We start from the raw sequence: 67,490 nt of genomic DNA on the forward strand, positions 1-67,490 counted from the left end.
GCCCACCACCAGCTGCAAGACATGCTGGGAAAGTGAGGGGCAGGAGAGCCACGGTTGGCTTCGATGCACAAGGGCTCAGTCAGTCTGTGTCTCTCTCCCCCAGAGAAGAAATGTCCCACCCAGGACCCCTCTCCAGGAACCTCTCTTGGAGCACCTTCCTGCGGGAGCATGGCCCGGAAGTGCTGGAGGTTCCGGGCACGACTGACCTCATGGAGTACTATGATCCGGGGCCCTCCCCTAACAGGTAGGTCCCAGTAACACCGCGGGCCCCACCCACTCCCATTTCTGGCCGGTGACTCCAGGGTCTGGTTAGAAGAGCAGGCCTTCTGGGCTCCGCAGGCAGGCCTCCAGGGCGGAAAGTCCCCAGGTGTGGTCCTGGAGGCTTGTGCCCCGGGCGCGGCCGCTTCGCTCTGATGTCATCCCACAGAGGCCCTGGGCGTCCAGCACATTCCCAGGATGGACTTAAACCTGTGGCTTTAGGACCGGGTGTCTCCTGGCCCTCACTGACCATGATCACCTCATCAAGGCCTCTTGATGAGATGGTTCTGATTTAGGAAATCAGAAGTAGCCCGAGGAAGCCCCTTCGCACAGAACGCCTGGCCGGGGCTGCCGGGGCGGTGAAGACGGGATCTTCCCGGGACCGGCCCCAGGGTTCCAGGTGCTTCCCTTCTGCTTCAGGCCTCAGGATTCTTAGTCATTAGGTCATTAGCCCTGGGCATTGGGGCTGGCTGGGATTTTAGAGCTGGAGGGACCTGAAAATCTGCCTCTTGCCCTGTCCCTGCTCCACTTGGAGAGGACAATAGGGGACGGTCAGCCTGGGGCAGTGTTTTCCTGAGGCCCCAGGGGGTATTGGGATAGAGGTGGGACCTCAACCCCCCACCTGGACTGCCAGCCAGACCTCCCCAGCCTCCCATCTGGGCTTCCGGCACCCCTCAAATAGAGAGCATGGACCCCAGGGAGACTGGGCAGGTGGCTGGGGCTGAGCTGGGAGCCACTGGGAGGGCCTGTCTGCCTGGAAATTCCCAGATGGAATGTGGGCAAACCCCTGAGAGCAGGGCTGAAGCCAGCCCGGAGGGAGGGGCGGGTGTTGGACCTGGAGCTCAGGAGCGAGTGCCTCGACCTCCTTCCATCCAGGACTCGGGTCAGTGAGTGGCGGGCGCTGGCCAGCCCCTCCTTTCTGAAAGGGGTGATGACAGCAGGTGGGTTCAGAATTGGGGAGCAGGGAACAGGTCCTAGAATCTAACCCAAGGAGGAGGGTAAATCTAGACCCTGTGGGAAGCCAGTCCCAGATCCGGGGGGTTCAGGAGAGCCCCAACCTGCCCAGCCCCACTGCCCACCTTTCCCGGTGAACCCCCCGGTGGGTGGCCTCTCCCGGAATCCTCCAGCCTTCAGTTTTCCTTGGAGGGGAGGGGAAGGCTGTAACAGGGAGGCCAGCCTGCTGTTCGCACGAGCCCTAAATGTCTCTGCCCTCCCACAGAGGGGCCCGCACTGCAGGGAACCCACCCGGGGATGGGACCTCGCTGGTCTTTTCTGAACCAAAGTGGGAGCCAGAGGAGGGGTGTGCGAAGGTTCCCACCTCGCTCTGTGTCACCACTTGCCTCCCAGAAACCTGGGGCCCGATTGGCCAGGTTGGCCTGGGTATGTGGGGGTCACCGCACAGCCACACCCCTAACTGCCCGTGCCCTCCCCACAGCACCAACCCCGACGATGTGGCCATGCGGCTGGCCTTCATCGGGGACGAGATGGAAGTGAGATGGATGCTCCCCCGCTTTGGCGAGCTGCCCGGGACGGCCATGTACAGGTGGGCGGCCCCCCAGGCCCTGGGAGGAGACAGCTCGCCTCCCAGGCAGCTGTGCACCCCCCGCTAGGAGTCCCCAGCCCCTGCACCTGGGCAGCAAAGCAGAACCCAAGTGCCTCTCTCTGCTGCTTCATCAAGCCAAGAGTGAACTTTCCCAAGAGGGTCTTGACTTAAAATGCTGACAGGAAACGGTGAGCTCAGCGGAGCTGTGTGTCCTGCTTGGAGGCCTCTGTCCTGAGCACGCTGTACTTTCATGGTTTGCCGGCATTTCTGTGGGTTCTCAGATGCTCCCAGAATTTCTCAAGGTGGGGGATGTAAAACCTTTACCCTAGAGACCACAGCGATTGTGGTCTCTTGGTCCCCAGAGAGACAGCCTTCTGTTGGGGTGCCCAGGCCTCTGTCAGAGCAAAGATCCTCTGGAGGGACGACCTGCCTCCGTGGGCCTGTGGGCAGTGGAGCCTTTTCCACGTGGCCAGCTCCAGAACCCAAGACCAAACCCCCAGTGGGCTGGTGGGCGGTGGAAGGAAACAGGAAATCAGATGAATTTGGGACCAGAAATGGCCCATGGAGAGAGACCCTCATTGACGGAGCCACCAGAGAAGGGGGCTAGAGTGGCACTGGGTAGGAGGGGACACGGCCCTCTTCTCCCCACAGGGGTCCCCTAAAGTAAAGGCCACCCCTGCCCCTGTTCCTGCAGTAATGGCCCTGCTGCCCCTCCCCTCTGTCTTACAGCTTGGCTTTTACCTACAACCAGACAGGCCTGAGAGGTGTTCTTAGAAGTTTCATGGATGGTCTCAGTAACCTCAGGGAGAGCATACGCATCTGGAGCTTCCTGACCTTCCGGAACAGGGTAAATAAACCTTGAGATGTCGTGACCTTGCCTTACCCCCCTGCACATGGTAACTGCAGCTACGGAGCAGCCCCCCCATAGGGCGTAGCCTGTGGATGCCGCAGACCCCACCACTCCCTGTTGTCTTGCCTTGCCTGCTTCCCTGCTTCTACTGGTCTTTGGCTTTGAGACCCCTGGTTTATGGACTCCAAGCTTGAAATCTTGCATGTGTTTGCCTGCGTGCACGCCTGTGCTCATGCTCTTCCGTCCGCCAGGAGGGCCTTCCTCTGGCGGACGTGCCCGCTCCGCCCTCCTCTGCCCAGCAGGTGCCTCTTCTCCTGACCGCTCCTCCTTCCTCCCTCCGTCGGCACCGGGAGGGTCCCTCACGCCGGCTCATCCTCCCACCTGTACCCAGCCGACTGGCAGCTTCTCCTCCTCTGTCGGTCGTGTCCTCAGCTGTTTCCCCACCGCGCCTGTGCCCGTCTTCCTGGTTTTTGTCCCAGACCGGTCCCGTGTGCAGATGCTCCCATGTCCCCACCTTCCCTGCCGCGTTCTTCAGCACCCCCGCTCTCGGCCGCGCAGGCTCTCCCCTGGTCCACAGGCATGGGAGGCTCTGCAGACGGAGCGCGCCCGGCTGGAGGGCCTCACCTGTCCCCCCCTTCGTCCCACAGGTGCCCCCCAACCCAGGGCGCGGGCTGGTGCTGTCCCTGCTGCTGCTGCTGGTGCTGCTGCTAGGCTGGGGGCCCCAGCTCCAGTGACCCAGCCGCTGCGGGGGCGGGGGCGGGGCTGGCCCCCCGACCTCCACCCTGGAGGTGTCCTTGTTGGTTTTGTTGTCTTTTTAACTGTTTTCTGATGATCCCTTTTTTATATTTAAACTCTGAGTGCTGGGACACTACTGAGGTTTCATACTAGTTTTTTTCTTTCCCTTTTTGTAAGAGAAATGAATTCATTATACCTCTGGGGTCGTTACTGGTTAACTGCCCGGGGGCCTGCTCTCCTGGCCCCAACCCACCATGCGGTGGCCTGTCCCGGGAAGGAGGGGGTCTCGTGAGGGGAGGGGGGAGTGCTGGCCACACCCCCGTGTCTGTGATGCCCGGGACAAAGAGAGAATCTGCTGGAAGAGATTCTGAGGGGTGAGGAGAGCTCAATAAAATGTTGGTTTCCAGCTGGTCTCTGGTCCTCTCTGGGGGTTTGCCGCGTGGGCTCCATCTTGCCCCTGGCGGCAGAATCAAGGGGGAGCGGAGAGTAAGGGCGGGGCGTGGGCCTAGCCACCTGTGTGTGACCTCACACCTGCAGGCTCTTTCCTGCACCTGCTGTCATGAAGTGTGGCCCAACACAATCAGGTTTACTCCTGCTCTTGTCATGCCTGGTGCCTGAAATCTACCATTAGGGATTATTTCCTTTGGCCTGTCAGTCTCTTATAATTGGGCTGCCTGCCCTCCCCACATGGGCTCATCCAGCGCTCCCTGCTGGAGCAGTGCAGCCTGTGGGGCTACTCACACAGGTGTGCTGGGGAGAAGGGGCTGGACAAGGGGCACCCACCATGTGGGCTCAGCCTGCCGCAGTCCTGGGCCTAGTGCTGTTTCCAGACCGTGTTAGGCGCTCTCTCCAGAACTTGAGCTCTGACTCCACCCCCCCACCCCCCCGCTCCACAGTCCCCGCTATCTCAAATGCCAACCCTGGGCTGGGGTGAGCCCCCCATCTTCTGCAGCCTCCTCTTCCTGTCCCCTTCAGGTCCTGGATCTGGAGAGCCTTCCTTGCCCACTCCCAGCTGCCCCCTCCGACCCTCATGACTGAAGGGACCCTCCCAGCCACCACCGGGCTTTCTGTGTCACAGCTCTCCAGGGTCTGGCCCTTCACAGCCTGACTTCCCACCTCCTTTCCTGTAAATGGTCCCTTGGGGCTGTGTCAGGCCCTCCCAAAACCTCACAGGCAAGCCCAGAGTCTGCCAATTCCCAGGTCCTTGCTGGGAATGTTCCATCCTGACATCCTGCTCCACCCAAAGGACACTCCACCCCTGGACGGATACACACCAAGTTCATAGACCTGGAAGTGACCCAGGGCTTTCCCTGTGTAGCTGCATTGACCCCGGGGCCCTGCGGATCCACTGGAGAATCAGTTAACTAGGGATGTGGCGAGGCCAAACCCAGAGGCACCTCTTCTAGGAAGTCCTCCCGAACCACCTAGCACCAGCTTGCTCCTAAGCTCTTGGGACAAAACTGCCCACCCAGCCGTGTACCCACCTGAGAGGTTCCCTGTGGCCAGGGCTGCCTGTAGCTTCCCGAGGAGCTTGGGCTTCTTCAGAGAGAGGAGGGAGTGCACATGGCTGTTTGTGGAGCCCCCAGATGCAGCCGATGCAGTGGCTCTTCCCTGCAGGGATTTGGGGACCCCCTCCCCAGGTGTTCTAGGGTTTGCAACATTCTTCCCACCCATGGATGTCAGCAGAGCCCCTACTGCGCTAGGCTTGGGCACGGGTTCTGGGGTTGTGGTGAAGACATGGTCCCTCAAATTACACATTCTCTTTAAAAAGCACACAAAGACGCTAAGGATTGGGGCTGTGTTCTGAGGGCAATAAAGGACTAAGAAAATGGGGCTGGGGTGGATGAGACCCAGAAGATACTGGCTGTGGAGAAAACGAAGGCGTCACCCAGCGAGGAGCAGCACATACAAAGGCCCTGGGGTGGCTTGGGCCGGTGTCTGACTTGCTGTCTTGTCAGTTCATGCCAACCCTGGGGCCGAGAGGAGCTTGCCACGGCTTCTGCACCCCCACACGAAGTGGACGCGGCTGCATCTGGAGCCGGCATTTCACTCGTCTGCTCAAGACAGCCCAGCCTACAAGTGGGAAACTGAGGCCCAGAGAAGGAAGGGGCTTGACCAGAGCGGCACCGGGATCCTCTGATCCCAACCAGATTGGGGTCTTCTGCCCACTGATGCCGTCTAGTCCAGCCTGCAGGGGGTGGTGAGACGCTGAGGCCCAGATGAGGAAGGGGTGGTGGTCAAACCCGGTCTGGCTGACCCGTGTGGCAACTTCCACAAGTTGCAAACAGATGCTTAGCAACAGTGATACGAGAAATCACTTGTCCAACCCCAAAAAGGAAGGACTGGAGGCCTAGCCCTACTAGGAAGGGGGGCAGGGGTGACATGGTTACCCTTCGGCCTCAGGATCCCTAGAGAATCGCCCCACAGTGCTCCCATCTCCCAGGGCACCCCTGCAGCGGGTCCCAGGGCCACTGCCACAGGGTGGACGCAGACTGCTATTCCACGGGGTGCCTGGGGTGGAGGCCCCTGGAAACAGTGAAGCACCTTCCCAGAGGAGGTGACAAGGCTGCAGGGGTGTGAGGGGCCCTGTCTTAGTGCTGTTTCTGAGGCTTTTGGTCAAGGCCCTTGGTCCAGTCAAGGTTTCTGGGGATGAGGCCAGATCTGATTCTCTTAGGATGTGCCCAGGGAAGCCTGTTCCTGCCAAGCAGGGAAGCAGCACCCAATTCCAGGAGGACCGAGGGAGGCAAGCTGCTGGAAAGAGAAACGAGGAACAGGCCCAGGGTCTCCACGGGCACGGGACACAAACGTGGTGGCAGCTGTGCCCACCTCGGGCCAGCACCGTGGGGCCAACAAGGGCACGCGGTGTTCTCAAGGGGGCGCACACTGGCCCAGATCCTGCCAAGGAGCAGGACGTAGGATCCACCCCAGACCCTGAGCTCCCCCCCAGAACTCCCCTCCCCACCCTATGCTGCTGTCACTCATCCAGACTCAGTCTGCAGGGGTGGGGCAGGGCAAGGGCCCATCCACCCAGCCCAGGGCTCCCGTCGTGGAGGTGAGCACTTCCTGCCCGCACCTTTGGGTTCCCCCTACTGGGCAGCCCCTGCAGTGTAGCCAGAGACTTTGCCAGCTTTCTGGAACCTTCCTTAAGGCAGCACCATATGCCCTTTGATTGCTGTTCCTTCTCCCTCCTGTGGCTTGGAGTCTGGCTGGATCCTGAGGAAAAGGGCCGTGCCCAGAGAAGCAGGAAGGCCTGCCATGCGGGAACGCTCCCCCTCCGCCGCTTCTCCAGCTCCCTTATGTGGGACTGTGCTGCTCAGAGCGGAGTGAGAGCACCACCCCATCCTGCCTGCAGCAGCCCCAGAGAGCGCAGGCCTGGCCTGGCCAGTCTCCCAGGGCGGCCGCTACCACAGCGCTCGGGGGAGGGTTCGGACGGACTCCGCACTCTTTAAAAATAATAGCAAGTTTCGGGCAACCCTCTCGGGTCCCCTCCCTCTTTGGGAGCTTTGTACTATTGCTCCATGAACTCTGCTGCCCACCAAAAATAGTAACAGCAAGGTTCTTTGTGAATGTTTGAAAATTTCTAAGATGGGAGTTTTAAGAGATCCTCACTGAACTCCAGAGACCACTCAAACTCAGGCGGTGGGGAAGATCGGGTTCCGTGGTCCTCTTCGCAGGGGCTCTCAGCCGGTGCTGCGGACACACGCGGGTAGGTGCGGGTCACCAGGTCTGGAAGGGTCACTGGTACAGAGCGGCCGGGAGCCAGGACAGCGGCCCACATCATGAGCCAGTTCTGCCCAGAGGCTGACGGGGCCCCTGCTGAGAAACCCTGCGGGATTAAAAACGAGAAACCTACCCGGGATTTGACGGGTGTCTACACAGACATTTACAGACAAATGCAGAGATCCCGAACCTGGATGGGTTTCCCACTATCACCGATGAAGGAAAAAGCCACCGAGGAGCTAAGAATGACTCCTATTTAGTATCAGCGCAGGAGTGGCGTCCACCGAGAGCCTGCGCTCTGCTACGGTGTGGAGAGGGCAGAGAAGCGCTAGGGGGGTGGCCTGTGCCACGGGAGGTCACCGACACAGAGTAGACACTTAGCGTTCACTGTCTGCAGGGATGCCTGGGGGCGGGGGAGGAAACAGGGCCCTCAGCCGGCCTCCCCAGACCCTTCCCGCCTGGCTACGGACTCTCTTCCCCACCAGGGCAGAGGCCACTTGCTTACAGGTAGACAGCAGGTGCTCAATACCAACTGTTGGGTAGATAAACAAATGTGGGACCGAGTCTCCCAGCTATGGAGAGTGGGGTGCACAGGATGGCTGCCCAGGCCGCTTGTGTCTGAAAGCCCTTTGCTTTCCGTGATGAAAGGGCTGAGATTCTGGCTGTGGGTGGAGTGACAGGCCACGGGCCGCAGAGCCACCAGAGCCGAGGGGTGTGAGGTCTGCCTCCGGGCAGACTCTTCTGGCCTGGCTGCAGCTTCCCCCCCAGCCTTGGAATAGACCTGGGGGAGAAACGGACCTTGGCAGGTAAAGAAATACTCACTTCTAGTGCTTTTTATGTGGCCTTCAAACCACTTTGCAAACACTGCCTCCCAGTCACTTGGAGGAGGAAGCCTAGGGACAGGCAGGGCAGGTCCAGGCCCGCTGCAGCCCCTCCTGGGTCCCCTTCTCCCTCCCAAGCTGCGCCCCCGCCGCCCCGGGCACCAGCAGATCCGCCGGGGGGCCTGGTCTAAGTCCCGTCGTCGTCCAGCACCTCCACGTGCCTGTAGGACTTCCAAGCCTGCAGGTTACAGCTCTTCAGGATGGTTCCGAGCTGATTCCCAGGGCCCACTTCAAAAGTCTGGGGGAACTCCGTGCCTTTCTTCCTCTCGTATATGGCATGCATCGTCTGCTCCCACTTCACCGGGGAGACCACCTGCCGCACCAGCAGTTTCTGGACGTGTTTGGGATGCATGTATCTATTCCCATCGACGTTCGAGTGGACGGAAACCAGAGGCTTCTTGACGCCAATCGACTTCAGAACTTGTGCCAGGGGCTCCAAGGCTGGCTCCATGAGGCGGGTATGGAAACCCCCGCTAACGGGCAGCATCTTGGTGCGTCTGAAGTGATACTTGGAGGAATTCTTCTGGAGGAACTGCAGCGCCTGGACGAAAAAGGGAGGAAGTTTAAGCCAAGGACATCTTAGGGGAAGAAACAGTGAGGCGGCCAGCACTGGTGCATAGGAATGCTTCATCCTGCAGACAGCTGTAAGGACAGGCTCACTTCACCTCTTCGTTCCAGTACAGATCAGTCGTGTAGGCGGTGACCCCGAAGTCCTCCTCTGGGGCTGTGACCACTCACACAGCCCTGCTGGGCAGGCAGCCACGGTGGGGCTGAAAGAGATCGAGGCTGGGGAGCGTGGTCCACCCCAGCGCCTCATTCACTGGCCTGGGGGCGCTGGGCAGATCGCTCAACCTCTCAACTTCTGTCATCCACAAAATGAGCACAATTTCAGCTGCTTCAAAAGGTTGCTGGGAAGCGATCAGATGGGAGGTGTGAAAGGGTCTGACAACATGAGAACGCACTACCTAGTGTGAGTTTGCAATTATAAGCTGGCTACCCTTCACAATTTTTAATAAGCCTATCTTCTTATTACTCCATAACCCTCAAGATAAAAATTCCGGGGGCGCCTGGGTGGCTCAGTCGTTAAGTGACTGCCTTCGGCTCAGGTCATGATCCCAGGGTCCTGGGGTCGAGCCCCGCATCGGGCTCCCTGCTCATTGGGAAGCCTGCTTCTCCTTCTCCCACTCCCCCTGCTTGTGTTCCCTCTCTCACTGTGTCTCTCTCTGTGAAATAAATAAATTTAAAAAATCTTAAAAAAAAAAATAAATAAAAATAAAAAAATAAAAAATAAAAAAAATTCCGGGGGTGCCTGGGTGGCTCAGTCGTTAAGCGTCTGCCTTCGGCTCAGGTCATGATCCCGGCGTCCTGGGATCGAGCCCCATGTCGGGCTCCCTGCTCCGCGGGAAGCCTGCTTCTCCCTCTCCCACTCTGCCTGCTTGTGTTCCCTCTCTTGCTGTGTCTCTCTCTGCCAAATAAATAAATAAAATCTTTAAAAAATAAAATAAAAAATAAAAACAGTAGATATTCTTAAGAGACCCTAGGCCTCAGGACACAGCCCGGGGCCTGCCACCCTGATGGTCCTCCCCTGGGCTCTGCCGAAGGGCTTCCTGTGTGCTAAACTGTCTGTCACCGGTCTCTCTGGCCCCGTCTCTGGCCTGCCACCATCCTGCCACCATCCGTCCTGGGCCGGGAGTCTGCCGGCGTCCCACATAGGCTGCTGCAGCTGCCTGAGCGCCGGCGAGAGCCAAGTGCAGCCGAGCTCAGCACAGCGAAGCAAACTGTGACGGAAGTGGGACCCCAGCTGTGGGAAGCACTGAGGGGCCCGGCTGCCTGTCACTGCAGCAGGGTCCAGCCTGTCCTGGAGCCACCGTCCTCCAGCCCCATCTCGCCGAGGGGCACCCAGGAGCCCCCCTGCACACCGGCCTCTGGACCCTTCCCGCCGAGCCTGGGCTGTCTGGTCAGTGGCGTCTGCACGGATGGCTACTCATTTCAGCATCTCACAGTGCTTTCCACGTAAGGCCTCTGGACTCATCCAGCTCGCGTCCCAGGCTGGGGCCACAGGAGTCAAGGCCACAGCCTCAGGGCCCAGGAGGCAGAGGCCAAGGGGTTTTTGTCCATCAGTGGTTGCAAACGGACTCGCCTGCTCAGGAAAGCCCTGCCCTCACCTGAGCTCTTTGCTTTGGCACCAAAAGGCTAACGCCGGGAATCCGAGGAGTCGTCAGCCCGCGTACCCAACTGTCTGGGAGCTGCCCAAGGAGACGCCAGCCCTGGTTTGGGGCCCCTCCCCACCCACTTCGGGGCCGTTCCAAGGCTGTTAATGGGAACGAGCAACCAGTTCCACGATCCACGTGGGGCCACTGTCACCCATCCTATGCCCTCAGAACTGTCACAGGAGAGACTCTCACTGGTTCCGAGCAGATTCACAGACTCCTGGCATACCGGCAAGGCCTCTCGGGGGATGGCAGACTGAGCGCAGTCGAGTGGAGGAAGAAGGTTCCAGAATGAGACAGACTGGCGCTCCGTTCTGCCTCCACCATCCCTAAGCACTGGCCTCTCCCTCTGCCTCAGCTTCCTCGTGTGTTAAGCACGCGGAGGACTCCCTTCTGGGGAACACAGGCTGGCTGCAAGGCCTACACGACACGAGTTGTGTAGACACGGGCCCTGCAGCTGCAGCCCCTGTGTGGCATCCGGCGTGGACTCAGCAACCCGGGGCCAGGCCCTCGGTGCCCAGCTGCACTTTGCCATCGGCTGCTCGCTGCCTCCCTGTTGGGGACACCGTCTTCCCGGCAAATGTACCCCCCACGCACCGCTCCTGGTGTCACCTCCTCAGGCCTCCTGGCAGCCAGCCTGACCCTTACTGTGCCCCAAACCCGCAGTCACCCGTTCCCGGCTTATCAGTCCAGGTACCTACCCTCAGTGCTTGTTACAGAGGAGCTGCTTGAGAAATGTCTAGGGAAGCAGTGAATGGAAGGAAGGACAGAAGGAAAGAAAATGAACTTGGGGTAAAAACAGATACCTAAAAGGCACAGTGGGGCGGAGTAACCTAGCAGGAATGGCTTCTCCTCTCGCTAAGGAAGCAAACAGATCAGAGGTGAGAACCCCAGAATTTACTACAGGAAGGCTCTGGGGATCATCTGGTCCAACCCCTTTACCTAGGTGGGCTAGGTGATTTGCTCAAGGTCCTCGTCTATGCATGGTGGAGTGGGGACAGCATCCCAGCCTCTTGCCTCCCTCTGCAGTGCTCACGCCACCTCCCGCCGCCGCCCTGTCACTCTGCCCCCCGCTTGCCCTCAAATACTTCCCAGAGACCATGGCTTGGCAGAGCACCCATCACACCATCGTGGGCCTCCCTAGCGTGGGTGGGACAATTCTAACCTTCTGTATGGGCTGGGGTCTAGGAAGGCTGTTCCCATCAGTACCAACCTCCAGGTGTCCTGAGATCACCCTGCAATCAGGAAAGAGGTAGTTGGCCACCTCACACACGGGGTTCTCTATGCCCAAAGTCTTGCAGTGTTCCCGGGCTTCTAAACAGGCGAAGGTGAACTTGGACTGAGGCTGGCCGAGGACAGACAACATCCCGCTGGGGACAGCTTCCGAGGCTTCCTGCATGGCCTCGGCTCGGACTTTCACCGCATACAAACCTATCCAGAGAGAAGCGCATTTGGAACGATCAGGGCACGTGATGAAGGGGGGAAGCCCAGACCTGCGAGACAAAGCGCGAGTTCACCCAGCGTGTTGGAGACGCTGACGCTGGTAGTTAGCAGCAGTCCCCAAGGCCACAGTTCTTCGTATCTCTATCCACTACACAGAGATGGCACCACCACCATGAGAGGTGGGTGCTGTCCTTGGCACCATACAAACGAAACCACGGAGCTCCCAGCCTTAAAGCTGGCTTGCTGTAGGATGCGGTTCTTAACCAGGGGTGATTTTGCCTTGGGGCAGGGTCTGGGAACACTTGTGATTGTCACAACAGCGGAGTGTGCGCGTGGGGGGCGTACGCGCGCATGTTACTGGCATCTGGTGGGCAGAAGTCAGGGATCCTGCTCCACATCCTACAATGCATGGCCCCACCCAAATCAAGTTGTTATCTGGTCCAAAACGTCCACAGTGCTGCTGGTGAGAAACCCTGGTGCAGGGAGCAAGTGCAAAGGAGCAGACTTGGAGCTACATACACTGTTTTGGGCAAGTCATGACCTTTCAGGTTCAAATTTTCAGTTAGTAAAATGAGGATAATACTATCTCATCTGCCTGGATTGTTGTGACAACTGCGCATCAGAATTTCAATAACAGGATTCTCATAAATCAAGTTTAGTGCCCTCACTCGGAGCTGGAGGAGCTGACATTGCCAAGACAAATGAAGCTCCTGGTTCAGGGCGGCTCAAGTTCAAGGCGAGAGGACAGGCAGGCAGCCCGTGATCGTGATGTAAGAATGGCCTGTGACGACTGGACATCCGTCACCCTGGTCCTGGGTCTGCTCCCTGGGGGAGGGGATGACCGGACCAAGGAGAGGTTAAGGGACTAGTCCAGGGTTTCCTGGGACCACAGAGAGGGTCTGAGGAGCACACCCTGCACCCTTCCTAGCACATCTTCCTTCCCTCAGCACCTACATACGTCTGTACTGGACTGTTGGCCCCTTACACAGGTAGGGAGCAGACTGTGGAGCAAATACAATGAGAGCCTGAGGTAGCAAGTAGCAAAGAACCCACAGGAAAGTGGAGAGGGCACGTGGAAGTCCTCCCACACAGGTATTAAAGAACTATGCAAAACGTCAAGTGAAAAAACACAGGATATACATAGGCCATAACTCTGCAAATTATGTGCACAGAAAACCTATGTGTGTATAAAATAGTTTTATTAGGGGTGCCTGGGTGGCTCAGTTGTTAGGTGTCTGCCTTTGGTTCAGGTCATGATCCCAGGGTCCTGGGATCGAGCCCCGCATTGGGCTCCCTGCTCCGTGGGAGGCCTGCTTTTCCCTCTCCCACTCCCCCTGCTTGTGTTCCCTCTCTCACCATGTCTCTCCCTGACAAATAAATAAATAAAATCTTAAAAAAAAAAATAAAAGTCTTATTAGGAGGTGTGAATATGCAACATTTTTTATCGTTTCCTTAACTGTGCTATAATGCTGTTTCTTAAAACACTGAAGTAAAAGTCACGTAAAATATAACGAGTTTCAAGTGTTTAGTTCAGTGGTATTCGTTGTATTCAGAATGTTGTGCAACCACCAGCTCGCTCTAGTTTCAAAACTTTCTATCCCTCCATAAAATACCCCGTATCTGCCAAGTAATCACTCCCCATTCCTCCTTTCCTCTGGCCTCCGCCCCCATAATCTCTAATCTATTGTCTCTGTGGATTTGCATATTCTGGATATTTCACATAAAAGGGATCGCTTCTTTCAATGAGCATGCTTTTGAGGCTCATCCATGTTGTAGCATGTATCAGCACTTCCTCCCTTGTTACGGCTGAAGAATATTCCATTGCATGGACAGAGTGCAATCTGTTTATCCACTCATCTGATGAGAGACATCTGGATTGCTTCCATCTTTGGGCTATTCTGTATAATGCTGTTATGAACATTTGTGTACAGGATTTTCCTGCGTGGACATAGGTTTTCATTTCGTAGGTATATCCCTACAGGCAAAACCACTGGGCCATACCGTAATTCTACGCATACTGTCTTGAGGAACTGTCAAACTGGTTTCCACAGCTGCACCATTTTACATTTCTCACCGGCCATGTCTGAGGGTCCTATTCGTTCACATTCTTGCCAACACTTATTATTTTTAATTTTCAAAATTTTACTATTTTATTATATATTTTTTAATTGAAATCATCCTAGTAGGTATAAGGTGGTATCTCAGTGTGGTTTTGATTTGCATGTCCTTAATGATCAGTGATGTTGAACATCTTTTCACCTGCCTGTTGGCCGTTTCTATTTATCTTCTTTGGAGAAAGGTCTGTTCACATCCTTTGCCCATATTTAACTATAAACAAAACAGTTTAATGGGTTTCACTATGAGCAAAAATCTTAAGTGAAACTGATATGCTCAAGATCGAACATTTACTCCTTTTCATTCCACGACTATCTATTGGCCATCTATCACGTGACAGGCACTGGTGGTGTGGGAGTGGACTGAGAGCACCCAGGACAGCGCCGGGGACAGTCAAGCAAACAGAGCTCAGGAGATTACAAAAAAGAAAGAAAATCCCCAATGAACCCTTCAGGATTAAAAGGGAATCAAGGTGAAGTCTGGTCCTTGGGTCCCAATGTCATTCTCATCCATGTGCTTCCTTATCACCCGAGTCGCTCCAGAATTATTTTTGGCAGTGTCCTTGATCCCCAGTGAGCCCAGCAAGAGAACACCCCGGCACAAAACCAAACCCCTTCCTGTGTACCTTCAGAAAATTCCATGGCTCCAGCAAACACTAGGGCTGCAAATTCTCCCACACTGAATCCGGCAGCAGCAACACAGTTCTCAATAACCTGTGGTGACAGATGCGGGACATGAGGCCGAGGTCTCAGGAGGGGTTCAGTCCAGGGCTCTGCACTGAGAGCCGGCAGGGTGTTCAGAGGCTCAAGGAATCAGGAGCCACTGGCCTGATGCTCTGGCTAGAAGAGTACACACTCTGACAAGCCCTGAACCAGCCCTTTTACTGAGGAGGAACTTTCCTGGCAAGACAAGTTAAAGCCTGCAGGCTGACTCTGGTGAAGCCGTGACTCCGACCCAGGGCTCTGGATCCTCCTGCCTCTCTGCCCTGGAGATGCCTTAGGCCGAGGGAGACGGAGGGAGCTACGCAGAGAAGAGAGTGACTCAGTCACAGAGGGCTGGATTGGATTCTTAGCCTAGGAGAGTTCCCTAACTTCTCCGAGCCTTGGTTGTCCCATCTGTGGGATGGGGTAAGGGCAGGACCTACCTCACAGGGTTACTGAGACGACACCAAGATAATGTCTCTAAAGTGGTTAAGCACAGACCTGGCCGAGGGTAAGGGCTCCATGATTGTTACAACCACCACTTCACTAATTCCGTTATGTGTCCGAGTCTCCTTGCCTCATCCACAAAGTAACTGTATTCACCTCACGAGGTTGTTGTGAGAATGGAGTACAGGGTTCAAAACAGTAGCTTCACACTTACCGTTTTGATATTATCAAATGTTAACAAGAATCAATTCACACCTTCAAGTGAAGTGACATTCTCACACATCATCTTCTTAATGATCCCTCATTTAAGGTCGAAGTTCAATCCTTTTAAAATCATTTAGTAACTAACAAATGACTGAGGATCATTTAAAATCGTTGAGGGGCATTAAGGAGAGCACGTGATGGGATGAGCACAGGGTGTTATATATAACTGCTGAATCACTGAACTCTCAGAAACTAATAATACACTATATGTTAATTAATTGAATTTAAATTTTAAAAAAGTAAAAGAAACACACACACACAAGAAAATAAATAAAAATTTAAAAATCGCAGCCCAGGCTCAGTAGGTGGAACATGCGACCCTTGATCTAGGGGTCGTGAGTTTGAGCCCCATGTTGGGTGTAAAGAATAGTAAAAATAATCATAACCTTTTAAAAATAAATGAAATAAAATCGCAGTCCAGCCGACTCCTCAGCCCCTTTCCCTGCTCTGTTCTCCTTTCTGTAACACCATATTCATCATACTATGTCATTTCTTCTTCATCATCCCCCTCCCCTACATGCAGGCTTGCCTAGGGCCACGGCCCCAGCGCCTACGACAGTGGGAACTCGGGAAGACTCTGCCCAATGCGTCAACGTGGGAGCACCCGGGCCTGGCGGGTGGGAGCCCGGGCCCAGCCCATCCTCCCCGGCGGGCCGCGGGGCGTCGGGCCTCACCGCGGGCTGCAGGTGATGCAGCTTCTCCACGGCGGCCAGCGAAGCCACGAAGACGGCGGGCTGGCAGTGCGCGGTGCGGTCCAGGGCCTCCCGCGGCCCGTGCAGGCTCAGCTCCAGCAGGTCGTAGCCCAGCACGCTGCGGGCGGCGGCGTAGAGCTCGCGGACGCGCGGGTAGCGGAGCAGCCCCCGGCCCATGCCCACCACCTGGCTGCCCTGGCCCGGGAAGAGCAGCACCGAGCACTGGCCCGGCGGCCGCCGCGCCGCCGCCTCCCGCGGGCCTTCCTCCGCGGCCGTGGCGTCTCGCAGCAGCTCCGCCACGTCCACGGCGCGCGGCGGGGGCAGCGGCAAGTCCGCGGCGCCGCGGCGGCAGCCCGCGCCCCAACCCCGGGCCCACGCGGCCCGCGCCACCCGCACGCTCATGGTGAGGTTGCCGCCCGCCGCGCGTTACCGGGGCGACCGAGGCCGAGCGGCGGCGGCGCGGCGCGGCGCGGTCCTTGACGCATTTCCCGCCGGGCGGGCCGCGGCACCCGGGGGCAGGGAAGAAAGGTTCCGCGCGTGCGAGTTCCGCCCCGGAGCCCGCGCGGCTGCGCGCCGGGGGCCTGGAGTGACCCGGGCGCTTAGGGCAACCCGCGCGGGAGCGAGCAAAGCGCAGCCCCGCGCCGCACAGCCGTCCCCCCGCGGGAAGAGCTCCTGAATGAGCGGCGAGCGCGGTGTCCTGCTCGCTGTACCTCGCCTGGGAAGGGGGTCCGAGACGCGTCCACGTTTCTCCTGTTCCGTTTCTCAGCAGCGCTGTGCCGTAAGAGAACAGCTCTCTTTCACAATCTGTCCTGTAAACCGACCAGGCACACGGGAGCATCCGATTCATATCTGCTCCATGGAACAAAGCCCTGGATGTTTGCCAGACATTAGCTTCTTCTTTAATTCCGCACAGCAACGCTATGATGGGTAGGGGCTATCATCCTCCATCCTCGGTCTAAGGCTCAAAGACTTGAGTGACAGGTGGTTAGAGACAGAAGGGGGATCGGAAATGGGGGTTACGGGCTTCTGAGCAGCGGTGTGAGGCAGGGTCAGGGAGAGTCTAACTCTGACCTCACCCCCTCTTGCTCCTCTCTCATTTCCTGCCAGCCTCTTCTACGGCGCCCGGGAGACAGACGGACACACAGACAGACACCCACCCGCACCCGCACGCACACACTCCTCATAATGAGAAAGACCTACGTGGAATTACATCAGCAAATCTACTTCAGTGAGTTTGTCCTAAGACTCAAATGAGCAAAGCCCTAACTCTCAGAACATCCGATGCAGCCTTGCTTTTGACAAGGAAAAAGTGGGAAAAAGCCCTGTATTCGACGAGAGGAGATTCGTTAAATGGGTTACGGCAAATCTATACAACGCTGAGGTCATCAAAGTTACGGAGGAGATTTTCAGGTTAAGACATGAACAGAGCACACACTGCCTCCAGAAGCCCATAAATCCACAGGAAGGGAATCTTATAAAGACCTAAATCCACATGGACGGGGAGAACAGGAAAGAAAAGAACTCCTGGAAGCTGAAAAGCAGGAAGACCAGTATTACTTGACTTAGCTGACTCCAGACAGCCAAATTCCTCTGGACAGTGCGGAAAGCTGACCAACCCTCATTTATACAAGAGCCTTCTCAAAAGCTTAGGGACTGGCAGCACTAGCTGCTTGTAGATCTAAGGGTGAAAGAAGGTTAAAATAAAGAGGACAATTTGAAGGTATCTTTGAAGAACAGATCTTTAGACCCCTCTCTCTAGCCACTGAGTGGTGCCCCTCCCTCATTCTGGCAAACATCTGGGGTTTAACTCTGGAAAGGGCTGGACATGCCAGGGACAGTGGTGAATGTGGGTACTTTGCCAAAACAGGTGGATGCTGAATGCTGAATGAGGAGACCTCCTCTGGTGTTCTGCCCCACTAAGCTCCCAGAAACCCAGAACTAGACCCTTACCCTCCATGCAAGGGACTGAAGGACCTTGGGGACTCTGACCAGTCCAAGAGGAAATCTGAAAGACATTGACAGTCCAGGAAGTTCCCAGACAAATGGCCCCCCAAGTTCCAGCTTACAGTGATGCTAAACCAACAAATACCATCCATAGACTTATTTTCCTCCCTCCTTCTAATCATGAGCAGCCAGGCCAAAATTCCCAAGCATCTGAGGAAAGCCTCTTACAAACAGAAAAAAACAAAACAAAACAAAAAACCCACAACACATAGGATTCAGAGACTATTAGAAGAGCAGAAAATAATTGTTTTAAGAAAACTATCACAGATAGTTGAGAGGTAAGAGAAGATGCTGTATCCATGAAAAGTGAACAGAAAGTTATATTTAAAAAGAACATTTAGAAAGCAAATAAGAATCCCTTGGAAATTAAAAATACTAAAGCAGTGGGGCGCCTGGGTGGCTCCGTCGGTTAAGCATCTGCCTTTGGCTCAGGTCACGTTCCCAGGGTCTTGGAATTGAGCCCCACATCTGGTTCCCTGCTCAGCAGGGAGTCTGCTTCTCCTTCTCCCTCTGCCCCTCCCCCTGCTTGTGTGCGCTCTCTCTCTCTCAAATAAATAAAAAAAATTTTTTAAAAAATTCTAAAGGAAAGCAAGGTCATGTTTAACTCATAAGTCAAGTTAGAGGTGACCTTGGGGTGAAGGGAGGATTCAGAGAGAATACAGGAGACCCCTGGGCCATTGGCAATCTCCTGTTTCTTAACCTGGGGGTGGACACCCAGGTGTTTTTTCATTATTATTTTAAAGTGTACACAGTGTTTTATATACATTTCTGTTTGTATGGAACATTTCACAATTAAGAAAACCAAGGTGGACAAATGTTTGTTACTGTAGAAAGAGGCGTCTGATTTATTGTAAGGGGAGGAAAATTATAAAACCATTTGTAGCATGAAGGCACTCTTGTAAAGGAAGGTGTGATATGCTTAGAAAAAGTCATGCAAACACTCACCGAAATGTGGACTGTGCTTTGCTCTAGGCGATGGGAGAGTAGGTCGCTTTATTTTTTTCCTCTGTGTTTTCCAATTCCTTTGCAATAAATGTGGATTACTCGTGTAATAAAGTAAACACATAAATAAAATAGAAGGATATACTGTACTTGAATCACACCTGGAATTGGGAAGCTGAATGACACACCGGTTAAGAGTGCAGATCCTGGGGTGCCTGGATGGGAATCCTGACTCCATCGCTGACCCGCTGTGTGACCTCAGGATGTTCCTTCACCTCCCTGAGCCTGTGAGGTGGGGTTAATCCTCTGGGGCTTGGGAGGGTGTTTCCATGCCTCCTTCCTGGATCAAGTGAGCCTACAGATAGGCTTTGCTTGTGTTGAATCCTCTAGGGTTCAGCCCAGAGCTGGCCACCCTGAGGGGCTCAATATACATGCCAAATGCTCAAGAGAAGCTCCGTGCTCAGTGCTGTAGAGTTCAGAAGTCACTGCCCACTTAGAATGGGGGTGGCACAGACTTGGGGTTCTGGAAGAGCTTGCTGGCATGACACTGGAGAGCAGTCAGACTTGGACATGTGGAGATGCCCAGGGTGGGGGTGGGGTGGGGGTGCCCTAGACAGGGGCACAGAGGTGGGAAAGGGTGGGGTAGTTAGCTTGACCCCAGTTTGGCAGGGCCTCCAGTGCCAGGGAAAAGGTTTGGACTGGATCCTAAGCAGTGGGAGCCTTGGAGGGTCCTCAGCAGAGGAGTGGAATAGAAAGAACAAGAGGGGAGCTGGGGGCCAACTAGGGGCTGCAGCTGCTGCTCAGAGGAGGGGGACCGTGACTGTTGCCCAGGCTCCGGAGGGGTCTGTGGGGTTGGACAGGAGGGAGGCAGAAGTAACAGGAGGCTTCCAGGCCCAGCAGGCACAGCACCTCCATGTCTGCATCTGCATGCAGACCTCCCGTGTGAATCCCCTCTCAACTGTAGGGTTGTGTGAGCTTCAGGAGGGCAGGGGGCCTCCTGTGTTTGTTCTCAGCCCCTCCTTTTGGCCCTGGCATGCAGCAGATATTTGGGGGCAGAAATTTCCTTGAGCGCCATGTGTAGTAGGGGTGAGGCTGGAGGGAAGCTGCCTTGTCTCCTCCCCACGGATCTTCCGGGGGAGGTGAGTGTGCCACTTGGCCAAGCCACAGGCACCTCGTTGCAGGAAGAAGGTGAGGGCGGGCTGCTTGCTGGGAGGTGTGGCCAGACCGATTTCATCAAGACAGGCAGGCCCAGTGCCTGGGGCCACAATACTTGGAGGGACCCAGGGAAATATTTTAATTTCTTTTAAAATCAGAAGAAGAAGAAACAATTCATCCTGGATTACACTTGTCTTTATATCAAAGCCATCAAAGGAGGAAGGTCTGGCAAAGGCCAACATGGCACGGCCTAATTATTTGGACTGCCGCCCAGGAGGCTCTAAGCCGCTATGGCTGGGGACAAGAAGCTGTAGTTCGAGTGATTCCCCCAAGGACCAGTTTGGGCCACTTTGGCTCCTGCAGGCTGAGGGGCCCTGACTGGCCAAGTCAGCCCAAGGGGGCCAGGACAGACCCCGGGCTGCAGTGGTAAAGCAACACACGCAGGGACGCCTGGTTAAGCGACTGCGTTTGGCTCAGGTCATGATCCCAGGGTCCTGGGATCGAGCCCCGCATCAGGCTCCCTGCTCAGCAGGAAGCCTGCTTCTCTCTCTCCCACTCCCCCTGCTTGTGTTCCCTCTCTCGCTGTCTCTCTCTGTCAATTAAATAAATAAATAAAATCTTTAAAAAAGAAAAGCAGGCAACACCCGCAGATGAGCTGAGGTGTCCAAGGCCTGGGGCTGGACATGCTGGGCCCATCAGGGTGCCTCTGGCTCACTGGAGGCCAGCTCGGGGCGCTGATGGTTGCAGTCTCCACTCACTGAGTGCCAAGCGTCTGCAGGGCGCCCTGCCTGCATTACCCTGTGGCATCCTCATTAGGCCCACACTGTTGTGCCCATTTTACAGATGAGGAAGTGGAGGCAGAGAGAACAGTCACAAAGGACTCAGAGTCCGGCCTTCCTCGTGCCCGGGGCACCGCTTAAAGGGACTAGGGTGCTCCTCCGGCGATGGGGGGCCAGGGCTACCGTGTGGGAGGGTGTTCAGGGCTTTGCTATCAGGCGACGTAATTCCCCTCTTTGAGGTCGGTCCCTGTTGCCCCATTTTACAAACGGGAAAGGTGAGGCTCAAGAAGAGCAGCGACCTGACAGCGACACAGCCGGGACGGTGGCCACGGGAAGGACCAGGGCAGACAGAGCCGCTCGCGGCGGGGGAGGCAGAGGCAGAGGGGCGGAGGCGAGGAGCGAGCTCTCCGGCGGCCGCGGCTTCCAGCCAAGCCGGGCGGGGCCGGGGTCGGGCGGGGCCTCGCGGCCGGGGCGGAGCGGGCGGGGGACCTAGGCCACCACCTCGCGCCGCGCAGTGCCTTCCCGGAGCGCGTCCTCATCGCTGGTGAGTGGGGACCCGGCGCCAAGGGGGGCAGCGGGCGGGGCGGCCCCGCGCAGGTGCGACCCCCGACAGCGCCCGCCCGCCGGCGCGGGGCCCGAGGGCAAACTGAGGCAGGAGGGGGCAGGCCGGAGCTGCGGGGCGGGGACCCGAGGGGGCGACCGGGGGGCAGCACCAGGGGGCTCGGCTACCGGGCGGCGGGCTGCCGGGGCCCTGACCTCCGCGGTCGGGGATCCTGTGCGGCGGGATTCCAGCGATGAGCGGGAGCTCGGAAGGGGGGGAATTGGAGCAATCAGGCCCCGCTCCGCCCCGCCCCACCTCCGGCCCCTCCGCGCCCCGCCCCTCCCCGCGCCCCGCCCCTCCCCGCGCCCCGCCCCTCCCCGCGCCCAGCTCCTTCCACGCGGGTATGGCGGGAAGCAGAGCCGCCGCGAGGGACCCGACACTCCCGGCTCCCGCCCATTCCGCAGATGAGCAAGCCGGATGGGGGAGGGGGTTAGGGGGAGGGCGGGAGTGGCTGAGCGGGGTACCGAGAGGATCACGAAATGCCCGGGAGACCTCAGGCTCCTGGTCCACTTGAGACTCTTCATTTCTAGGCGGGGAAACCCAGACCACCTGGGGAGGTTATTTGCATACAGCCAGTTAAGGCCCCAGAGGATCTTAGAACCGGGTCCCAAGAGTCCCAGTTCAGTGCTCAGGTGCGCTGTCGCCTGGACAGGGGTCTGGTGTGGGCAGAAGATGGCCTGGGACCTGCCTGTCCGTTGCCCCTCCTGCAGCGGTAGGGGTGCTGGGGCTTCCAGCTGTGAACACACTGCAGAGTTCTGGGGTCCACCCCGCTGGCCGGGCCTGGCCTGGGAGCCTGGCTGGCCTGCTAGTGTGCCGCGGGACCCGGTACCAGCCGTGTGCTCTACAGTGAATGGCAGGGAGGCTGGGCTGGGGCCTCCCCTAGGGACGGTTGACTGGGGCTGATCCCAAAGGGTCATGGGGCTCGGAGAGGATGCCAGAGGGGGCTGTGTACAAGAAGGGCGCCGGGGTGCCTGGCACGCAGCAGGCCGTTGACGGAAAGACTTAGCTGGCAGAATGTGGGCCTCGAGCCTCCGGTGCCTCTGTGGGGGTGAAGTGGGGAGCCCTCCAGGGCAGCAGGGGCGGATATCTGTTTCATGGAGCAAGGGCGCTGCCTTGAAAGGACCCAAGGAGCAAGGGGTGGGGGGGATAGCAAGCCTCTTCACGGGGCGGGGGGCGGGGGGCAGGCTGCCTCCTTCTGTTTCCAGATGGCTGCGCAGCACACCCAAAGGGAGGCTCAGAGGGGAGCCTTTGAACTGAGGGAAACTGAGGCTCACCCAGGAGCCCGTGTCCAGGGTCACATAGCTGGGGAGCCATATGGTTCAAGGCCCTGCTCCGTCCTCTGTACCCATGTCAGTGACAGAACAGTAGCTGGCCCGATCGGCCAGAAACCGTTGGCCATGGGTTGCTCAGGGGTGAGGTGAGGGGCTTGGGCTCCAAGGCAGGGAGCCTCCTTTTTATTCTACACACTTTTACTTTTTCATTGTTTTGTTTTGGAATCTGTGTTTTTTTTATTTGTACTTTTACTTACTTCTGATTGTGCAAGCCGTGTCTGAATATGCTCTTTGTGTTTAAAAAAGTAGTCATTCTCCACGGAGCAAATTCCCCCTTGTCACTCCCAGCCCCACCCCGTCCCAGACCTCCCGGTTACCAGCTGGATATGGATCCTTCCTGACCTGTTGGCTGTTGTACTGGGTACTTGCATAATGAAAAAGATTCACAGAGGTTATAATGCGGAGGATTAGCTGTGAGTCATTTTAAAAAAGAAAGGAGCCTTAACACCAGTCCCGGGGACAGCGGGTGGCTTGGGTGAGAGATAAGGCCTAGGAGGGCTGGGGGGAGGAGGAGAGAATCGGGGAGGAGGAGAGAATCGGAGAAACAAACTCTTTGTTCTGTCTGGGGGGCAGTTTCTGCCATGTTCTATAGAGAGGCCTCTGGAAACAGGAGGATGCCCCAGAGACTCACTAGCTGAGCCCCCACTTCACAGATGGGGAAAAGAGGCCTGGGAGGTGAGATCTTAGGGCCAGAAATGGGTCTGGAGTCTTTTGGCGGGGAGCAGGAGCGAAGCTCCTTAAGGACAGGAGATCCTGAGTCCCACCCTTGGGGGGACAGGGAGGATTCAGATCCTATTACTGCTGCCCCTGGCTAAGAAGGAGTCTGATGCCCCGTGGGGGCTGGGACACTGGTGCTGGGGCTGGAGGGAGTGAGCGTGCTGGCCCTGAAAGAATCTTCTGACACTGGGCAGAGGGTGTGACCGCTGTGGTAGGGTGGGAGCCCCCTCGGCCCTCTGGGCAGGCCTTAAGTGCCATGTTGGGATGAGAAGGAGGCTGAGAGAAGGAGGTGACACAGATATCAAGGTAAATGGCCTCGTGGCCCAGAGCTGAGGCCAGCAGACTCCCCACTCGGGGGTGGGGGTGCTCTGGGCCTCAGAGTCATACAGATCTGGAAAATTCTGGGATTCCCTGTGCCTCAGTTTCCTTATCTGGATGGTGGGAATAGTAATGTCCACCATGGAGGCCAGGAGGGTGTGGCTCAGGGCCCCCCAGGGAGAAGCAGCTGGTCGCTGTCCCTGCAGCTGCTGTGAAGAGTAAGTGAAGTATGAGCATCAGGGTGAGCCGCCAAGCACCACCCCCGAGGCCTAGAACCTTCTCCTGATCCCAGGTCCTGAGCCCTCTGCTTGTTTCAGAATTGCTTGTCCGTGAGTGGCCCCAGGCCCGAGGGTGGAGCTGTGTGTGAAGCCTTTTGCCCCGCTTAGCATCCAGTGCCTGAATGGCTGATGTCTTTCAGTCTATGCCACGGGGCTGCTTCTTCCCCCAGAGGAAATGGGGTGAGTGGCCCCAGCCCTGACAGCCATAGCCCCTCACTTGTCTGGTCCTCACTTGAGCCTCCCGATGACCCCATGAAGCAGGCAGGACAAGTTGTACCCTCCTGATGTAAGGGAAACTGAGGCCCAGAGAGGAGCTTTGGCCTGGGATTACAAAACAAATTGGAGGCAAGCCAACATTTGGGTTCTTAGTCACTGTCTCATGTTGATGGAAGGAAAGGGTGTGTGAGTGGCTTTGCCCTTCTGCTTGCATCCCAAGTCTTTTCCCAGTCATGGGTGCTCCCTGACCTTCCCCAGCCCTCCCTGGGACCCCATCCCAGAGCACATCTCTCTCAGGCCTGCCTGGGCTAACCCAGCCCAGCCCAGCCTAGTGTGACTCAGCCTGGTGGGTCCCCCAGTCGGGTGATTCAGGAGCTGGGCAGTCCCCCAGAGGCCACAGGAAGCTCCCTGACTGGGCTGTCTCTATCTGGCCTTTCTGGTCTGACCTTCAGGCTGGGCAGACTCTCTGATCCCCAAGGCCCAGTGAAATATCAAACACAGCCAGGCTCTGGAAGGGGCAGCGGGAGTGGGGGCAGGAACACAAGGCTCAGACCCTACTCTGTCACTGAGGCCTTAGGGAAGCCACCACCCTCTTGGGGCCGTGGTTTGTTCTGTGCAGCAGGGGGCTTGGTTGATGGGCTCTAGGGCCCACTCAGCGGGCACCGTGGGCAAGTCCTGTGTGGCATTTCCTGGGCACGGGCTGGGTGCTGTGGCAGGGGGACAGGAGTGCCCCTGCCCACAGAACCTTGCAGAGAAGTATGGGCAGGTGGTGCAATGTGAGTGAATCTCAGAAACATGTTCCGTGACAGAAGCCAGACCCCAAAGGCCCCGTATCGTATGATTCCATTTACATGAAATGTCCAGAAAAGGTAAATCCACAGAGACAGAGGGCAGATTGCTGCTTACCAGGGGCTTGGGGAGGGAGGGACAGGGCGTGACTGCAGTGGGTATAGGCGTTCATTTGGGGTGACGAAAGTGTTTTAGAACTTGATATCGGAAGTGTACTGAATGTCACTGAATCGTGCACTCTAAATGGTTAATTTGACATTATGCAAATTTTACCTTGATTTAAAAAAAGTAGAAGAAAACCCCGGGGATGGAACCCCATTGACAATCTCAGAGCAGGAGTGATGTGGTGGAAGTGTGAGGCTCGGAGGGCCCTGGGGGCAGGGGGAGCGGGGGCTGGGGCTGGGGTCAGGGCAGAAGTAAGGGACAGTGTGAACTGTTGGCCAAACCAGGATACTTCTTTTTTAATGTTCTATTTTGAACTAATCCTAGACGTACAGAAAAGGTACAAAAGTAGTAGAGAGGGGCGCCTGGGTGGCTCAGTCCTTAAGCGGCTGCCTTCGGCTCAGGTCATAATCCCAGGGTCCTGGGTTCGAGCCCCGCATCGGGCTCCCTGCTTGGTGGGGAGCCTGCTTCTCCCTCTCCCACTCCCCCTGCTTGTGTTCCCTCTCTCACTGTGTCTCTCTCTGTCAAATAAATAAAATCTTAAAAAAAAAAAAAATGTAGTAGAGAGAGTCCCCCGCACAGCCTCCCCCCAGCTGGGAAGTCACCGTGGTGTGGCGCTCGCCACCACAGCTCCCTAGAGTTCCACCAGTTTTCCCACAAACTGTCGAGCGGACCCCAATACCACATCTGGATCCCGCATTGCGTTTAGTTGTTCTTTCTCCAGAGTCTGCTTCACTCAGTGACCTTTCCCTCCGTCTCTCCTCGTCTCCTGGGAGCTTGGCACCTTTGAAGAGTGTGGGCATACCAGTTTTGTAGAATGTTCTTCCACCCGAGGTTGTCTGGGGTTTTCTCATGATTAGGCTGGGGTTTTGCGTTTTGGGCAAGAATACCCACAGCAAGTGTGCCCACCTCTGCGGTTCTTATCAGGGGTTCGTGATGCCCGTGTGTCTTGTCCTGGCCGCATTCACCTTGAGCGCCTGTAGGAGGGATGCTTCGGAGGGTGAGGGGGGCCATCAGTTTGAAACAAAGTGGGTACAAAGTGGGACCGTCCCGTGCCATGGGAAAAGGCACAAAAGGTCACACTGAGGAGACTCGAGGTCTGGCCCAGTTTGGTGCCTGACCCCCAAACCCTCCCCTCGGCTTCTGGGCCTCAGTTTCACTGTCTGCATGTGAAGGTCAGGATGGCGTGAAGGCCTCCCACCTGCCCAGCCATGTCACGTTCCAGGGGAGGCCCAGGGCTCTGACCACAGCTCCTATGGTGGCCCAAACACTGTCACTTTGCTGTGGATCCGACATATTTATTAGGCAGGCTGGTCAGGGCTGTGTCCCCCGTGACACAGATGAGAAAGCAGCTAAGGAGGCCTGAGCCTGCCCCAGGTGGCCCGCTGGTGAGCCCAGCTGGGTGGCTGGGTCCCCGGGCTCGGTGTCCGGAGCTCCACATCCACCTGGCAGGAGCACGGGGCCAGCGGCCTCCCGACTGTGGTGAGACAGACCCTCCCACTCACCTGGGAACAGTCCTGTGCACCCTGGAAGGTCAGAGGTCAGGGCAGGAGGGCAGGGGAGGGAGGAGGACAGGAACATCTACTTGCTGGGCCCCCGCATCACATGCCCAGCCCTCGGCGAGGTCATCCTCGCAGTGCACCTGTGCCTTGACCTTGGGGGATGGAGGGACTGTCCCAATTCCACAGGTGAGAAAACCGAGGCCGAGGAGGGAGGAATCAGTCAGTCACTAGAGGGCAGAGCTGGAACCTGCCGCCTAACACTCTCCGATTGTCCCGTTTAAAATGATGCTCACTGGGCGCCGGGGTGGCTCAGTCGTTAAGCGTCTGCCTTCGGCTCAGGTCATGATTCATTAATGACTGAGCCACTCAGGCGCCCCTATTTTTTTTTTTTTTTTTTAATTGGGATCATTCTGTAGTCGACTTTATATTCCTCTTTCTTTGCTTAACGTTATGTTGAGAACAACTTTCACATTATTAGAGTCCTCAAAAGCTGGATTTGGGGGTCGACCAGGCCTTCATGGTCCCTGCTTTTTGGGCATGAAGGTTGCTTCTGCATCTCATGGGGCTTCACGGAGCCCCAGGCCGGCAGCTGCCCCCTCTCCCCAGGGCAGCCTTCACCCTTTGCTCTGAAGCCCTGATGGCTCCCCAGGGCCTCCAGAGCGAGCCCAGCCTTTTCCCTGCATCTGCTCCCCCTCAGGCAGGCCACCCCCTCAGCCCACCCTTGCCTGTCATTCCCTGACTGCTCTCCCTTCCTGTGTCCCCCTGCAGGAAGTGCTCGCCGTCCTGCCAGGACCATCTTTTCCTTGATCCCGGGTCGGGGGTACCCTTTCTGAGGTCTGTGCCCCTCGCAGGGACTCTCCTGTTCCGTCTACCCTGGGTCCCCAGCCCCCACCCAAGCAGGTCAAGCTGCGGGTTTGCCGAACTCAATCTGGATGGCTTCTTATCTCGTGCAAACACCTCCAGGTTCTCCAGTTACGATCAGAGTGTGGCAGTGGGAGCCCAGCCCCCTCATTTTATGGTGGGGAAACCGAGTCCCAGCTGGGGTGCTCACGGGCTGAGGGTCCTACAGCAGGTCCAGTCAGAGTTGGCCTGAGATGACCAGCCAGGGACCCCCCACCCCCTTGCCGTCACTCTGGACTCTCAGCCCCAACGAGCAATTCAGCCTGCTGGGGGCTGTACCCACTGCTGGGCGCCTAGTTGGTCCTCGAGCAGACCTTGGGGCCCCTGGGGAAGGGGACATAGTTGATGAGCACAATGGACAGACCTGATGACTGGGTCCCCAGCCCTTGGGGTGGCAGCACCCAGGCCTGACACAGGGACCTTCCCTGCCCTGAGCCCTGCCAGACTCTCAGGGTGGCTGATGGGCCCTCGCTAGCCTTGAACTCTTGCTAACTCCTGTTCTTTCCCACCCACCACTTCTGTGAGCCCGGGTGTCAGGGTGGGAGCAGCTTTTTGACTGGGCAGAGCTTGGCCCCAGGGTGCTGTGTGACTCCAGGCAGGCGGCTTTCCCTCTCTGACAGAGGGAGGGGAAGGTGATTTGAGGGTGGGCTTGTAGGGTGGTGGTAAAATACCTGTGTAACTGGATACTCCCCCACTGGGCTGGGCCCAGACAGGCAGTGTTGATATCCCATTCTACAGAGGGGGAAACTGAGGCCCAGAGAGTTAAAGTGATTTGCCTGAGGTCACAGTGAGGTAGTGGGGAGCCAGGATTTGAGCCAAGCTCTGTGTGATACCAGTTATTGAATGAGTGAATGAATGAATGAGTGAATGAGTGAAGGAATGGTGAGAGAAGGAGTGAGAAGTAGTAGAACATAAAGCACGGGGTGTGGACTGATGCAGGCCTCTCAGAGCGCCGGGCTGTCAGTCGGCCTGGGGAGGAAGGGCCAGGAAGCCGTCTGGGTGGAGGGGACACGAACTGACCTTGAATCAGAAGAGGGGTCACTTGACAGGAGACCCAAGGTCAAGGGTGAGGGTGAGAGAGAGAGTACAGGACGCTGGCAGCTGGGGCAGGAGCTGAGGTGGGACCAACTGCGGCTCCTGCCAGTCCGGGCAGCCTCGGGGGCGGGGGTGGGGGCGGGGGCAGGAGTTTTTGGGTGGAAATGTGCTCCCTGGAGCCATGGCACTGGGCTGGCAGGGGCTGCCGGGGTGAACCCAGCCCCTCCCTGCCCAGTGCTTGGGGAAGTCTCGCCCCAGTTCTGGAGTGTCCCCCCACCCCACCCCTGTCTTCTCTCGCAGAACTTTCCAGAGCAGCAGTGACCGCAGCAGCAATGGCCCCAACTTGGGTGCCCGCCGTGGGCTTCACCCTGGTGCCCAGCCTGGGGGGCTTCCTGGGCTCGTACTACTACGTCCGCGGGGAGGGCCTCCGCTGGTACGCCAGCCTGCAGAAGCCCACGTGGCACCCGCCCCGCTGGACCCTGGGCCCCATCTGGGGCACCCTCTACTCGGCCATGGGGTACGTGGGCTGGGTCACCCTCCCCTTCTCGAGGCCCCAGGACAGAGGGTCTCCTCCACGTGCTCCTGGGGAAGCAGGCGTTTCCGGGCAAACCGCCTCCTCCGGGGAGGGGGAGGGGGGGGGGGGGGGGGAGGGGGAAGGGTGGGCCGGAACTGGCGCTGGCACCCTGTTTTCGAAACTCCGGGGGGAGGCGGGCTCCGCGTTTCAAGTTCAGACCTGGGCAGCCTCCAAGACCAATAGTGGCAGCATAACAATTCTCGTAGCTACCACTTGTTGAGCATCCGCTCAGTGCCAGGGTCTTGGTTAATTTTCAAGACAACCCACTGGACAAGGGGCCTCCTGCAGGAAGCCTTGGGACTACACCCCTGCAATTGCCCCAGAGGAAAGGAAGAGCTGGGCGGGGGTGGCACCCCCTGGTGGCCCCAGTGGGAACTGCATCCAGCAGATGAGGCCAGCTCCCTGCCCTCCTTCTGGAAGGTTCCCTGCATCCTGGGTCTATGCCAGGCCAGTACTGGGTGGGGCTGCAGATGCCAGGCGCCCAGGGAGCAGGTAGCAGAAGCCAGGCTGGATGCCTCCGGGTTCTGATGGGAACAAGACAGTCCGTACAACCTGGGTGTCTCGTGGGCACCACCCCCAGCCAGTCCCGGGCCCTGCCCAGCCAGGCTCCCAGCTCTTCCTGTGTCCTGCTCTCTCCTCCCCGATCCCAGCCCAGGCACCACTGTTTCTACCTCTCCTTGCTTCAGCCTCCAGGCCTGCCCACTCCCTCTTGGCTTTCCTCCACCAGTGCGATCCTGATAAAGCCCAAATGTGACCCTAGTCTCTCTTTCGTGGGACCCTGCGGAGGCTCCCTGTGACCCTGATAAGGTCAAATCTCTCATGGAGTAAAGAGCTTGGGCTCTGGCCCTGGCCACCTGGGTTCAAATCCTGCCTTTACCTACCGGTTGCCTGCCAAGAGATCTGCGTCACTTTGCCGCTCTGTGCCTCAGTTTCCCCACCTGTAACACAGGGGTGATAATACTGCCCACCTCACAGCATTATCATGAAGATGAAATGAGCTGATACTTGGAAAGAGCCAGAGCAGTGCCTGCATGTGTAAATGCTGGGGGACACTAGCTGTTCCTGTCAGTGGTGTTACTGCTGCCCTCGTGGTTCTGAGAACCCCCATGACCAGGTCCCCATCTGCCTCTTTAGCCTCACTTCTCTGCTGCCCCCCAGACCTCACCCTCCAGGCCCACAGGCCGACTCAGGGGCTCACACCTGCCCCTAAGTATGTGCAGATGCTTGTTTTCTCCCCCTAGCAAACTCCTACTCGCCCTCGAAGGCCCAGCTGAAATGTCCTGTCCTCTGTGCGGGCGCCCCTGGCTAGTTTAGGAGCCTGTTTCTCACTCGTATGCTTTCCTCTCCAGGCCCTGATGATAATAATGGTAGCTATTTACTGAGTGTCCCACGTGCCAGGTGCTGACCTAAGCACCGCCAGGGTGTTAACTCAAATCCCCACAGCAATCCTGGGAGCGGTGAAGGCCCAGAGAAGTCAAGCAAGTTCCCTGAGGTCACAGAACGGTCGGTGGCAGAACATGCCTGAGCCACCACTGTGTCGTCCCGTAGGTGAACATGGTCTCTTCCTTGCTGGTGCCCTGACTGCTGGCCTCTGTTTCAGGTATGGCTCCTACATGGTCTGGAAAGAGCTGGGGGGCTTCTCGGAGGAGGCTGTGGTTCCCCTGGGTCTCTATGCTGGGCAGCTGGCCTTGAACTGGGCATGGCCTCCCCTCTTCTTTGGCAGCCGACAAATGGGTTGGGTAAGTATGGCCTTGGCCAGGCTACTTGGTCCCTGGAGATGGCCTGTGGAGGAGCAGCCCTTCCTTGGGGGACAGAGGGCATCACATCCTAGATGGGGTGAGGGTCTAAAGATCCGGGGGTGGGGATGGTACACGGCTCGTGGTCAGCATCTCTCAGAAGCTTTTAGGGGACCAGTGGCCTCCCGTGGAGCCCCCAGCTGCTTCTCCTCCGATGAAGGGAGCTTGCAGGGTTCTCACAGAACCAGACAGGCTTGCCGGCTTGGTTGAGGGGCCATCGTATAGGAAAACATTACGCCTGGTGCCATGCATCCCTCACATGGCATGGATCAGGCCGGGGTGATTGTTCCCATTTTACAGAGGGGAAACTGAGGCGGAGACCAAGGGAGGGACTTGACGGGGTCACTTGGGGGGTGGAATAGAGTGTTCCCTTGAGTGCACCCCATGAGCGGCCGGCTGGGACATGCATCCGGTGAGTACAAGGAGCCTCAGGCCTCCCTGTCCCCCCCGCCCTGTGTCTCTGCAGGCACTGGTGGACCTCCTGCTGATGGGTGGGCTGGCAGGAGCCACGGCTGTGGCCTGGCACAGGGTGAGCCCACCAGCCGCCCACCTGCTCTACCCGTACCTGGCCTGGCTGGCCTTTGCAGCCACACTCAACTACTGTGTATGGCGGGACAACCAAGGCTGGCGTGGTGGCCGTCGGCTCGCCGAATGAAAGTGCCCCGTCCTCAGGACCGCAGCTGCTGCCGATCAGGTGCTGCCCAGGGTGGTGGCCCTTATACTTCCATGGCCTCCTGGCCTGCGGGTCTGTCTGGGTCTCAGCCCTGGGGGTCACCACCAGCTTCAGAAGTGCCCCAGGCCGAGCCTCTATCCCAGAAACGGCGTCCTGCGCTTTCCGCACTGCCCCAAGCATGCTCTCGGAACACGGAAGGTTAGAAGCGAAATAAAGTTTTTAACCTCCTGGCAGTGGCCTTTTTACTTGGGTGGGACCCCTGGCCGCGGGGAGGGAGGGGCACTCATCCTACTGCTGGATCTGCCTGGGCCGCATCCTCCAGATGGGGCTGGACCAGGTCAGCGCTTACCTGTACTTCTCGGGTCCCTCCCAAGACCCCCTAAGAGGTGAGGTGGCCCGCCCCAGATTGGAGCAGCCCAGGTTCGACCCGGAGCCCACACCCTGGCTATGATGCTGCTAAGACAGGTGGGCGGCAGGCCCAGAGCTCAGTCCTATCCACTCTCTCAGCCTCCAGGAATCTTAGCGCAGGGTGTGGGCCCGCAGTCGGCCTGGGCTGGCACCTCAGGGCCCTCAGCTGGCCTCGGCCCGGATGGGGCTGGGCCCAGAGCTGGGGACACTGCCCGACCTGCCCCTCGGGTGCTGGGACTCATGCCAGCCTCACTCCACTGGGGGCAGCCCCGTAAACACCAATCGGCAGTAGGGCCCGTGTCCAGACCCCGGAGACCACAGCCCCTCACAGGCCCAGGCCTGCCCACGTTTGGAGGTGTCACCCCCAGCTTTGAATTGGGTTGTCCAGGTCCTCTGCAGGCAGCTGCTGGGGAGGGGGAGGCTGGCAGAGGCCTGTCGTGCAGGCAGTCTCCCGCGGGGGCGACACCTCGGCTCCAGCTTTGCGCTCCCACATTCCGGGCCGCCTGGCACTGGGGCGCTGGCACCTGCCGGCCTTTGGCGGCTTGTTTTGTTTTTGGTTGTCGATCACTCACACGGGCAAGAGTGTTGCTCTGTCATTTGGGCAGGCCGGGTGTTCTGGGCGCTCCCCGTCCCCTTGCCCTCTCCTCACAGACAGGACCCAGTTACAATGGTAGGAAAGCTCCGGGAGGGACCGCATTCGGCCGAGAAGGGGCGGCTCTCTCGCAGGGGCTGTCACCTCCACCTCCGCTGGAACTGGATGCCGGGCGGATGACGCTCTGCGGGAAGCCTGCGCACCTCGGCCAGCTCCTCACGCGGATTCTCGGATGCTCCCCAGGGCAGAGGCTCCGATGGGGGATGCTCTGAGCATCCTTTTTATTATTTCTTTAGTTCTCCAAGATGGTCGGAGGGGAGGGGCACTGAAGTGTCATCACAGGCCCCCCGTGTGCCCCCCAGATGTGCTGTACTTAGCACTTAAGTGCGCCTGAGACTTCTGGGATCCTCGTGCAGGCTTTTGTCTCTTGCATTTGCTTGTGGCTTCGTTCATCTCTGGCAATATCCCACATACTTCCTCCCGGCCACAAAAATGGGTGAGAGACAGATGCACTTTGCCATTGTGTTGGCTGGCTTTCTTGTGATGCTCTCCGCCCGTCCCCGTTTTTCATAAGTAGACCGGGTTCTCTTTTTCTGAGCTTTGGCATCCGCTAGGAACGTCAGGCTTCTGACAGTGTCCATGTCAGTTTAATAGGAAAATCCATACCTCATGGATTGTCAAGTCCTTCTGGTCTGCGCTCCTTCCTGCCCTTGAAGTCCTAAATCTGGGCATTTGCTTCCCTCTGTAGCAGACTGGCCATAAAGGATGCAAGACAAGGTCATTCATACAGCCCAGGAGGGCTCGGCCGGCCGTCGGCAGGGACGCTCAGGCGTGTGCCGAGCACTTTAACGTTGTCATCGGCCCCTGTGGATCTCTGGTGCCTCTCCAGGAAGGGGCCGCCACGTCTGGGGGTGTTTATGGGGCCACGGATCATCACAGAGAATCTTTCTAAATTTCACCATCGGCATCTCAAGCTTTACCTTTTGGATTTGTTTTGTGTGGTTCTGTAGAACTTTGGTACAATTAATGCTGTGGCTGTAACTCCTGGTTGACTCTAGGCGTCCAACTCTTACAAATTCTGCACTTTAAGGAATTCTCAACACAGGGGCGCCTGGGTGGCTTGGTCTGTTGGGCGTCTGCCTTTGGCTCAGGTCGTGATCCCGGGGTCCTGGGATCGAGCCCCGTGTGGGGCTCCCTGCTCAGCAGAGAGTCTGCTCTCCCTCTCCGTCTTTCCTCCCCCCACTCACGCACTCTGTCTTTAAAAAAAAAAATTCTCAACACGAAGTGACTCCAGTGAAGACAGTACCAGAAAGAAGTGCTTCCAGGGGTAAGAGCCGTCTCCACCGCAAGTATGGTCTTCAGGGACGGTGAGGGCCCTGCCTGATGCCCTTCCTTGGGGGGGGGGGGGATGTCTGATTTCCACTGATCAGAGGTGCAAGGACATCTAGAATTGGGGAAAAGCCCGCTTATAATTAAGGAGAGCCTGGATCATGTAGTCCCCTGATCGCAGCCATGCCTGCTCAGAGTATCCTGCCTGGGTAATCGGGTTTCAAGTGAACTGGAAAGGAGCAGGCCCACTATCCCTGTTAGGCATCTGGATGAATACCCTGGTGTGGGTGCTCGTCCTGAGGGGCACAGGAGGTCCCTTGCAGGGCATGTCCAGATGGCCCGTTGCGGGGGGGGCTCTGCCCACTGCCAGGGGGCCTCACTGTGTGGCCAACAGCACTCACGCCCCTTCTGCATCCGCCTGCTGGACCCTCTGGCTGCCCTAAGAGCAGTTAGGGTCTCCCATCACCCCCACCCTCAGGGTGAGGAAACAGGCACGAAGAGAATCCTATTCCCTGAGGCCCCAGCAGTGCGTGCATGACGAGGTTCCTGGGCACTGCCCATGATGTCGAGGTGCACCCCGGCTCCACATTTGTCCCCGCCACGTTCTGCTCTGAAATGGAACCAGTGCGGGGGAATCCCATTTTGGGGAAGGAACCTTCTGCGGTCTGAGTGTTCCCCTAAATCCCTATGTTGAATCCTATCCCCAGTGTGATGGTCATAGGAGGTGGGAACCTCGGGAGGTGATCAGGCACGAGGGTGGCGCCCCCATGAATGGGGTCAGTGTCCTTACCTTACAAGAGACCCCACAAAGCTCCCTTGCCCTTTCCCACACGAGGACACAGGGAGAGGGTGGCCATCTGTGAACCAGGAAGAGGGCCCTTATAGACACCAAATCTGCCGCCCCCTGATCCCGGGACACCCCAGCCTCCTAACTGAGGCAGGAACTCCTGCTGCGTAAACCCCCCAGTTGTGGTATTCCGTTACCGCGGCCCTAACGGACCCAGACGGGCACCTGGCAGCCAAACCACCGTCTTCTTTCGTTTCTCCAAGTGGACGTCTTGGTATTTTGGTTTTCTTCAACAACCAAACAGGAAGACAGCTGACACATGGCGCCGGGCCTGTGGTTTCGGGGCCTCCACACAGAGAGGGAGGCCAAAGTCAAGGAGGTATACTTTATTGCAGTACAGATCGCATCGAGGAGAGGACAGGACGCCGGCGGCTCCCCAGGGAGCAAACCAGAGACAAGGCGTCCTGCTCTCTACACCTCAACCTGGCTGCAGGGAAGGGGCGTCTCCCCAGCCGACAGCTGAGGTTCTGGGTGGCAGAGAAGACGGACAGACAAGCCAAGCAGACACATGGATGGGGGGCACGGCCAAGTCCAGTTTTGCTTCTTGGCTTCAAAATGAAATCAAGCGCCCCCCCACCACCCCGGGGGGCAAGCTCGCCCACCAGCCCGTCAGCCGGGCTTGGGGGCACTGCGGCTACACGAGACACACCAGCATGTGACTCCAAATTTCAGAAACAAAGTTATGGAAATAATAAGAATTTTTATATTTTCCTCCCATCGATGAAAAACGAACAAAAATCCAACATTTTGACTCTAGACTCTGGGGGAAGGTAGCATCTGACGGTGACGTCAGGTTCTCCCTAGAATTGTCTTCCTCGGCTGCCTGCTGCCTGGCGCTCCGCCACCCCACTTGTCCCCGAGGCCCCAGCCGACGGCAGACGAGGGAGAAAGCTCCGTCGGGGCCGCAGACAGGAGGATGGCCTGCTTCTGCATAAACGGAAAGGCGACGGCAGCCAAAGGCCGCGGCCTTCCTGACTGGGAACTTCACAGGAAGCTTGCTGGTGAAGGTTCTGGTCGAGATTGGGAAACAAGAAGGCTGGGTCTGGGAAGCAGGCTCCCAGGTGTTCTGGGGGGCAGGGGTGCGGGGGGGGACCCTGACACCCTGCCACGGGGCAGACACTCTGGAGAAGCAGTCCGCCTGGCCCCCGTTCACGTGTGGGGCCCACAGGTGTTGCTGGGGAAACCTGTTTGTGGGGACACCTCGTCGTGCTCCCCAGAACCCGCATCTGCTCACACCCTGGGAAACAGAGCAGCCCAGGAGCCGGACTCTCTGCAAAAGCCCGCAGCTGAGCGTAGGTGGCGGTGAGGGGAGTGCGCACAGGGGCCTGGCACTCAGCCCTGGGGACACCGTGACTGGCCCTGCTCCTGACCTCGGAGGGAAGAGGACCCTGAGCCCCCGGAGGTGGCGCGGGGATGACAGCTCGAAGGCGAGGCTGCGCCTGAGGGAGGAGGGGAGCGGGCTCCGCAGAAGCAGCTCCGCGAGCTGAGGCTGAACGGGCCGGCAGCACCACGGAGCCACGAGCACCTAGATCAGGCGGGTGACGTGGCAGTGGTCGGGCTCGTCCAGGTACAGGGTGCTGAAGACGTCATTGAAGAAGCTCGGGTGGTACCTGCAGGCCCGCTCACAGTCCGGGTTGAAGTTCACCTCCAGGATCTGTGGCTGCATCATTCGCTTCCCTGACGGACGGCACAAGAGCACAGGGCATCTCACTCCCGGGTGGCCGGCCAGGGCACGAGGTCCCTGGTCCCTTCCCTCCCGAGCTCCCTCCTGCCGCCGCCGCAGCCCGCTGCCCTTCCCGCTGGCGCTCCGCCCCGAAGGCCGCTGCCCCTAACGTGCCTCCCACACCAGGTCTCGCGGTGAATCTGAGGCAAAGGACCATCTCAGCAGCACTGAGCAGGGCAAGGAACTGGAGATGCCCTCTCTGTCCCCCGGGGGCGGGGGAGGGCTGGATGATGGGCTTTGGGTAAGTGGAGGGGGGCGTGGTTTGGATTATGGGGCGGGCGAGCCCCCTCACCATCTGGACAGTTGTCCCACTTGAGCATGAGGTCGATGGCATACACAGCCCGGGACGAGGGATAGTCGCAGAGGCCCAGGGGCGGTGGCTTGGCACACGCCACTTGGAACAGCTCCGTGAAGGCCTGGAAGATGTCAGCCTGGGGAAGGGGCAGGCAGGGTTGGGGGCTGCATGGCTCTGAGGCTGGGACCAGCCCCCAGAGCAGCTCCTTACACGGCCTCACTGCCTCTCCGTGAGCTGCGGCCCCAAACGGCCCACGAGCCCTCCTCCTGCGGCCTTCGTGTCTCCAGCCCTGGCCCTCAACGTCTCCTCTGACACATGCTAAGCTGCCTGGCTCCTGCCTCGGGGCCCCCAGCTCCCCTCGGCTCCAAGGTGCCCAGAGCAGCAGTGGAAGCACTCTAGGATGCGGAGGCCAGCCCGGTCTCCAGCTGTGTCCCTACTGTCCCCTCAGGTCTGCAATTTCTGGGGCAGGTAGGGCCTATCGCCATCTGGCTGTCCCGAAGGTGCTCCCACTCCCCTCCAGAACACCCCACGTGGCCCAGAGGGGGAGGAGGGCTGCAGCACACGCCGTCTCCTTCACCGGCCTCGGTGGGAGGAGCAGGACCATCCCAAGGAGGCCAAGACCCCCACCCGCCCAACACCAGCCCACGAAGGAAGCCCCGGCCTCTGCCCAGGACTCACCTGGACGCTCTTCCAGGGAAATTCCGGGTACTGCTTCTCAAACTCAGGGACGAACTCATTACAGTGCACCTGCCACAGACACACGGCCTGTCACGCTCTGCCCAGGGGCCTCCTCGGGGCAGGGAGCGGGGAAGCCTGCCCTGCCTTCACATGGAGGCTCTGGCACTCACCGGGGCCACATGTCAGCACCCTCAGCCGATCCAGCACCCCCGCCCCTGGGCACAAATGAGAGGCAGGGGACGGAGTCTGAGCTCTGGATCTTACTCTGTGACTCAGGACAAGCAGATTTACTTGTCAGAGCCTCAGTGTGCTCATCTGTGAAATGGGACAATGCTCCCTGTGCGGCACTTATTTACAGGGCTACTGTGAGGCCGGGACAGTGTGCTGGAGGCAGAGCCCAGACCCAGGCCTGAGCTCGCCGCTCAGCACCAGCTCCGAGTCCCTGAGGACGGAAAGATCTCCTCGGGCCAAGACTGCATCTAAAACACACGTGCGCAAGCCGGCCCTAAGCTCAGGCTTCTTCCTGAAAGGCTGACCCAGGATGGGCTCCCTACGGAGGCCTGATGCTCACATCCTGTTGGCGATGTGTCCCCACACACAGGAGCTTACAGGGAAACGCGACCCTTGGGGTGCCACACTCACAATATGGGGGGAAGCCATTCAGTTCTCTCAGAAACAACTTCCAACCGTGTCCCAGGGCCCCACTGACGGCTCAGGGTCCTAGGGACCAGCCTCCAACGCGGCCCAGGACAAGCAGCAACAGCCAGGCTGGGTGTGCGTGTGGGTACGGCCACTCTGATGGCTCAGTCCACCCTCGAGGACTGCTGAGACACGGGCACAGCGAGGTGTCCCTGGCAGTGGTCACTGCAGCTCGTTTATTAATGGTGACCACCAGAAGTGACGTAAATGTCTACGAACAGGTGAATGACAACACCATCCCAAGACAAAGACGCCCCCAGCCACATTTAACAATAATGACGAATCTATATACATGATGCTCAGCAAAAAAAGAAAACCATAGAAGGATTTGCTCACCTGGATAGCAGTTACACAAAAACATATATATATATATAAAACCACCATTTGAATAGCTTTGGGATCAAAAGAATCAAGGCAAAATATCAAAACACGTCTGGAAACGATAATTACCACCTTCAGAAGAGCGCCCACCTTGTGGGAGGCAGGGGAGAGAAGGCCACCTGCAGGCCTTGGGGTGAGCGGGGTGGATGAGGGGGTGAGTGGGTGTGCCCTACTTCCCACTGGCCTGAAACAGCCATCAACCAGCCAGCAGGTCAGGGAGGGCTTTTGGGACGACGCGTGAGGCAGCCTCTTTCTCCTCTCCTCCTTCCTCCACCCAGAGCAGGCTCTGCCTCTGCCCGGGCTAGGCCCACCTGTCGCAGGTGCGCTGCTGCCAGCTGGGGTTTGAGGCCCTCACCTCGGAAGGAGCTCTGCCCTGGTGTCCCTTTGCCCAAGGTGCCCAGACAGCAGGGGGAGCACGGATCCAGGATCCAGGCAGCCTGCTCCCGGGGGGCCACGTGGCACGCACCCCTGTGCCTCCCCACCCCCACCTGTCCTTGTGCTCGGGGGCTGCCGGACGGAAGGCGGTCCGTGCCTCCAGCGGAGACCTGCCTGGCCCCGACTTGCTGCAGGACCTGGGGAGGCCTCGGGCATCTCAGACAGAGCGTGTGCCTCTCTGAGCTGCGGGGCTGCCGCTTGGAGATTAACCCGGGTACCAGGAGGCAGCTCCCCCGAGGGTCTACACAGCCTGCCCAGAAGACAAGCCGATGGGTGTGGGGTCTGCGTCTGTAACTGCCTCCAAGTGAACCTACCTGCTTTAGCACCACTTCCGGGTCATAGTTCATGACGGTGAAATGTTTCTCATAGTCGTCCAGGTCATCGAGTGCGAAGGGCCTGCAGGAGGAGCGCCCAGACACGGGAGGGTCCTGAGCATGGCCGCGTCCCAGGAGGGACGGTGCTCCGAGAGACCCTGCCAGACGCCAGTGCCCCCATCGGAGTGAGGGGGTGGCCCCGCGGCCCCTCAGAGCTTAGCTCTGGGAAGACACCTGGACGACCCATCAATGCCATCACGATCCGCAGCTGCTGGTGCCCATGTGACAGTGACAAGCGCTGCTCACGTCCCCACCCGTGGCTGATGCGGGCTGGGTACGAGTTCCCGCCGGACCAGATCCGGGCTCAGCGGGACCACCCGCTGGGTGCGTGGTGGAGAAGGAGCTCCAGGACGGGCTTTCTGACCCCAAGATAAAGAGGGGCCCCGTCACCCCCCTCCTCCCCCCAGCCAGCCTCCCAATTACCGGTTGGAGAAGCGCAGCCAGAACACGTCATATACGAACAGCCTCAGGGGCTTCACCGACCGCAGAAGCACGACATAGCGGACATCGAACTTGACCGGCCCCACGTCTTCTCGAAGGAACAAGACAGGATTTTCGATGTATTTGGACACGACCTGGAGGACACAGATGCGGGGCTGCAGGCGGCTCTCCCCTCTCCTTGGCCCGGAGGCACCTAACCTCACCCCAGCTGCGTCCGTCCTCCCTGGTGACAGGCTCACGCCTGTGGGCCATCCAAACAGTCACCACATCCTGGAGAAACAGGCACGCTCCTGCCCTGGCCCCCGGAGCCCTGCGCCCTGCACTTGGCTCCTTCCTTGGTCTTTTCAAACACTGTCTAGACTGCGGCAAGTTCTGTATCTTCACCTTCACTTTGGCTGAAGGAAAAGATCCCATCAGTTTTTAGGTTTTGAAAACTGCATACAAGTTCTCAGCCGTAATCCCACCAACTCTTCCTCCGCTGCCTGGAATCCGCTCAGCAACCACCCCACTGGCACGCTTTCCCTGACCTCTGCGCAGGGGCTGTGTGTCTTACAACACCCCCACCCCCAACGCCGCCCCCGACGTGCCCCATGTCACTACGGCACCGTCTAGGGGGTCCCTGGCCTGGCCGCCTCCCTCCTGCCGGGCGGTCCCGCGTGGTGGAGTGGGGTCTCTGAGATCAGACACACCCGGACAGCGCTCGACAAGGGCTCCCCCTGCCCCTGGACAGTTACACAGCCCTCCCCTGCTGGCCAGGACACTGGAAGGAGTCGGGGTCGGGGCTTCAGAGACACCTGTGAGCCGAGTGACCCCGCTCACTGCCAACACCAGGACCCACCCCCACAGGGCCCGACACCCGAGTCCCCTTTTGCCCCCCAGTCTCATCGACGAGCCTGTGCGCCCAGAGCCGCGAGGCCCACCTTGGGGGTGCTCTCGCGGTGCCGGATGATGCTGTGGAGGCTCCTGGTGATGTGGGTGTCCAGGCTGCGGGCCAGGTTCCAGGGTTTGCAGATCCAGTGGTTGTCCTGGCCCCTGAGAGCACATGCGGTCGGCTAGGCTGTGCCCTGCGCCCTCCTTCCCGGGACCACGGCAGTCTTAGAAGAGGGGCACCCAACCTCTCCCAGGGAGTAGTGGGAGGTGTCACAGAGGGAACGTTAGGGGCTGGACCCTGGGGTACAAGGAAGAACTTGCTTGAGCCCAGACGTGGAGACGTCCGTGGTGGTCCCGGCAGTGCCCTGTGCCCACAGCTTCCAGCGCCGCGGCCGGCACAAGTTAGTGCAAAGCCGAGGAGCGGGCCGGGTGGGGCGGGCCGGGCCGTGGGAGGGTGACAGGTGTAGGAGTCCCACCTCGCAGGGCTCCATGGTGAGGGGGGAGAGGGGGGCCCTTACCGCCTCTCCCGCTGCTGGAAGTAGCTAACAAACTGGGGTAACTCGGTGCGGAGATTGAAGGTGCGGGGCAGCCAGGCCGGGCCCTCGGGGCCCCCCGCCCGGCGCGCGATAGAGGCCAGGCAGTCCTTCACCGTCAGCAGGTTCTCGCAGGGGAACTGGTTCAGCAGCACGTTGGGCCTCTCCTGGCTGAGCCTCCTGCGGGGCCGAGGCAAGTGCACACGGCTACAGGGGCGGCGAGGGGCTCTGGGGCCGGTCCCTGGACCCCCGGCCTGGTAGGGGGGTACTCACCTGTAGTCCTTGAAGTGGGAGAAGTTGTAGAGAATGTCAGCACCCGCCTCGCTCTGGGTGAAGGTGAAGCGTGGGTGCGTGAGGTGGCTGAACACCAGCTGAATGTCTGTGTAGACCCTACAGGAAGAAGTCGGGCTGAGCTGGGCCCCCACCCGTGCTCGCCACACCCCTGGGACTTGGGGACTCCCCACCCTGGGCTGATGTGAGAGGATGAGGCCGGGTATAAATTCCACTCTGCAGTCCTAGCTCAGGCCGAGGCTGGACGGCCCGGGTCAACCTCACCCTCTCTGCCTACCTGCTGAGTGTGGGGCAACTAGGACTCTCCTGACCCCAGGCTCCCCACCTCTAAGATGGGATCACAGCCCAACTCACACTTCTCATTGGGGTGACACGGGATAACCTGAGTGTTTCACGGACGCAGGCTTGTCTCCCACACGGAAACAGGAAGGACTGATACAACCAGCCTCCCACGGACACGCTAAGAACTCTGCCCTCAGAGAAGGCAGCTGGTGTCCAGGTGCGTGCAGGGGAGTGTGTGGCCAAGACCAGTGCCCTGGACGTGGCCTCGTTCCACACCAGTGCTCGCTGCTGCCTGCCCTGCCCGGCCCTCGCTGGCCCCGGGGCAGAGGTGAGGACAGAGCCCGGGAGCCCATCTGCTGGGGGTGGCCGAGGCAGAAGAAGGTAGGAGGGTGGCCCAGCCCGGGACAGCGGTCCAGGGGAGGAGATGAAGTGGACCGCCAGGGGCAGGACTGTGAGCAGGAGGCCAAGACTAAGTGGGCCTCAGTGGGGCCTCTGACCCTGAGGAAGGACGGACTCTGGGCAGTGGGCCTGGGCACCAGGGAGGGCCCCCGGGCTGCCTGGGCTGGGGGGCTGGCCCAGGCTTGGGTAGCCAAAGAGAAGGACTCCCATGGAGGCAAAAGCCAGGCTGGGACCCGCCTCTGAGCCTGCTCCGCATCCAGTGGGTGCAGCACTGCACGCCCACCTTCTCACCTGTACAACGGGGCGTCTGGTTCCACCTGGCATCCAGCCTGCCTGGCCTTACCTCACCCGCCAGCCCCCAGCTGCAGACGTCCGGGAATGGCCCCTCCTGGCAGCCCAGCCCCCTCCGCTAGGCGCCCTGCGCATTCACGGTCGGCCCAGGCTCCCTGACCTCAGGAGCAGGCCTGGCTATGTTTTCACCCCAGGACCAGAGGGAACCCCTCCCGCCACACAGCATTCTCTCTGTGATCCTAAGACTCTGGCCCTGGCTTCTGTCACTGCCGTGCCATCAGGCAACGGCAGGCTTACTGAGCGCCTCCCTGTGCCGGGCACTGTTCTTGGAGCCGTGGGAACTCGGGGGGAGCAAGGAGGCTCATCATGAGCTGAGAAGGGGGCTACACACTTGAAGACGTGGTCACAGGGATATGCCACCGGACTGATGGCAAGCGGCAGCTTTTCCTTGTTTTCCTCCAAAATGGCCTAGAAGGAAAGCAGTGCAGGTAGAAACAGCTTCAGGACAGGGAGCAAGGGAACACCCACCTCCCCAGTCCTGGCGCATCAGGGGCACCCCCAGACCCGAGGCACAGCAGTGGCCAGAGCCCTCGGACTACCCCGCCCCGGGATTCTGGGGCTCAAGGCCCCTCAGATGCTGAGCAACCCATTTGTGTCAAAAGGAGAATGTAAACACTTTCTAAATCTCAACGCTCTCTCCAGATCACAGGCATCTGAGAAGGTGTCACGCCTGTCCCGGGAGGGGGCTCGCCGGTCCTAGTGGAGCCCTGAAATGCTGTTCCAAGCGTAAGCCGTGTGGTGGTTTAAAACACACCAACGAACACTGTGACACTCCCTTCGAAAGGCATCTCCCCTTGGGTGTAGGCCGGACCGAAGGAGCTGCTTCTAAGGCACAGACTCAGGGGAACGGGTGCGCTACTTCAGGGAAGGCCCTGCGGCTTTCTCCGTGCTTTCTCCCAGCTCACGGGCTCGAAGAGAAGTCTGCAGCCCTGCGGAGAGGCCACGCGGATAGAACCGAGGCCTCCTGCCGACACAGCCAGCACCACCTTGCCAGGCGGAAGCCGAGCCTCAGCCCCAGCAAGCCTCAGATGACGCGGTCCGGCTGACAGCCTGGCTACGCTTCGAGAGGAGCTTCGAGTCCAAAGCACCCCCCATCTCCTGTTCCACAGAAAGTGGGTGAGATGATCAATGTTTGCTGCGTCAGGCTGCTGCCTTGGAGTCATTTCTTATCCCGCGATCGCTGACTCATACCGGCGACCCCCGGACCCAGAGCACAGGCCCGAGCTGGATGGGTCAGATGGGGAAAAGCAACCAGGATGCTACGGACAACTAGATTTGGCCTCAACTCCTCCTTCTGGACAGCAGAGGACGTCCCGAGGTAAAAAACAACAACTAACTTGAATTCCTAAGTGTAAATTCAGTCAGCTGTCCCAGCTCAGGCCCTCCCTGCCCTGTCTGCTAGAACCACCTCAAGATCAGGAACCTTTTGTCCCTAAGCCATTCTTAAGCCTTACTCCTTTGCAGTCACCCATTTACTAAGCAACTACTAGGCGCAACTACTCTATAAGGCTCTGAAACATGCCTCGGACTCAAGATGAGTGATGAGTTTCCTGCACGGATAGTTCAACCACCACCGGCTTAGATGGAATTCATGGCAAAGGGGCCGGGAGGACCCACCACTACGGCCCAGCCTCTCCCAAACCACAGCACTCACAGAACGGCTAACACCCCATGGCGCTTCCCATTCTCACTTGAGCTAACTTGTCCACTCCTTTCCACAGCCCTCCGAGGCACTCAGTGAATGTCTGATGTGCCCGTGTGGGCAGGGAAATTTCGACACGGTGGGGTAAGGCTTGCGACTTCCACCCACAGGCTGTCAGGCCCCCTGGTGTTGCGCCCCAGCTCGCCTACCAGCTGTGTGACCTTTGGCAAGTTACTTAACCTCTCTGTGGTTTCCCCATCCTCAGTAAAATGAAGACAGAAATAGGACCTCAAGTCCTTATGTTATAAAGGACTACCGTCAAGCATGCCCATAGGTGCTAACCACAGGCCTCACTCATGGCCTGGTTCCAAACCGGGACCAGCCACTGGGAAGCAGAAGTGGGAAATCAGAGGCAGAGGAGGGAGGAGGGGGGCCCGGGAGTGTTCCCTGTTCAGCCCTGCCTGGTCTGCAGTGACTGTGTTCCCAGAAGCTCTACCATCTCCCCTGCCCGGGGCCTCCCAAACCCTGGCTCCCTAATTTGCCCCCAAGAGGCTGCCACAGATGAAAGTGCCTCTTTTGGCCAGAACAACAACACTAACGATGACGCGACTTGCTGACGGCCTACTGTGTGCCCGAGAATGCACCGTGCGATGCTTGAACAGCGCCTTCACATCCCCGGTGAGGAGGAACAGTACCGAGTTGGGATTCATAACCAAGCCTCATGGCCCACACTGTGCCCCCCAGTCTTGGCAAAGAGTCCCCAAAAACAAGGAAGAGCAGCACTGACCACCAGCAACCCCCGCTCCACCCCTCTGACAGCATAGGTCCCGGCCTCAGGCCCTGGGGTCCAGGCTCGGCGCTGGCACGCGAGCTGGGCGGCCACTGGCGGCTCCTGCTCACTCCCTGAGCTCTGAGCCCCTTGTCTCTCAGATGCCCCCAAACTCTCTGCTCCCTCCTACAGTAGCCAGTTGGCATTCAGTAACATGTGGGGACTGAAGAACGTTCCAGAAGCCACCAGGCCAAAAGGCCCCAAGGTCGGAGGCAGACGGTCACACCTGGTAGTGCTCATCTGGTGGCTCGGGCGTGGAGGAGCTGAAGTCCAGCAGGTCGGCAGGGACCCAGGGCAGCAGCATGCACTTCCGGATCAGAGGGTCAGCCTCTCCGTAGGCAAAGTCCCGGGTCACCTCCTCTGCATTAAGACACGTGGCCCATCAGGGGGCAGCAGGAAAGCAGGGCCTGGGCCCATCCTTCAGGGTGGGTGGTTGTGGCACTTACCGCCCGTGTCCAGGTCCCGCAGGGGCCACAGCAGCGTGTAGGCCACCTGCTGGGGCATGTAGAAGAAGGGTGTGGTGGCAAAGCTAGGTGTGTCCGAGTGCTGGATGCGCGAGCCGAACTCGTCCATGACGTACCACACCGGCACCTTCTCCTCGGCCGTCTGTGGGCAGAGCACACACAGCAACCCGGGTCCACCGGTCCATCTGCCTGCCCCTTTTGTCGTGCACCCTCCCATCCATCTACCCAAACGACGCCCCATCTATACCTAACTCCCAGAGCCTGGAGTGTCTACCACACGCATCCCAGTCCCCTTAACCTGGGGCCCCTGGGACCATCCTGGGCAGACCAGGACACAGACCAGCAGACTGCAGTGTGACTGCTTGTGTGGGACAGGTGCATGGACTAAGGCCCTCAGTCTAGCAGCTACGTGGATGTGTCTGGCAGGGGAGGGCGAGGGGGGCTCCCTGGAGGAGGTGACATCTAAGCTGAGACCACGAGAAACAACTCTGGTCTTCTCCCACACTAAAAGCGGTGAGGGGCTGGAGCATGAGGGTGGGTCTTGGGAGGCTGGTAGGAGGGATGGCGATGGACACCGAGGACTTGTGCTAAAGGGACACAACTCTTCAGAGGCCAGTGAGGAACCAGAGGGCTTTTGGGGGATGACAGAACATGAAGGCACCAGGAAATAGGCAGCCAGTCATGGGGCCCACGTCTAGGGGTCTGAGAGAGGGTCGTGTCCCGTGAGCTCCAAGGCCCCCAGACACCCGAGTGCCTGGCACTGGCTGGCCCAAGGCAGAGTAACAGGCCCATGATGGAGCCACAGGGAGTGAGGGGGCCCCAGGAGAGACGTCTGCTCACTTCTGGGGGGAAAGGCCCCTGGGGCTGGGTCCTGGCTCCCCCGGGCTGCCGCCGCTCACCCCATGGGCCAGCTGGTAGGTCTGGTTGAACCGCCACATCTCCTCCAGCACCAGGTCCTCGGCCTCGGCGCTGGGCAGCTCGCCGTGGAACTCGATGCCCATCAGGTTGGCCATGCGGTGCAACAGCCCGGGCACCTGTTGTAGCTGCTGGCGCGCGCGCTCCACGCGGCATGTCCAGGCGTGGTCGATGAGGAAGATGCTGCCGGCACAGGCCCAGAGCGGGTGTGAGGGGCCCTCAGGGGGCTCTGCCCCAGGAGACGCGGGGGGTGGGGGGGAGAGGGGGCCTGCAGCTGCAGCCTGGGGAGCTTCCTCTCTTCCAGTGTCTGCAAAAACCAACGGGGCCCCTACCTCCTGTCAGGGGGCCGGTACGAGCATCAGAGAAGACAAAACATACAATGTGCTGACCGTACACACCAAGTCCTGGTGTTCTTGTTGGTAATTACCCTCCATCACCGTCACAACTGCACTTGGACCTGCCGGGCCGGCGCACGCTCCCACCTCGCTATTGCAGGCCCGGCAGGCGCTCGGCAAAAGCAAAGGTCAAGACGCGGGAAGCCAGCAGCAGGGAGAAGCGCAAGGAGCTGGCACTGGGGGCTCACTCACGCAGGCCTGGGACTTCGGGGCACTTCCTGGGACACAGCAAGGCCTCTTTGTGGGAGAGGCTGCAAGTCCCTGCGCATTTGGACCCCTGCGGCCCACATGCCCAGTCCCCGTGGAAGAGCCCGGGGGTGGGGCCACCACAGAGGACCAGGCAGGCACCTGCCCTCCCAGCCCCCAGGGCAGGGCTGCTGGGACACCTTCCAGAGCCCTGCTGGAATGGGAGGCTCCGGACACCCAGGGGTGTGGTTCGCCTGCTGGGCAAAGCGGCCGTCACCTCCGTTGCCCTGGGCATCAGCAAATGCTCCAGTTCTTGGGCTGGGTGGCTAAGTCAGCAGTGTTTATTCCACTGTGCTTCTAGTGCTGTACGTTTGCACACTCAAAACAAATGCAGATTTATTCCTGCCCTCGTGCTTAGAGGTTATGACCACAGGATGCCGGGATGCCTTGCACACAGCCGAGCTTCAAGGCGGGACACCTGGGCGTGACCCTGGACAAATGCTCACGAGGGGTGCTGTACACAGCAGGTGTGGAGAGAGGATGAAGTTGGGGTCTGGCAATCAGGGCAGACTCAAAGCTCTACAGGGAGAAAGGCCCGGGAGGAAATGAAACCAATGCCCGGGGCTCCAAACACAGGACTCCACCCGCATCCCATCCTGTGCCCGCCTGGTGGAGGGCTACGCCTGAAGGCTGCAGAGGGGCAGTGAGCTCCTTGAGGTGGCTGCTGGGCCTGAGGCCCCAGAGCAGGTGCACCAAGCTGACCGTGCGAGGTGAGCCTACAAGTTTCGGAGTCAGAGAGCACGTGGGTGGAGGCGGCTGGCTGGCTACCTGTGTGGCCACTCCCACCCCCTCACAGGGTGCTCTGCACAAGAGGCCGGCCAGTTTCCTCCTCAAGGGTCCCACAAAGTTTGGTTGATGGGCCTGCAGCTCCTCTTGGCCCCTACGAGGCAGGAATCCCAGGGTCCAGTCTTAGCTCTGCCCCGTCTACCCTGTGGCCCTGGTGTCCTCCCCTGAGGAATTAAGCAGACCACACTGCTCACAGGCCGGGCATAAAGCCCTGGGAGAACCTGTCATAGTTTTCAGAGACTGGGATTCAGTAGGACCGGGGGTAGGTCCTCAGGATAGCCCGGGCTAACTGACGCGCCACACCCGGGCTCTCAGCCAGCCGTGACTTTGGGCAGGTCCTCCTTGTCTCATCGGCAAAGTCGGAACGCATTACCCCTCTGCTGTGGGACCCCAGTGATGGTTGGGAGAGGTGTGGGGAGGCTGCTCTCAGGTCTGTCTGAAACACATGACTCACGCGGGAGCGTCATCGGTATTGGTATCGGGGCCATCCCGACCGTGGGGCCCAGCTGGAACCTCTGGTGGCCACGAGCGCCTCTCACAAGGGGCTAAGGGACCGGTGCTCGGGACACAGCAAACACGAGGGCCTGCCATGGCTGCTTCTCCCCAGAGGGGCCATCTCTGGCTCAATCTAACAGGGAGCCCACCCTGAGGACCACGGTACAGAACACGGGTGTCGGGCCTGCAGCTCCTACCTGTTGGGGTCGGCCGCCTGGAGCCCGTTCTCGCTGGTCACGATGACCTTGTAGCAGAGCTCACCGCCGGGGTTAGGCTGCTTCTTCCTCGCTTCCCGGGCCTCCTCGCCCTCACTCTCCTCCTCCACTTCCTGCACTTGCATTATCCCGAACATCTCCCCGGCATCAAAAACCTGGGGTCACAGCAGGGGTGTTGGCAGGCTCCCGGGGGCCTGAACTCCAGCCCCAAGGAGCACCACACCCTGGCCTCAAGGGCCAACGAAACCCCTCAGGGGAGGCAGGACCTATTTAGTACCCAACTACCCATCTTACAGGTGGGGAAACTGAGACTCCTAGAGAACAGCCAGAACTGCAATCTAACCACAGTCACCAGCTATTGTCCAAAGTCCAGCAGCCCAGGGGGCCTACGCTTAGAAGTGGGGCTGCAGGCATGTGGTAGAGTCCAATCTAGCCTAACTCTGGTCAGGTCAGAGGTGAATCTGGAGGTTGGGATCAACTCCAATTTCACCGGAACAGCCAATCCTACACCAGGGCAGCAGCTGAGGCGCCCCAGAAAGAAGGCAGGTGGCCAAGAGCCTCCCACAGCCGCCACGCCAGCCAGGTGAAGAAGCGGCTCGGACCTGCACAACGCATGCTCTGTGGCTGGTCTCAAGTGCTGGGTCAGAAAGATAAGGGCCTTGGTCCTTGAGTTTCCTTGCCAACCACATGCAGCTGGTGAAGACAAGCCAGCATGCCCCCCTCATGTACCACGTGTCTGCCACCAGTTGGCAGGGGGCCTTAGGGCAGATGCTGGAGCCAGGCTGTGGGGCCTTGGACCGGTCACTGAACCACGCTGTGCCTCAGTTTCCCCATCCCTACAATGGGAACAGCAGAACCGACCTCAGAGGGTTGTGGGAAGGATGAAATGATTAACAGACATCAAAAGCTTGGAAGAACCTAAGCTCGGCAGATGCCGTGTAAGCACCTGCCAGCACCATTACGCTTCTGCGACTAGCCTCTCCCCGGGGAAGAAGGCATCCTCCACCCTCCAGCAGAGCAGAGTGTAAATCAATAAAACAGCGCATAGAAAGTCCTTGGCACGAGCAGGGACAACAAAAGCCAGTTCCCCAAAACCCACTTCTCAGGACCCCAACAGAGATGCAAATCAGCCCCCTATTCAGGCACACGCAGCTTTTTTGTGCCAGGCAGGAGGGCTCTCCGGGGTGTGAGGGCGAACTGCTCATGATCTTGCCTAGAGCAGGCAGCCGAGCAGCAGTGGAGTAAGGTGGGGTCATGTGGGAGGCCCAGGTCAATGGCGCTGGGGCCTGATGGGAGGTGAGTGTTAAAGTGGGGGAAGATCTGAACATGTGGCCGGGGGTGGCAGTACAAGGACCCCAGGTAGGGGCACAGAAGCTGTGGAACAGGTGGAGCATGCCAGGTCCTTGGAAGACAAGGGGAGCCGCCTCAAGCTGGATTCCCTAAGCAGTCAGAGCTGGGGTGGGAGGGGGTTGGGGTGCTACCTCCCCTCCAGGACAGAGCTGCTCAGAGGACTGGAATTCACACCCTGGGTTTCAACCCAGAACCCAAATCCCCAAATCATATGGAGGGAAGGGGTACAGTGGGGTAGCCTAAGGCCTGGGGATAGAGGGCCTGCCTTCCCCCAGCTGTGAAATGAGGGTGACCACAATCCCTTCATGGACAGACTGGAAAAGCCCCTAAGGAGGTAACGAAGGGAAATGGTTTTACAGCTGGGAAGTTCCTGCCGGCAGGGAGAGATGGAATTTATTTTAAAACACTCCCCATCCTTTCCAATGAGACTGATCTGAGGCAAGGCACCAGGGTCATTGGCCTTGCAGGGAGTTGGAGGGGCCCCATTCCTGTTGGCAGGTGCCCTCCCCCACACCTGGGCCCAGAGCAGCAGTGGCAGGTTTCACTGGGAACAATGGATGTAGGTTTTGGGTCTAGTAAAGTGATGACTCACAGCTCTGCCCATAACCCCTAACGGCAAGGGAAGCTCATGGAAAAATACTGGCGGCCCCCTGGTAGAGCTACAGAAGCCAAGGCAGAGGGGACGCTACATCCTGGTGACTGCTCACCATGTGCCGGCCCTGGCTGATGTCATCTAGGCCTCCCCACCCAATCCCGACTACGACAGTGGGAGCTGGGGCCCTGTTCCACCATCGGGCTTTCCAGATGGGAGACTCCAGCTCAGACGGACCAGTGTTGCCCGAATGAGGGTTTCCTGCCTACGGAGGCTGGCTGGGCTAGAGCCGGGGCGTTCCCACATCATGTGCCTTTCACCCAGAATGAGGAGGACCTTCTTATCCTAACAAACTTGGGGGGGGGGTCCCCAGCACATGCCTGGGACCAGAACCAAGGGCTCAGGAAACACTGGTGGAAGGGAGGGCAAGTCATATGGGGAAGGAAATTCACAAGAGGTAGGGATGTAGTGAGTGTCACTGAAATGTCTTTTTTTATAGTAACTATGTGTTTGGAGCAGGAGGGTATTTGGTGAACCCGGATTTAACACAGAAAACCTGGCTGAGAAGGTGGGGTCTGTCGAGCGGCTAGGCTTGGGTGACTACCTCTTCCTGGCTCTGGGGCTCCACTCCATCACCTGCCCTGGTCTGTCTTGGCCCTGGGGGCAGCCCCCCACCCAAGAAGAGCCTTTTTCCAACTAAGAAGGCCCCTCTAACTGGCCTGTGAATGTGCTCTGGCTTCAGCACCTGGGCAAACGACCCAAAACCAGGGCCCACTCATCAGCGAGCACCCGTGGGGAGCCCCACTGGAGACCCAGGCTAGAGAAGGCTGGTGGGCAGAAGGGAGCCGTCCCCACAAAAGGGCAGAGAATCTAGAAGCATGTAAACCCTTTTCTTTAGATCTTTTCCATCTCCCACAACCTCTTTCCTTTCACTTGCAAAATGAGGGTGACCAGGGCTCAAATCAAATGATGACACAAGAAAGAATTCTATGACTCGAACAGCTAAAGCCACACAAACTCATGGGACATCTACTCTCCCTGGAGGAGGCAGTGGCTGAGAGCAAGGGACAGGTTCCCAAGTCTGACAAACTTTGGGAGACTCAGTTGCTCTTCCTGTGACTCAGTCTTTTCAACCGCATAATGGGGATGATAAATCTGTGGGGCTCAGATGTGTGGAGAACTCAGTACAGGTCCCCACACACAACAGGAACCGCACACACAGCCCCGGCCCAGCCCCAGGCACTGGTAGAATCGGGGCCACAGGTACTGGGCTCTTGCTGCCACTCTTAGGCCCCGAACTCTAAAAGCTCCTAAACCGCCAAGGAGGCGACGTCTAAGTCGGTCATCATGGCCTTGGTGCTCTTCAGCAGCAATCCTCTGTCCGTTTCTCCCGCCGCGTCCACGCCGCGCCCCAACACGGACACACCCCCAGCGCGTCTCCCCCAGGCCGGCCCACCTCGGCAGAGGCTTCTCCCGCCCCGGAACGCGCTTTCTCTACTTCTCCCCCAGACACACTCCCCACCCGTGAGCCCGCGTCCTCCCGGGGGCCGCCAGCCTCCCCCCAGCGCACCTGGCCCGGCCTCCCCGCGACGCACCGCAGCGGCTCTCGGCCAGGGGCCCGCCCGCAGCCACACCCTTCCCGGTAGAAGGGCCCAGCGCCGTCCGCGCCCCAGCTTTCCCGGCCCCGCTCTGCACCCCGGTCCTCCCTGCCGGCGCCTCGCCCTCCCGCGTCGCCCTAGCCCGCACCTCGTGCTCCAACTTGTGCAGGAGGCGGCCCCAGTACCGCTCGGGGACCCCGGACGCGCGCAGCGCCAGGCCGTGCAGCGCCGCGAACTCTGCCCGGGCGCGCGCGTCCTCCTCCGGAGTCAGGCCCGGGTCGCCGCGCTCGGCAGGCGGGTTCTCCGACCCCGCGTCGGCGTCCATGGCGCCCACACCAGCGCCAGCGCCGAGTCCCACTCCGCCGCCGCCCGCGGGCCCGGCGCTCCCGACTCGGCCCGCCCGCGCCCGCCCCGCCCTCCTCCCGACCTCCCCGCGGCCCCCGCCCACCGTCCGCCCGCCCGGCGCCCTATCGCGCGAGCCGCCGGGGGCCTAGCTCCGGGAGCCGGACCGGAGCCCGGAGGCCCGGCCGGCCGAGGGACGCGTGCGCAAGTGCGTGAACGCGCGGGCGTGCGGCGCGTTGGGGGCTTGGCGCTGCTGGCGTGTGCGCACGCGCGCCGGCTGGGGGCGGTGTTTTCTCTCTCGCGCCGCGGCTTCCCCGGGGGATGCCGGGAGCGAGGCTGTGCGGCATCCGCGCGGTCGGAAGCGGAAGGTACTCCACGTACTGTCCGGAAAAGGAACCTGAGGCTTGGAGGCAGGGTTGTTCCCGGCATGGACTCACCTTTGACGCCTTGCAGACCCCGGGGTGGGAGGGGATCTCTGATTCTTTTGAACGATTCACCAGATTTAGGTGCTGCAGAGTAGTGGCCCTTCTCAATTTCTGTACTTTTGGATTCAAGATGTAAATTTACTCGGTTAAGCCCGGTGGTGTTTCTTATACGGGGAGGTATTGCAAAGGTATTTCTAAGTGCGATTGGCAGAATTTCAAAAATCATGGGGCGCCTGGGTGGCTCAGATGGTTGGGCGTCTGCCTTCGGCTCAGGTCATGATTCCAGGGTCCTGGGATCGAGCCCGGCATCGGGCTTTCTGCTCGGCGGGGAGCCTGCTTCTCCCTCTCCCTCTGTCTCCCCCCTGCTCATGCTCTCTCTCTATCTCTGTGTCTCAAATGAATAAATAAAATCTTTAAAAAAAAAAAAAAAGAATTTCAAAAATCATGCTTTGAACGTTCTATTTTTTCAAGGTCTTCCGCGTTTCATCGTCGTGTTTGCAACTGTGCAATCGTAATTTGCTAAAAAGCGCAAAGGCTGATTTTTTTTTTTTTTTTTTTGGTGCTTCCGTTACTGAATACTTTGATTAAAAGTTTTAAATTGTGCTTGGATAAAATGCACCGGTTCCGGGGACTTGTTCAGTGCCACGGGGACACATAACGTTGTTATGCGAAGGTTCACACTTCCAAAGCGCAGTTGGTGAGGCGCACAGGGAAAAAGTTCCTGCCATGCTCAAGTACTTTTTTGTATCTACCATCAGCTTTGTCACGGAAATTCTGTAGTTCAGTTACTCTAATTATGAAAAAAATGAGAATTTTGACGACTATGATTTCTAATTCAATTGATATAATTTACAACTTGTTTGGATGAAATTATTAACCACATCCAATTCCAAGTACATTTCTGCTCCCTGGGGTTCTTAATTTAGTAAGAACCTTAGTCCCTTTTTGCTGAGTCCATTGAACTTTATTTTTTTTTAAAGATTTTATTTATTTATCTATTTGACAGAGAGAAACACAGCGAGAGAGGGAACACAAGCAGGGGGAGGGGGAGAGGGAGAAGCAGACTCCTGCTGGGCAGGGAGCCGGATGTGGGAAGGACCCTGGGATCATGACCTGATCCAAAGGTAGATGCTTAATGACTGAGCCACCCAGGCGCCCCCCCACTGAACTTATTATATGAGTATTACTGTTGCAAAAAAATGCCTTTGGTGTTCAAATTTTTAACTGAATTTAGCTGAGTGGTATTTTTTTTTTTTTTTTAAGATTTTATTTATTTGAGAGACAGAGCACAAGCAGGTGGAGGGGCAGAGGGAGAGGGAGAAGCAGACTCCACACTGAGCAGGGAGCCCAATGTGGGGCTGGATCCCAGGACTCCAGGATCATGACCTGAGCCGAAGGCAGACACTTAACCAACTGAGCCACCCAGGCGTGCTTAGCTGAGTGGAATTCACAATAAGGTTGGTTTTTTACTTTGTGATGTGATGTGGGCTGGGAGTGAATGGTCAAGAAAGAATTCTTGAGATGTTTTCAGTGCAAAAAGGTGTTTTTATTAAAGCATGGGGATTACCCGTGGGCAGAAGGAGCCGTACTGGGGTTGTGAGGAGCAATTGATTATATACTTTTAAGTTGGGAGGGGAGTTGAGATAAAGGAAGTTTCCATTTCTTTTGCCTTTGTTCTTCTCATCACTTTAGATAGATTTCCAAAAGTTTAATATCGATTCCATTAATTGGATGAAAAAAAAAAAAGAACCATCTCACAACTTTGATACACATTGGCCTCCTCTGTGGAACAGGCCCTCAGCCACCAGAACCAACACACTCACAGTGATGGCTTTGCTTTTCCATAGGAGGACAAGAAAACTGGGAATTAGAAAAATGAGTCAGGGGCGCCTGTGTGGCTCAGTCGGTTAAGCAGCTGCTTTCGGCTCCAGTCATGGTCTCGGGGTCCTGGGATCGAGCCCCACTTCTGGCTTCCTGCTCGGTGGGGAGTCTGCTTCTCCCTCTCCCCCTCCCCCTGCTCATGCTCTCTGTCTCTCAAATAAAGAAATAAAATCTTAATAAAAAATTTTAGAAAAATGAGTGAAATGAGTGTAGAAAAAGTCATTTGATCTAAACGAAGTCAATGACTTAAGGAGTGACATGTCAACCCACTTCTGCAGCTGCACGTGTTAACTCATTTCTGGACGCAGCCTTTGAAAATACTAACTTTTGAAATAGATGTGATGCTTCTGAGTCGGAATTGTGTCGTCTGGTGTGACTTGTGGTTCGTGACACCTCTTCAGCCCCCATGGTAGAAGGTCAAAGCCAACAAATATCTTGTGGAAATTTCCAATTTCATAATCGACTTTGAGAAATGGAGATTCAGAACTGAATTTTAAATAAAATGTGGACTCCACTTTTGTAAGTGACTTGCTCCAGAAAAGATGTATTGCCCAGTAAGAACAAAATACAAATAAAAAACTTCTACCATACAAGGGCCAATCTACTGCAGCACGTGTTCAGACTTGTCTGCGTAGCCCAGAGCAGGACCATTCAGCCTCTGTTTCCCACACACATCTCGTGTATACCTACCCTGTAATTGTCCCCAAGGCCTCATGCACCTTGTAGGCTATAGAATAGTGCACAAATCAGGTGGTAGGTAGACAGGGGTGGCGGGACCTCACTGGGAAGATTTAGTACGTAAGGATATTATATCGTAACTCGGTAAGAATTATTATCTACTTCACTGACTTGATCATCACAAATAACAACTGTGTGATATTTATCATGCATTATAGTCTTCTGCCTATGTAGATAGCATATGTCAAACTTACAGTAATTATTTTATTATGAGCAACCATATGTTGCACTAGCTGAAAACCTACTTGTCCTCTCTGACACCTCCATCTTCCTCTCCTCTATATCAGTCTGGGGTTTATCCGCTCCACGGGACAGTAAATCCAACTGGGACTGGCTTAAGGATAAAGGGTATTTACTGGCTCACACCATGTTATGGACTGAACGTTTGTATCTCCCCAAATTCATATGTTGAAGTCCTAACCCCACAGTGAGACCATATTTGGAGAAAGGGCCTGTGAGGAGGTGATAAAAGTTAAATGAGGTCATAGGAGTGGGGTCCTAATCCGATAAGGCTGATGCCCTTACAAGAAAAGGAATGGGTATCAGAACACCGTCTCTGCCAAGTGAGGACACAGCGAGAAGCCAGGAAGAGAACTCTCACTAAGAACCAAATGGGCTGGCCCCTTGATCTTGGACTTTAGAGCCTCCAGAAAATAAATTCCTGTAGTTTAAGCTATGTGGTCTATGGCATTTTGTTATGGCAGCCAGAACTACTACTAAGATGGGCGTTCATGTGGGCTTCAGGTCCGGCTTGATCGAGGGGCACACAAGCATCACAAGGATCCAGCTCTGCTCTTGTGTGCATTGGCTTTCCTCTCTGATAGGCTGTCCCCTTGGAGTCATAAAATAGCTGCAACAGCCCTGGTCTGCTTCCTCTCAGAGGTCACTCCCACTGGGAAAGGGATTCTGAGTGTCTGTCTCTTTTGTAAAATGATTGGGTCCTATGAACATCCCTGACCCATCCCTCTGACAGGGCAGGCCTGTTCTGCATTCTCTTCCCCAAATGCAAACCCAATGGTATCAGGTCTCTACTTGAAATCTCGCATTGGGAGATCTTGAAATCTCCCAGTGCCCAGGAGTGAAAGCTCAGCCCTTCGTGGGGCCTCCAAGGGCCTGCTGGCCTCTCCAACCTCCTCTTAGCATATCCTCCCTCCCTCTTTGAGTCCTGCCACTTGGCCATCTCCAGTCCTTGCAGGGGGTCACACAGGCTCTGTCTCAGGGGTTGTGCTGTTCCTTCTGCCTGGCAGCCCTTGCCCTCTGCTCCCCTCCTTAATTCCAACTCATTTTTTGGGGTCTCAGCTGAGGTGGTACCCCCTTAAGGAGCCACTGAATGTGCAATTTGATCAACATCAACTCCTGTCTCTGCTTCCCTCCCCCCCAGGAAAAAAGGAGAGAAAGAGGAAAAAGGAATTTCTATCCAGAAAATCACAAGCCCAGGGTGACCTTTTGCTTGTAGTAGAAAATGTGTTCTTCATACACCCTGGAGCCTAAACCCAACTTCACCTGTTGCTCAACCCAGGAGGCACCGTTCGGCTTCCAAGCGGGGGAGAGAGCTGCAGGCTGAAGAGGCTGCCCGCTGGTCTCCAGCCTGGCAGCTTCCTAAGGAAATGTGTTCAAGCCCACGCTTTCCCTTTGCTATCCTCTAAAATACTGAATGCGCCTACCATGAGAGCTACGTGGTCAAGCAACAACAGTGCTGCCCATTTCCCCATCATAGTCCCTTCCATCTCCTGGAAGGAGGTCCTTGCGCTGGAGGGCATGTTGGTTACTTCCATGCTTTAGAAAATTCTTTCCTCACGTGAGTCCACGTTTACGGAAACAATAGATTATTTAGTTCTGCTTGCTTTTGAGATTAAAGATACAATGTGATGTTCTCATGAAGCTTTCATTTCACTCCACTTTGTGATGTTTTGTTTTGTCTTGTTTGGATCTGAACTGTTTTTGTTCCCATCTTCGACACCAACCAATTCTCCACCTCTCTCTGATTCAATTTGATTCTGACAATGTCCACCTGGGATCAGCATAGACCCCACAGGTTAAGGGCTCAGACCTCAAGACAGCACCCCCTTGAGACGCCTGACACGTCCCAGGTTGTCCGCTGTGCTTCTCGCCAACCTGATATAAATTCAGGGGGTGCCCATGACTTCCTCCTGGGGTCTGATGATTTGCTAGAATGGCTCATTGAACTCAGGAAAGTGCTTTACTTACTATTACCGTTTTATTATAAAGGATACAACTCAGGAACAGCCAGATGGAAGAGATGCATAAGGCAGAATCTAGGGCACCTGGGTGGGTCAGTCGGTTAAGTGTCTGCCTTCGGCTCAGGTCATGATCCCGGGGTCCTGGGATCGAGTCCCGCGTCGGGTTCCCTGCTCAGTGAGGAGCCTGCGTCTCCCTCTCCCTCTGCTGCTCCTTCTGCTTCTGCACTCTCGCTTGTGCTCTCTCTCAAATAAATGAATAAAATCTTAAAAAAAAAAAGAGGCAGAGTCTCTGTTGCAAAAGGGGTGAGTGCCATCTTCACAGCACCTTCACACATTCACTGACCTGGAAGCTCTCTGAACCTCGCTTTGTGGGGGTGTTTTATAGAGATTTCATTACGTAACCGCCAATGATTTAATCATTGGCCATAGGTCAGGGGGTGGAGCTAGAAGGTCCAATCCTCTTAACTATGCCTTGGTCTTTCTGGGGACCATGCCCACCCTGGAGCTATGGGGACCCAGCCCCCAGTCCTTCATTAGTACCCAAAAGACATCATTCTGGAGACTTCCACGGGTTTTAGAAGCTGTGTGCCATGAACTGGGATAAAGACCAAATACCTATTGCTTATTGTATCAGAGAACGAGTTCACATCCCATGACATTCACCCTTTAAAGAATACAATTCCGTGTTTTTGAGTGTGTTCATTCGCAAGGTTGTGTGGTGTGCAAACATCACCATGGTCTAGCTCCAGAACGTGTCCATCACATGAAAAGGAAACTCTCCCCCCCTCCCAGCTTTCGGCAGCCACTGATCCACTTTTGTCTCTAGGGATTTGCCAGTTCTGGATGCTCATAAAAATGGAACCACACAGAATTTGGCTTTTTGAGACTGGCTTCTTTCATTGAGCATTTTATTTGCAAAGTTCATTCATAATTTAGCGTGGATCAGTATGTCATTTCTTTACATGGCTGAATATTATCCCATTGTGTGAGTTTCCCACATTTTGTTTGTCTGTAGAGAAGTTGATGGACATTTGGGCTGTTTCTACTTTCTAGCTGTTTTTTTCTTTTTTTAAATTAAATAAATTAATTAATTTTACTTTTTGGCTGTTATGGGTAACACTGCTGTGAACATTCATGTACACATTTTTGTGTCAACATATTTCAGTTTTCTTAGATGTACACACCTAGGCCTGGAATTGCTGGGTCATAGATTAAGTTTACTATTTGAGGACCTGCCAAATTGTTTTTGCACTTCTTTTGTTAAACTTATTCCTAAGTAGGTTATCCTTTTTGATGCTATTGTAAATGGATTTTTTTAAAAACTAGGCGTCATGCCAGGTGTGGAGCCCAATGTGGGGCTTGAACTCCCAACCCTGGGATCAAGACCCGAGCTGAGATCAAGAGTCGGACGCTTAACCGACTGAGAGACATCCAGGTGCCCCTAAATGGATTTTTTTCTTTTTTTTTAAAGATTTTATTTATTTATTTGACAGAGAGAGACACAGCGAGAGAGGGAACACAAGCAGGGGGAGTGGGAGAGGGAGAAGCAGGCTCCCCACGGAGCAGGGAGCCCGATGCGGGGCTCGATCCCAGGACCCCGGGATCATGACCTGAGCTGAAGGCAGACGCTTAACGACTGAGCCACCCAGGCGCCCTGGATTTTTTTCTTAATTTCATTTTCAGATTATTTGTTGTTGTTATATATGCTGTAGCGAACTTTGGTGTGTTGGTAGGGTCCGGATCCAATGGCCAAGAAAGAATTTTTGAGACGTCTTTAGTGCAAAATGGTGGTTTTATTAAACAAGGGGACAGGACCCATGAGCAGAAAGAGCTGCTGCCCCCCACCCCCAATCCCACCCCACCCCCACCACCCCACCACCCCACCACCCCTGGGATTAATGAGGAGCAACTGATTATATACTTCGGGGTTGGGGGGAGGTAAAGATAAGGGAAGTTTCAAAAGGATTTTCCATATGCTAAAGAAGACACACAGGATACGGGAGGCCTTGCCATTGTCAGGTTAAGGTTGTTTTTCCCTCTAGCAAGGCATTAACATTAAGACAGTAGGGAGCTTCCTGGAGGAAGGTTATACTCTGCCTCCTCAAGTATTTGTCAATGAACTGCAGGTTATAAGGACATTTAATTTTATCTACATTTTCTTCTGCCTTTGTTTCCCACATCATATAGAAATGTAACAGATTTTCTAAAGATTTTATTTATTTGAGAGGGAGAGTAAGAGAGACATCACACGCAGGGGAGGGGCAGAGGGAGAGGCAGACTCCCTGCTGAGTGGGGAGCCCGAGTACATGGGGCTTGATCCCAGGATCCCGGGACCATGAGCTGAGCTGAAGGCAGCCGCTCAACCGACTGAGCCACTCAGGCACCCCGAAATGTAATTGATTTTTGCAAATTGATCTTATCCCTGGTAAACTTGCTGACCTCATTTATTAGCTCTAATAGCTTTTTTGTGGATTCCTTAGGATTTTCTATGTACAAGAGCGGGCCATCTGCGAGTAGAGAATGCTTTCCTTCCTTTCCAACCTGGATGTCTTCCTTCCTTTCTTGTCTAATCATCCTGGCGAGAACCTCCCATGCTGTTAGGAGAACAGACATCCTGGCCTTGTTCCTGTACATTACGTTATTATTATTTTTTTAATTTAATTTAATTCCAGTGTAGCTAAGCTACCGTGTTCCATGAGTTTCACATGTACAACGTAGTTGATGAGGGAGCAGAAGACAAGCAGAGAACAAAGCAGAGGCTGACACCCCATAACCCCCCCCCCCCATGGGGGTGTTTGTGACATTCCTCTTGCACTCCTGGCTGTCCTAAAGCTAAGGAAAAACAAATAGTTAACTAATAGAGATCACAGTCCTGCAAGACCTGAGTCTCCGTCAGTTTACTAATGTTTTAGCAATCTACAAAACAAAGCATTTCTATCAATAACCTAGCTTCCAAGAGGAAATGTAGATACAATTAAATGTCCTTATAACCTGGAGCCCATTCACAGATACTGGAAGTGGGCAGAGTGTAATGTTCCTCTGGGAAGCTCCCAACTATCCTCATGTTAATGCCTTGCTAGAGGGAAAAACAACCTTAACCTGACAATGGCCAGGCCTCTGTATCCTGTGAGTCTTCTTTAACATATGAAAATCTTCTTGAAACCTCCCTATTCCTTATTTCCGCCACCTCCTGAGAATACAGTCAGCCACTCCTCCAGACCCCGGTGCAACCCCTCTTTCTGCCCACGGGTCTTCTCCCCGTGCTTTAATAAAAACACCATTTTGCACCAAAGGCGTCTCAAAACTCCTTCTTGGTCGTCGGCTTTGGACCTCACCCCACCAGACCTTACCTATATTCCAGAACCACATCATGGTGATTCTACATTTCCATTCATCACCCACCGCTCATCGGGACGAGCTGCCCTTTATGTTTCTAAGGCAGATCTCTGTTGTGGCGTGAGGTGCGGGCTGGCTCATGTTCACTGCTACTGAACGACTGTGACTCTGCTACCATCTTATAAATGCGAGGCGACGAATATTCCTGTGTGTTTCCGGCACACGTATGTGGAAGAGCCTCTCCATTTACACCAGCAGAATTCACCCACACCCTCTCTTTTATTGTATCGGGCTTCGTTTTTGCCCACCTAGCGCCACAATGGTGTCTCTGTCGTCTTCATTGTATTTCTGGTTTTATTCATGGGGTTGAACATCTTTTCAAATGTTAATTGGCCACCCTCCTCTGGAGTGCCACAGCCCACCCAGCAGGCCGGAAGGAGCTGGAATGGGGGCCTTCTGCTCTCCGAGGAGCTTGGAATCCATCTTGGACTTGGCGACCTGGGGAGTAAGTCCACTGCACCCCACTTTTTCTGCTATCTATGAGCTGGACTGCACTGCTTCTCAGCTCATTTTCCAGCCCAAAAGAGGCCTCAGACAGAGAGAGAGAGAGAGAGCACAAGCAGGGGGAGCGGCAGGCAGAGGGAGAAGCAGACTCCCCGCAGAGCAGTGAGCCCAATGTGGGGCTCTATCCCAGGACCCTGGGATCATGACCTGAGCCTAAGGCAGACACTTCACCAACTGAGCCACCCAGGTGCCCCTGAGCCTGTTTTCATGAGAGCTTTGGGGGGAAATACAGTAGAAATGTCCAGTGTGTTGTGTGCTCAGCGGATGTCATTGTTTGCTTCTCAGACTTTTAAATATTGTAGCAAAATACACATAAGACAACATTTGCTATTTTAATCATTAAAAAAGTATGCAGTTCAGTGGCATTCACATTCACATTGTTTACAACCTTCACCACCATCCATCCATCCCCAGAACTTTTTCATCTTTCCTAGATTGAAACTGTCCCCACTAAACTTCCACTTTCCCCTCCTCCTCTTCCTCTCCCCCTCTCCCCCAGCCCCAGATGCCCACCACTCTACTTTCTGTCTCTTCTAGGTGATCTGGGAAACAAAGGCAGAAGGAAATGTAGATAAAATTAAATGTCCTTATAATCTGTAGCCCATTGACAAATCCTTGAGGAGGCAGATTATAACCTTCCTCCAGGAAACTCCCTACTGTTTTAATGTTAATACCTTGCTAGACGGAAAAACAACCTTGGTTTGATAATAAGCAAGGCCTCTGGTATCCTGTGAGTCTTCTTTAGCATATGAAAATCCTTTTGAAACTTACCTTGTCTTTACTTGCCCCAACCCCAAAGTCTATCATCACTTGCTCCTCACTAATCCCTGGGGTGGTGGGGGTGGAGGGCAGCAGATCTTTCTGCCCACAGAACCTGTCCCCGTGCTTTAATAAAACCACCATTTTGCACCAAAGAAGTCTCAAGAATTCTTTCTTGGGCGCCTGGATATCTCAGTCCGTTAAGCGTCTGCCTTTGGCTCCGGTCATGATCCCACGGTCCTGAGATCAAGTCCTGCATCGGGCTCCCTGCTCCGCGGAAAGCCTGCTTCTCCCTCTCCCTCTGCTCCCACCGGTTCTCTCTCTCTCTCATGCTCACTCTCCCTCTCTCTCTCAAATAAATAAATACAATCTTTAAAAAGAAAAAAAAAGGGGCGCCTGGGTGGCTCAGTCGTTAAGCGTCTGCCTTCGGCTCAGGTCATGATCCCAGGGTCCTGGGATCGAGTCCCGCATCGGGCTCCCTGTTCCACGGGAAGCCTGCTTCTCCCTCTCCCACTCCCCCTGCTTGTGTTCCCTCTCTCGCTGTGTCTCTCTCTGTCAAATAAATAAACAAAATCTTTAAAAAAAGAAAAAGAAAAAAAATAATTCTTTCTTGGCCATCGCCTCCGGACCCCACTGAACCTCGCCTACACTCAAAAACAACATCATAGGGACCTCGCGTAAGTGGAATCACACAGTACAGCTGTTTTGACCTGACATCTCGCACTCAGCACCATGTCCTCCAGGTTTATCCACATTGTAGCTGGTGTCCGAGCTTCTTTCCTTTTTAAGGCCGAATCCTATTCGTGGTGTGGAGGGACCATGGTGTTTATCCACTCATCCACTGATGGACACTTGGGTTGCTTCCATCTTTTGACTATTGTGAGTGATGCTGCTATGAACATGGGTATACAAATATATTTTCGAGACCCGGCTTTCTGTTCTTTTGGGTATATTCCAGAAATTTCCTTAGACTTTTAAATCATTGGGTTAAACCAAAAAGTCAAACAAACAAGCCAAACAACTCTGCCGTTTACTGTCACTCACTTGGAATATTAGTATCATTTATGAAATTGTTTTTTCTCCTGTTGAGTGCATGAGGCCAGAGGCTTCTCAGCATTGTTGAGGAGAGGAATGATTATCAGCATTTTTGGTGTTCTAGGTTTCTTTGAGAATCTGATGAAAGCCATGGGTCGTATTCCCAGAGAATTGGCATGTGCTTGCACTGACTGTGCATCCAGTTTTGAGGAGTCCCAGATCCCCCCGGGCTCACGGTGACCGTGACTTCAAGGTGAAAGCCACAGCGGAGAGGAGCATCTCTCGGTTCCCGTGGCCAGGCATGAGGAGGGGTGGACTTGCAGGCTCAGACGTTCTACCTCCCTGTAGCTCATCCAGGAACACGTCCGTCCCCTACCTTTGGGCACTCTTCACATGCGGATCATGCAGATCTCAAACCTACTGCTTTGCCTTCCAGAAGCTTACCGTAGCTCCTTTACTTGGAGCCCTCAATTATAGCCAAGGAATGTTTGAAAAGATTTTTTTTTCTGATTCTAGTTCTTTCTTCCCCCTTTCCTCCCCAGATCATGACCTCTGATGAATGCGAGAAAGGAGCAACATTTAGGTTCGTTTCCTGTTTATTATTAAAGTAATTTCCACAAACATTTAATTACATGCATATGTATGAACAGGAGGGAGAAGACAAAACCTTGAATATTCGAGGCAACCAAAATAAAAACGTGATTGCGCCGATATCTGTCACCCTTGTGGACAGAAGGGTTGCCAGAGTGCCTGGACGGTAGAGCGCCTTCACAGAACCCAAAGCGGAGGCTGGGGGAACAAGGGCCCAGCGCTCTGCTCCCCTCCCTGCCTCCCCTGGCCCCCTCCCCCACCAGGCCCCCCAGTGATGTTCAGATATCCCATTTCAAGAGCGGTACGGACTGGGTCTGCTCAGGCTGTTCAAGGTTCTGATCTCAGTGGACTAAGACCTTCCTTGGGATCTACATGGCCTCTGAACTGGAAGACAAAGTCCTGGGCACCAGTGAGCTCTCTTTGTGCCCCTACTTTTCAGTCCACGGTCTGCCGAGGGACACCCGCGATGTCTCATGTTTGCGTGCCGGAGGCTGCGAGAGGGGCCGACGGGGGGCGCACGGCATCTCTCCGGGGGTGCGCAGGGCCGTGCTTGGCCTGCGGGCCCGAGTCTGAACGGACACTTCCATCCTGTCCACGCAGGGGAGAAGGCAGAAGCCGGCCTTCCTCTGAGTTTAGCGCTTGTTCCAGAGGGAGGGGAGGTCACTACGCCCACACTCCTCCACCTCCGTCCTCCCTACCTGCCACATCCCTGCCCCGGAGCTCCCCAGCGCATTCCCAATCCGCACAATTCAGTCGTCAACATCCCACAGACAGACATCTCCTACCTTGGGTTTCGATGGACTTGGGTTTGAGTCTCCGTTCCACCAACTATTAGCTATTCGCCGGGGGCATGTCACTGGGCCTCCTAGAGTCTCGCCCTCCGCGTCTGAGGAGCATCAGGCCCCAGCCGCCTCGCAGGGCCCTGAGGATTGCCCCCCAGAGCCTGGCGACTGGGGGACTCAGGCCTTTCACTGCTTCCTCTTGAGACTCGAGGGGCCTCAGAGAAACAGAGGGTCCTGCTCTTCGGGGGCCATCTGTGCAGGGTGCTGGGAGGGAACGCGTGGCCACGCTTCCGGCGTCTGGGCCTGGGGCTGGCCTGCCCCCCCCGCTGCCCTCTCCGAGAAGCCAGCTGGACACGCCGACTCCAGCTCCGCGCCACACCTCTGTCTGGCATACAGCAGGTGCTCAGAACTAGCGCCTCCAGAGGCAGCCACGGGAGGAAAGGAGCTGGCTGCTTGGACTCTCCGTGTGGACGGGTAGTGTCTCTCAAACGCCGGTCCTTCTGCCACTGGCCTGAACGAGGTCGGCGCTGTCACCCCGGTCAGAAGGGCTGAGCGGCCACCATGTGGATCCGTGGCGAAGACAGGGGCGTCTTGCGCGGGGTGGAGGTTGCTGTCCTGGGCATAGTGGCTGCGTTCTTCTCCGCGTCGCTCTCTGCCGGGGGTTGGGGGGAGGGCGGCCACATGGTGAGGCCAGGCGGGCGGCAGTTCCTCCTTTGGGAGATGGACTTCGGGACGCCTCTGGCGACCCCTGCTCGGCTCTGCCCTCTGTCGACGCCCTCCATCCCCACCCGGGGCGCTGGGAGGCGCTGGAAGGACTGAGTGCCTTCTCCGGAGGAGCACTGGGCTCTGTCCACACCCAGGCCAGCCTCAATCTCCTTTATCTCTGGGACCAAGAGGGACTTTGCCGGGGATTCTGCCAGCCCCATGGCTGTGGTCTCTCCTCCTTCCTAGGAGCCTGGCACACAGTAAGCGCTCAGCAAATGTTTGCTAAATGACCTAACTTAGCTCAGTATCTTATTTTCCTGCTGAGGGTGGTGGGTGGAGACCTTTGCATAATTATCCAACCCCCCAAATGTCATTCAGACCCTCACTCTAGCTCCAGCAGGCTGGGGCCTATTGTCGTGGAAAACGGCTGATCTTGGCCGTGTCCCCGGGGGAATGAATGTTCTGGTAGGAAACGTGGTTTTAAGAGGTTGAAGGAAAGAAGTTCTGTCTTTGGGCTCTCAGAAGCGGCCTCTTGGGGCCATTTGTCTCTGGTGACTTTCTGGCCCAGGTTACGGTTCTCCTTCATCTGCGTGTCCCAAACCAACGGACGGCAGGAGGGAAAGCTGTCTGAGGCCGCCACCTTGGGCCCCACGGCCCCTTGACTCTGTCGCCACAGAGGTGAGGAGGGACTGGCAAAGACTGCCCCCGGGGAGCTAGAGCTGGGCAGAGCGAGGTCACCACCACTGGCCCAGGCCACCTGCTGGGGCGAGTTGAGACAGTGGAGAGCCCGCGGCGGGGGGAGAGGTCAGCGCAACACCGCGGCTGCAAGGCCCTGGCTCAGGGAAGAGCGTAGCTGGGAAAAGAGCCTCATTCGGAGGCAGATGAGTTGACCCCAGCACTCCCTCGCTGAGGCCCCAGCTGGCCACTGGACCTGAGGCAGAGTCTCTTCTTTTCCTCCGCATGTTTCCATGGAAGCAGAGAGCTGGGAGATGCCAGGGGGTGCGGGGCAGAGGGCTTCTTCCAGGTCCGCCACTCCTGGGTCCCCCCTGACCGCCGTCATCGGGCACCTGGTGCGGGGGGGCGCCCCTCGGTCTTCCACTGCCATCCTCGGAGAGCGTCCCCGGCCACCCCGCGAGGAGCAGAGCCAAGCTCCTCAGGACTTCCAGGCCTTGGCCCCTTTCAGTCCCGGCTGACTGGGCAAGCTTTTGCTTCCAGAAGCCTCTTCCTTAGCTCTCTTCCTTGGAGTTTATTGACTGGCCAGCAGCCGAGGGTCCGTGCCAGGCGAGGGGCGACGGTGGCTGGGCTGGGGCTGCTCAAGGCCAATGTCCCATCCACGAGGGGGGTGTGCTCCTTCTGGCTCAGTCCCTCCACATCTCGAGCCCTGCCACCAGCTTCCACAACACGGGAACATGGACAAACGTGCTTTGTTGCCCAGGAAGCTCTCCCATGGCCACCAGGCTCCGACGACCGGGGACAGCGCTGGCTTTAACAGTGGGACCCTCAAGTTCCCCAGGGTGGGGCTCAGGGCTGACATCGAGACGAAGGACAAACCCCACTCCTGGACTGAGTGCCCCTGATGGTGGGGGGGTGCTGATGACGATGTGCCGGCAGCTGGCAAATTGGGGTGGCTTCCTGGTACTTGTGGGGGCAAGGGGCCCCACATCTGTCCTGCTCTGTTGGGGGAACACCGGGCCCGTCTGACCACAGTGGTGGGGAGAGCCACGGAACATGGGTGGGCTCCCACTGGAAAGGCCAGTGGATTAGGGCGGTTTGTGGGTGGCGACTGCCCGAAACCACCCAGAGGGGCAGCAGGAAGCATTCAAGAAAGGTTAGAGCCCTTCTGGTCCTGTTTTGAGAACATTATTAAAAAGCCCCTCCCTGTCCCCTCCCCTGGGTGGTGGCTGTTCGGGGCCGTTCTAGAGGACACTCGTCTAATTTCTGGGGATGCGCAGTGGCTTGGGAGGGAAGACAGGCGTCTTGCTGGAGACCGAGGCTGGCCTTCCCGGCCCGTGAGCAGGGGAGGGTGGTGTGGGCCCAGACAGGGC

The 67,490-nt window shown here is 57.0% G+C and overlaps 5 protein-coding genes across 9 annotated transcripts in view; 2 read left to right on the forward strand and 3 right to left on the reverse strand.

Annotated features, from left to right (window-relative positions):
• The window catches only part of BIK (BCL2 interacting killer), a 17,665-nt gene extending 13,434 nt beyond the window's left edge, over positions 1-4,231 (forward strand). Inside the window, exons 2-4 of one of the 2 annotated variants that reach the window (XM_032416938.1) lie at positions 104-244; positions 1,694-1,801; positions 2,531-4,231. In XM_032416938.1, the coding sequence (XP_032272829.1) occupies positions 111-244; positions 1,694-1,801; positions 2,531-2,663 (375 nt within the window). In that variant the 5' untranslated portion in view covers positions 104-110 and the 3' untranslated portion in view covers positions 2,664-4,231. Of the gene's footprint in view, positions 245-1,693; positions 1,802-2,530 lie in introns of both variants that reach the window. The other variant, XM_032416937.1, reaches the window with a different exon arrangement.
• A 97-nt stretch (positions 4,232-4,328) lies between these two features.
• Positions 4,329-16,261, reverse strand: MCAT (malonyl-CoA-acyl carrier protein transacylase). Its single transcript, XM_032416748.1, has 4 exons — positions 15,842-16,261; positions 14,381-14,468; positions 11,411-11,628; positions 4,329-8,528 (listed from the first exon to the last, which is right to left on the reverse strand). Exons 1-4 carry the CDS (start codon positions 16,259-16,261, stop codon positions 8,115-8,117), a joined length of 1,140 nt encoding a protein of 379 aa, XP_032272639.1. The 3' UTR covers positions 4,329-8,114.
• Positions 16,262-21,206: 4,945 nt separating this feature from the next.
• Positions 21,207-31,859, forward strand: TSPO (translocator protein). 2 transcript variants are annotated; one of them, XM_032416561.1, is made up of 4 exons: positions 21,207-21,283; positions 28,889-29,105; positions 30,763-30,901; positions 31,425-31,859. In XM_032416561.1, exons 2-4 carry the CDS (start codon positions 28,921-28,923, stop codon positions 31,611-31,613), a joined length of 513 nt encoding a protein of 170 aa, XP_032272452.1. In that variant the 5' UTR covers positions 21,207-21,283; positions 28,889-28,920; the 3' UTR covers positions 31,614-31,859. The 2 variants fall into 2 exon arrangements, with proteins under 2 accessions (XP_032272452.1, XP_032272451.1); XM_032416560.1 differs by lacking the exon at positions 21,207-21,283 and adding an exon at positions 24,104-24,164.
• A 3,227-nt stretch (positions 31,860-35,086) lies between these two features.
• TTLL12 (tubulin tyrosine ligase like 12) lies at positions 35,087-52,468 on the reverse strand. Of its 2 annotated transcripts, XM_032416636.1 has the most exons (15): positions 52,235-52,319; positions 49,276-49,382; positions 48,529-48,701; positions 46,394-46,592; positions 45,477-45,636; positions 45,257-45,390; positions 42,891-42,967; positions 41,510-41,626; positions 41,222-41,416; positions 40,754-40,865; positions 39,816-39,967; positions 39,333-39,414; positions 37,504-37,572; positions 36,823-36,961; positions 35,087-36,484 (listed from the first exon to the last, which is right to left on the reverse strand). In XM_032416636.1, the coding sequence occupies exons 3-15, from the start codon at positions 48,681-48,683 to the stop codon at positions 36,333-36,335; spliced, it is 1,743 nt and encodes a 580-aa protein (XP_032272527.1). In that variant the 5' UTR covers positions 48,684-48,701; positions 49,276-49,382; positions 52,235-52,319; the 3' UTR covers positions 35,087-36,332. The 2 variants fall into 2 exon arrangements, with proteins under 2 accessions (XP_032272527.1, XP_032272526.1); XM_032416635.1 differs by lacking the exon at positions 49,276-49,382 and having other exon boundaries at positions 52,235-52,468.
• An 11,477-nt stretch (positions 52,469-63,945) lies between these two features.
• SCUBE1 (signal peptide, CUB domain and EGF like domain containing 1) overlaps positions 63,946-67,490 on the reverse strand; it is a 141,576-nt gene continuing 138,031 nt past the window's right edge. For both annotated transcript variants that reach the window (XM_032416309.1, XM_032416308.1), the window contains one exon: positions 63,946-67,490. This exon is cut by the window's right edge and continues 1,935 nt beyond it. The gene's annotated coding sequence lies outside the window, so the exon portion shown is untranslated.

Source organism: Phoca vitulina, unplaced genomic scaffold (genome assembly GCF_004348235.1).
Source record: "Phoca vitulina isolate PV1807 unplaced genomic scaffold, GSC_HSeal_1.0 scaffold19, whole genome shotgun sequence".
NCBI classification, from domain to species: Eukaryota; Metazoa; Chordata; class Mammalia; order Carnivora; family Phocidae; genus Phoca; species Phoca vitulina.

Excerpts from the sequence above, each read along its gene's own strand:
- MCAT (XM_032416748.1), bottom strand. The coding sequence starts at position 16,261 with ATGAGCGTGCGGGTGGCGCGGGCCGCGTGGGCCCGGGGTTGGGGCGCG. Across the intron at positions 11,629-14,380 it reads AGCCATGGAATTTTCTGAAG|GTTTGTATGCGGTGAAAGTC; the intron begins GTACACAGGAAG and ends CTCTCTGGATAG. Across the intron at positions 8,529-11,410 it reads TGATCTCAGGACACCTGGAG|GCGCTGCAGTTCCTCCAGAA; the intron begins GTTGGTACTGAT and ends TTTTTCGTCCAG.
- TSPO (XM_032416560.1), top strand. The coding sequence starts at position 24,107 with ATGGCTGATGTCTTTCAGTCTATGCCACGGGGCTGCTTCTTCCCCCAG. Across the intron at positions 24,165-28,888 it reads CTTCCCCCAGAGGAAATGGG|AACTTTCCAGAGCAGCAGTG; the intron begins GTGAGTGGCCCC and ends CTTCTCTCGCAG. Across the intron at positions 29,106-30,762 it reads ACCCTCTACTCGGCCATGGG|GTATGGCTCCTACATGGTCT; the intron begins GTACGTGGGCTG and ends CCTCTGTTTCAG.
- TTLL12 (XM_032416635.1), bottom strand. The coding sequence starts at position 52,411 with ATGGACGCCGACGCGGGGTCGGAGAACCCGCCTGCCGAGCGCGGCGAC. Across the intron at positions 41,627-42,890 it reads CCCTGTGACCACGTCTTCAA|GGTCTACACAGACATTCAGC; the intron begins GTGTGTAGCCCC and ends TTCTTCCTGTAG. Across the intron at positions 41,417-41,509 it reads TCCCACTTCAAGGACTACAG|GAGGCTCAGCCAGGAGAGGC; the intron begins GTGAGTACCCCC and ends TCGGCCCCGCAG.